The sequence below is a fragment of the Rana temporaria genome, chromosome 1 (assembly GCF_905171775.1).
Source record: "Rana temporaria chromosome 1, aRanTem1.1, whole genome shotgun sequence".
Taxonomy (NCBI): Eukaryota; Metazoa; Chordata; class Amphibia; order Anura; family Ranidae; genus Rana; species Rana temporaria.
The window spans coordinates 685,141,879-685,208,492 of NC_053489.1; the positions used below are offsets into that span (position 1 = coordinate 685,141,879).

Here is a 66,614-nt window from a genome sequence, read left to right on the forward strand (position 1 = left end):
GGACTGGGACACAAATTTGGCCCTGGACTTCATCCAGACTGGCCCAGGGCACGACACATCAGGGTACAGGGCACAGCACATAATGCCCCGTACACACCATCACTTTATGTGATGAAAAAAAACGACATTTTCTGTGAAGTAAAAAATTAAGTTTTTGAAACTTCAATTTTCAAAGACAAAGTTGCCTACACACCATCGTTTTTCTCACAATGTTCTAGCAAAGCGCGGTTACGTTCTCACCACTTTTTCCATTGAAGCTCGCTTCATAACTAGCTTCTGGGCATGCGCGGGTGTAAAAACGTTGTTTTAAACAATGTTTTTTTGCTACACACGGTCAATTTCTGTGAAGTAAAAAACGAAGTTTTGAAAAACGACACATAAAATTGAAGCATGCTTCAATTTTTTTTGGTAGTTTTTTACAAGACATAAAACGACGTTTTCGCCCACACGCGGTCAATTAAAGTGTCGTTTTTAAAATCACATAAAGTGATGGTGTGTACGGGGCATTAGGACACGGGGCACATCAGGGCACAACACGTACAGAGCACATCAGGGCACATCACATCAGGGCACAGGGCACAGCACATCATGGCCCATCACAGCACATCAGGGCACACCACATTGAGGCACAGCACATGAGGGCATGGAGCACATCAGGGCACGGTGCACATACCACATCAGTGCACATAGCACATCAGGACAGGGGGCACATAGCACATCAGGGCACAGGGCATGGAGCACAGGGCACATAGCACATCAGGGCACATAGCACATCAGGGCATGGGGCACATAACACATCAGGGCATGGAGCACAGGGCACATAGTACATCAGGGCAGATAGCACATCAGGGCACGGGGCACATCAGGGCATGGGGCACATAGCACATCAGGGCACACAGCACATCAGGACACAGGGCACATCAGGAAACGGGGCACATCAGGGCACATAGCACATCAGGGCATGGGGCACATCAGGACACGGGGCACAGGGCACATCAGGACACGGGGCAAATAGCACATCAGGGCATGGAGCACATCACGGCACGGAGCACATCAGGGCACAGGGCACATCAGGACACGGGGCACAGGGCACATAGCACATCAGGGCACACAGCACATCAGGGCACATAGCACATCAGGGTACAGGGCATGGGGCACATCAGGACATGGGGCACAAAGCACATCAGGGCACAAAGCACATCAGGACACGGGGCACAGAGCACATCAGGGCACGGAGCACATCAGGGCACGGAGCACATCAGGGCACAGGGCACATCAGGACACGGGGCACAGGGCACATAGCACATCAGGGCACACAGCACATCAGGGCACATAGCACATCAGGGTACAGGGCATGGGGCACATCAGGACATGGGGCACAAAGCACATCAGGGCACAAAGCACATCAGGACACGGGGCACAGAGCACATCAGGGCACGGAGCACATCAGGGCACGGAGCACATCAGGGCACAAAGCACATCAGGGCACATCAGGACACAGGGCACATCAGGACACGGAGCACATAGTACATCAGGGCATGGAGCACATCAGGGCACATAGCACATCAGGGCAAATAGCACATCAGGGCACAGGGCACATCAGGACATGGGGCACAGGGCACATCAGGACACTGAGCACATCAGGGCACAGAGCACATCAGGGCACAGGGCACAGGGCACATCAGGACATGGGGCACAGGGCACATCAGGACATGGGGCAAATAGCACACCAAGGCACATAGCACATCAGAGCACGGAGCACATCAGGGCACATAGTACATCAGGGCACAGGGCACATCGTTTACCAGCCAACATGCAGAGTAGCGCAGGAAGCGTGTGTAATAAGTTCTCTCTCAAGTCACGCTGCGGCTACTGCCTCCGGTGGCATCTCCTCTCTTCTCGTCCATCCCAGATGATGTCACAAGCAAATGGGGATGGACGAGAAGAGAGAAAGGGCAGCCGGGGGGCGGGAAGCAGCCGCAGCGTGACTTGAGAAAGAACTTATTACACATGCTTCCTGCACTACTTTGCATGCTGGCTAAGTGGCTAAATCTCGATCCACCGGTCAGGCGCCAGCTGTCGGCGTTTGACGGGTAGATTGCCGCGGACCTCCGATCGGCCCACTGAGCCATCGGCCCACCGGGAATCTCCCGGTAGTCCCGATGGCCAATCCATCCATGGCTGGATTCTCCTGAGTGCAGGACTACTCCCTGTGCAGGGCCCACATGTGCTTGTTACATCGATCCTGGAGTGGGGTGTTTGGTTCCCATGCCCCAAGTGCCCTAGGCCTTCTCCCAATCTGGACCTAGCACCTGATAAAACCATCTACTATAACAAGACACTATTCTGGTACAAAGCCGCCTAGTGGCAAAATAGCTAACTGCACCTGCCTACAAGTTAAAATATCAAAATAATATCATTTCTATCATCCCCTGCACAACACACCAGACAAATTACATTGTCAGAATCAGAACCAGAAAAAATGTATTATCATTTTACAATAAAACTCATAAAATGAAATACAGATTCAGCCCCCTCACAATAAAAGACATCACATATCTCACATAAAACACAATAAATGAATAATATGCTTTTAATTTAACCCTAAAAAATGTTTAGAATTCAAAAACTATATGGACCATGGAAAGAAGCTGTTTTGCAGCCTGGTGCTACAAAAGTAAATCTTCCTAAATCTCCTCCAGAAGGCAACACTGGGGTAGATTCAGGTAGGACTTACGCCGTCGTATCTCCATATACGCAGCGTAAGTCAAAATCTGCGCTGTCGTAACTATGCGCCGTACCCACAAAAATAGATACGCCTGAAATTAGGCTTCTTCCGACCGATGTAACTTTTCTCCGCCGGGGTATTTTATGAGCATTTTTATGCTGGACGCATCTTGCGCTCCCATTGTTTTCCTGTGCAAATATGCAAATGAGGGAGATACGCCAATTCACAAACATGCGCGTGTCAAGCGCAGTCTTCGCGCAGGGCGCGCAAGTTGTACGCCCAGCGCAAACTTGCTCCTCATAAAAGCAGGGGCAACTTAGCAACAGACGTCCACAGGTCAGCTGGAGAGCAGCTACAGCAGCAGCGTTACGGACGAGCTGAGCAACCACACTTGCTGGACAACACATCTGTGTGCCAACATGCCAGGGGCAGCCGTGGTCCTAGCAAAACTACTGTGTCAACCGACTCGTAGGAGGGCACGGGAGAGGATATACCGCACGCACATGAACATCTTTGGCATGGGGGATTCGGAGGTGTGACGGTATTAGAATGATATCCCCGTCAAAGATTCCCTTCTTCCATACGAACATCACCCCAATATTCCACTAGGAGAAATATTCCTGAGATCGCCCAATAAGCCACACATGAGTCAGAGCTTACTGCTGGAACAAGACAGACTTTAATGTTATATCACACAGCTTATATGTAATTTACAAAACTGTTACAATGACAATCTCCGCCCCCTCACACTGGGGGCTCTCATACAGATTATAGGCAGACACTTCGGAGTCGACCCTGAAAAATTTCTTTAGATAATGACATCAGTGAAGGTAATTACTAGTTGTAACAGAATACATTATCTACACAGCCTGGCCCCGCATATAGAAGAGATAATTACCACAATGAAGCAATCAGAATAATTAACATGAGCCACTTCTAATCACAGTAAACAGTAAACGCAGGTCTCCTTCACACACACAATAGATCAATTCCCCTTTGAACTAGGGAGCTGGCTGAAGAAGGGTCATTAACATCTCAACAGCCTGTTAGCAGAGGAGTGAGTCCCACCTGAAATCACCTTCCCTCTAACACACACACACACAGCATTAAACTGGCAGGGAGAATTACACTGAAGCATATCCTTCACAATGGCCCCCCTTTTTCTCCCTGCTTCGGCAACCCGGTTGGACCTTCCCTGGTCCAGTAGGGTTGACGGGTTCAGAGCTTTTAGTCCGAGGTTAACTCGGTTTGGCGTGACTGACCTCCCTTGGCAACTGCTTCCGACTCAGGTATGCCACCGGGTCGTCAGATCACACGCCGGTCAGTCCCCAAGTCTTTGTGCGATCTGCAGAGTCACCAGAAGTCAGTGTGAGGACGGCGAATGGGTCTGTGCGCCGCCGTCTAGGTGTCCCGCTATGGGAGGGGCAGGTTATGGCTCTGAAGTGACAATCCCAGGAGATTCATAAAAAGAAAAAGTTATATTTGTTGAAATGCTGTAGCACTGGTGCTCAGAGTCCGGGGGGGGGGGAATCAGGGCCCCATAGGGTCAGCCACCCCCTGCTCACTCCGCAGCCACCGGTTCTGCTCTTTGAGCTTCTCCAGCTCCCTCTCCAGTTCATGGAGCCTGGGGGGGTCGGCCTGCTGTGACCTCAGGCGGTTGTTCTCCTCCTCCATGCGGCTGATGCACTCCTCCAGCTCCATGTACTCACGGATCAGCTCCTGCTTGCTCATGTCCTGCAGGCTCTCCATGTGGTCCTTCATCATCAGGAACTGGGTGGTGGTGTAAGGGGCCACCGGTGGGCCCTTGGTGCACATTTCGGCCCGCTTCTGGGACGCCCGCTGCGACTCTCTCTCCTCCAGTCGTTTCTTCTCCTCCCAGGTCAGCTTGTTATACGGCTTCCAGGACCTCTTCTTCTTGGGGGGTAGCCGGCGGTGCCTCTTTCTGCCCAGCTCCCTCCAGGGCCCCTCTGGCTCATGGCTGTCGCCCATGACCAGCTGACAATGGTGTTCCCTGTTGTCCGAAATAACAGATTGTACCATGAGGGCTTCGTAAGGGGTGCCCAATGGTTCTTCCTGACCCAGCTCCTATGGATTCCAAGCCGAGTCTACACAATGGGCTGCTGCTGGTGGGCGGTACCCAGGTTGAGACCAATTTGACCTGGTGTTGTCATTCAGGGGGCAATTCTGCTTGAAGTGACCCAGCTGTTTGCACCGGAAGCAGCGTTGTTCGTTGTCCTCCTGGCGTGGATAGCGAGGGCTAGATGTCACCGGTCTGTTAGGAGGTTGGTATCTAGCAGCTGGTGGGTGTGAGGGCACCGTTGGTCGTGGAGGTTGTACCTGTGGTGTGACCTGGTTCGTCTTGCGAGTATCCGCATATTCATCCGCCAATTTCGCGGCCTCTGGTAGAGTCATGGGCCTGCGATCTCTCACCCAGTCTTTGACGTCCGTCTGGATGTGATTGTAAAATTGCTCCAGGAGCATTAGTTGCAAAATGTCCTCTGCGGTGGTGGCCTGGCTGCTGTTAACCCAGTTAGAGGCCGACAGGGATAACTGGCATGCCCACTCCACGTAAGAGTCTTTCGTGGTTTTGAGTCCCTGAACTTCTGTCGGTGGGACTCTGGGGTTACTGCATAACGAGCCAGAAGCACTTCTTTAACCCGGGCGTAGCTATGGATCTCCTGATCTGGCACGGTCCGGAAAGCATGAGAAGCTTTGCCTGACAGTTTGCCTGACAATATTGCAACCCACTCTCCTCTAGCTATTCGGTGCAGGTTACATTGTCGCTCAAAATCTGCCAGGTAGTTATCAATTTCACAGTCCTTTTCATCAAAAGCTTTAAAAGCGCTAAACGGAATCTTCCTTGCGTCTGCTGTGCTGTACTCACTGTTTGGAGAATGTGCGGCTGCTTGTTGGACTGCTGCCAGTTTTAACTGTAGTTCTGCGTCTCTTATTTGTTTATCCTTCTGTAGCTCTGCGTCTATTTGTTTAGCCTCCTCCGCTGACAGGTCCATCACTTTCAGCACCACATCCGCCGTTGGGTTCGGACCGAACCATGCTAGCTTCTCTATCATTACTTTGTTGGCTGGCGATTCCTCCTCCTGAATCACTGGTGTCTCCATCTCTTGTACTGCTGGCGTTGCTGCAACCAAGTTCTCCTGGCCTAGCTCCATTAATTCTGCTATGATGACCCGCTTGGTTTTGTTGCTAGCAATCCTTCCACGAACTTCCAGTGTCTGCTTGGAATCCGGGTGTAAAGGAGAGTAGAAGGGAAAATCCCGCTGCTGCCAACCAGTTGTGACGGTATTAGAATGATATGCCCGTCAAAGATTCCCTTCTTCCATACGAACATCACCCAATATTCCACGAGGACGAATATTCCTGTGATCGCCCAATAAGCCACACATGAGTCAGAGCTTACTGCTGGAACAAGACAGACTTTAATGGTACAACACACAGCTTATATGTAATTTACAAAACTGTTACAATGACAATCTCCGCCCCCTCACACTGGGGGCTTCCATACAGATGATAGGCAGACACTTCGGAGTCGACCCTGAAAACATTTCTTTAGATAATGACATCAGTGAAGGTAATTACTAGTTGTAACAGAATACATTATCTACACAGCCTGGCCCCGCATATAGAAGAGATAATTACCACAATGAAGCAATCAGAATAATTAACATGAGCCACTTCTAATCACAGTAAACAGTAAATGCAGGTCTCCTTCACACACACAATAGATCAATTCCCCTTTAAACTAGGGAGCTGGCTGAAGAAGGGTCATTAACATCTCAACAGCCTGTTAGCAGAGGAGTGAGTCTCACATGAAATCACCTTCCCTCTAACACACACACACAGCATTAAACTGGCAGGGAGAATTACACTGAAGCATATCCTTCACAGGAGGTGTTTCGCATTTTCAGATTCAGCCCTGAAGCCATCCAGGAATTAGCCAGAACCCTGCATGATGACATCACCAGCCAGACACATCGTGCACATGCAGTGCAGCCACTGGTCAAGGTACTGGCAACACTGCATTTCCTCGCCACTGGATCTTTTCAGCGTACAAGTGGAGTCGTGGCTGGGATGTCACAAACCAGCATGAGCAGATGTGTGCACCAGGTTGTCCCCGCAATCCTCACACACATGTCCCACCACATCATCAAACCCACCCAGGAGCATCTGCGGGTGAAGGCAATGGCGGATTTCTATCAAATTGCAGGATTCCCACGCACCGTGGGGGCCATTGATTGCACACATGTGGCACTACGCCCCCCCCGTGACACGGAGCACATATACTGCAATCGGAAGCACTGGCATTCCATCAACGTACAGGTGATAGTTGATGCCCAATGCCTCATATGGCACGTCCGTGCCAAACCCCCCGGGTCCAGCCACGACAGCTTCATATACCGTCAAAGCCCCATCCCAACAGAATTCAAACAGAACGTGTATGGGGACAGCTGGCTGGTTGGTGAGTGACATGGGTGTCAGGTATGACTGTCCCCCCCATGATGCAGACATCACGAGGGGCACATGCATGACTAACATCCTCCTGTCTTTTCCCTTCCAGGTGACTCTGCATATGCACTTGGGCCCCATCTCATGACTCCGGGAATCCTGAAACCAGAGGAGAGAGAAAATACAATGAAGCACACACACGTACCAGTGCAGTGGTGGAACGCACCTTTGGCCTCCTGAAGTCCAGTTTCCGATGCCTGGATAAGTCTGGGGGTACCCTGTTGTATTCCCCAAACTTCGTGTCCCAGATCATCGGTGCATGTTGCATTCTACACAACTACGCCATGAGAAAGGGCCTGGAGATTGAGCTACGTGATGACCTGACCCCCCAACCACACAATCCACCCCTAACCAACGCAATCCGGTCTACTGAGGGAAGAGCAGTTAGGAGTTGCCTCGTGGAACGTATCTTTGCACGTTAAACACCCACATTCAGCATGGCACAAGGATAATGCACACATGCACACCACTGTGGTCCCTAGCACACACACCCCACATCCTCATCAAATTGGATTAGCCCAAGTCCACCGCACGGGACTTGGGAGCAGCAACACCATGGCAAGGCTCCAATTATGTTACTGTACATTTATACACCATTCACACGGCAGAGGGTCACACCCCTTTGCCGGCAGGAGTGACACCCCCCCCACATTCACACACCAGTCACACTGTAGTTTACACTCCTCACCGTGTGTAGGAACTACAACTTAAACAATAAAACTCATACTTTGAGCATAATCCAAAAAAATAAAAAGTTACCCAAAAATTGAGCATTCATCTGCTCTTCAGTTTGCCCAGACTGGTGCCACGGGTGCCACGGCTCTGGCTCCTCAGTTGGCGGGAGGGAGCCTGGGGTGGGGGGAGGGGGGAGTAGCATCATCCCCTGCTTGGTCACTCCTGGCAGGTGGTGCCTGCCTGCCCTCCATAGCGATGGCAAGGCGGGTGAGCACGGAGTTGGTCTGTGCCAGCATCCTAAGCTGGCGGGTTGTATTCTGATGCTGGTGCTGCCGGGTTTGCCTCCCCTCCTCATGCACAGCAGCAGTGTTGGCCTCTACAGCCCCTGCCAACCTGCTCACCTCCGCTGTGAGAACTGCTGTGGCGGCCTGCTGCTCCACCATACATGTGACCATCGCCACACTGTTGGAGCTCACTTCCTGCAGGCTCTCGGTATTTTTGCTGCCCAGATCAGCATGCAGGGTGAGGGTCTGCTGCAATGACGCTGCGCATGCAGCCTGGGACTTGGCAGAGGAGGCCAGGCTGTCCGCCACACGTCGCAGGTCACCCACCATAGCCCCGATATGGTGGGTCTGCCGGCCCTGCTCCTCCTGCAGCCCTTCTCGAAGTGCTCCGGGTACACCCCTCGTCTTCCGAAGAGCCTTCCTGGGAGAAGGAGAGGCTTGGGCCCGTCCAGATGGGGAAGACGGGGATGGGGTTGCCCTGGATGGGGTTGCCCTGGATGGGGATACCCTGGATGGAGATACCCTGGATGGGGATACCCTGGATGGGGTAGACCTGATGGTCGGGGAGGTGAAGGAGAGTCCAGGGATACTGGAATCCTCCTCTAGGTAGATGGAGTCCTCCTGGTGGAGGTCAATGGACTCCTCCACAACAACCTCGAGAGCTGACCTATGGGCACTCCCCTCCACCAACATGCCCAAGATTCCCAGGGGGGCCGACTGGGCCACACGATGTTCCGGGGAGGGTGTGGGTCGCACAACAGCCGATGACGGCCCAGCTTCATCCAGCACATCTGCGGATGACACAAAAAAAACACATGTTGGTGGACCCACACACTTGTCACATGTTCTCTTCCACCCCCTCACATGCTACACACCATATAGGAGATAAAACACACTTACCTGTCCCCAAGTCATATCCTGGAATGCCCTCCACCTGCTCCTGCGACAAACACCGAGCAATTATCTCCTCCTCCGGTGTTAATCTTACTGCACAGGCTGTTCCTCCTCCCGTGCCACTGGCATGCTTTCTAATCAGGACCAATTTGTCCCGGACCCGACGACGCATGTCATTCAGTTTCTTCTGAATATCATCCCAACTCCGGGTCTCATTGCCAATGGCATTAATATCCAGGGCGATCTTTTCGAAAATTTCCCTCCTCTGTGCCTAGGTTGTATTTTTGCATTGGGCACCATGCAGGGCGGCACCATACTTGGTCAGTGCCGCCAACATAACCTCCATCTCTGCTGGGTTAAAGTTATGCTTCCTCTTTTTCTCCTTCTCTACTTGAGGAGGTGTCATCTCACAATCAAACAAAATTACCTTGCTCGGGGGTGGGGGGGGGGGGGGGGAAGCAGGATGTAATTTTGCACCGCACGGGCGCATGTCTGGGCGTATTTATGCGCTCGGCGTAAGCCAGTGGGCCAGCGTATCCCAGGAAGTAGGACCGGCGTAGTTGTGAGCATGCGCACAGGGAAGCGATCATACGTCCACGTGACTGCACATGCTCTGTCTATGATACGCCGGGCGTAATCCACTGATCAACGTTCAGCCCATCATTTTCATAAGGGAACACCCACTTACACTTACGCCGGCTTGCGCCTTCAAATTTACGGTACGCCGGCACAACGTTACACGCAAGTGCTTGGTGAATACTATGCTAACCTCACAAAATTATGCCGGCGTAGCGCATATGGGATACGCTAAGCCGGAATAAGAATGTGCCCATCTACCTGAATCTACCCCAGTATATTTACAAATTGCAGTGCTGGTTTGCTGGGATCGCGGGTTTCCCTTAGCAACCAGTGACGCTGCCAGTGTGGGCCCGCCCCCTGCTCCTCACCGCAGGTCCTGGAAGTTTACAAGCACGTACGGCGGCGAGTAGGGGCATGACGTCACGTTCCTTCCCCGACCCCTGCAGCTTGCAGTCCACTCCTTGATCACATTGCGAGTAGGGGCCACGCCTATCTCCCACGTCACTTGATTGCCCCGCCCCCTGCTGCTCCTGGTTCCCGGGTCCACTCCTGGCTCTCCTAGAGGCGTGACGTCCCGTGCGAGCCCCGCCCCCTGCTACTCGTTCCCGGCTATTTTTTTCCTTCCAGCATCCGCCCCTGCATTCTAGGTATGTGGCATATTCTTAGTTCGTTGATCACCATTAATGGGCTAATTTATTGTCAACATTAACACTGCTGGGCATATGTTAAAGGTCACGCTAATGGGCGCATTTTATGTTAAGGGGCAAGCTGATGGGTATATTTTTAATGTGCGCACTGATGAGCATATTTTTTTAAGAGGCACACTGATGGACACATTTTGTTGTGCCCATCAGAGTGCCCCTTAACATAAAATATGCCCATCAGCGTACACATTAAAAATATACCCATCAGCGTGCCCCTTAACATAAAATGTGCCCATCAGCGTGACCCTTTTTTTATGTTAAGGGTCACTGTGATGGGAACACCTGATGTAAAGGGGCGATGTGATGGGAACACCTGTGTAAAGGGGCACTGTGATGGGGTACCTGATGTAAAGGGGCACTGTGATGGGGACACGTGATGTAAAGGGGCACTGTGATGGGGCACCTGATGTAAAGGGGCGCTGTGATGGGGACACGTGATGCAAAGGGGTACTGTGATGGGGACACCTGATGTAAAAGGGCACTGTGATGGGGACACCTGTGTAAAGGGGCGATGTGATGGGGACACCTGTGTAAAGGGGCACTGTGATGGGGCACCTGATGTAAAGGGGCACTGTGATGGGGACACCTGATGTAAAGGGGCACTGTGATGGGGACACCTGATGTAAAGGGGCACTGTGATGGGGACACCTGATGTAAAGGGGCACTGTGATGGGGACACCTGTGTAAAGGGACACTGTGATGGGGACACCTGATGTAAAGGAGCGCTGTGATGGGGACACCTGATGTAAAGGGGCGCTGTGATGGGGACACCTGAAAGAAATACATTGCATGAAAGTTTTGTAAAATAACTCTTTTTATGCTTTTCTACCTTAAAGCGGTTGTAAACCGCATAAACTTTTTTTTTTTCCCCCCAAACCTGCAATGCAAAAGGCATAATAGGCTAGTATGCACCGCATACTAGCCTATTATGAAATACTTACCTCGGAACGAGGTGTGTACCACTTACCTGGTCCACGCCGAGCAGGATGTCATCTTGCTCCGGCGTGTCTTCCGGGTATCGCCGCTCCAGCGCTGTGATTGGCTGGAGCGGCGATGACGTCACTCCCGCGCGTGCGCGCGGGAGATTTAAAATCGTCAGGGTCCGGCGATGCCGGTCCTTCAGCCGTGGATTCCCCCCTGCGCATGCGCCGCCCGCATTGCGGGGGTAATATCTCCTAAACCGTGCAGGTTTAGGAGATATTCCCCTTACCTACAGGTAAGCCTTGTTGTAGGCTTACCTGTAGGTAAAAGTCCAAATAGTGGGTTTACAACCACTTTAAATTAATCTAAACATTTAATGTTACAAATTTAAATTTAATTCATATTAATTCACACCGTCCATCTACTCTTGGTCCGGCCCCCGGGTCCAATATATGAACCCATTGCGGCCCTCAAGTTAAAAAGTTTGCCCACCCATGACATAGGATGTAGTGCAGAAAGGGACGTTACCTAATATTCTAAGGCAAAGTGCTAAGAACCTATTAGACTTGTGTTACACAAACATTTCTACTGAACAGGACAACGTAACCTTTATTCATGAGAAAACCCACCGGAAGAGACAAAGTTCCATAAACTCCATGGGCATGGGTCTACTGCTAATGCCAGAAGAATGACCTGGAGGTCTATAGAATGGACAATGCCAGGAGAGTGACCTGGAGGTCTATAGAATGACCAATGCCAGGAGAGTGATCTGGAGGTCTATAGAATGACCAATGCCAGTAGAGTGACCTGGAGGTCTATAGAATGACCAATGCCAGTAGAGTGACTTGAAGGTCTATAAAATGACCAATGCCACAAGAGTGACCTGGCGGTCTATCGAATGACCAATGCCAGGAGCGTGACCTGGAAGTCTATCGAATGACCAATTCCAGGAGAGGGACCTGGAGGTCTATGGAATGGGCAATTCCAGGAGAGTGACTTGAAGGAGTATAAAATGACCAATGCCAGGAGAGTGACCTGAAAGTCTATCCAAGGACTATTGCCAGTAGAGTGACTTGGAAGTCGAGAGAATGACCAATGCCAGGAGAGTGACCTGGACGTCTATAGACCTCCTGGTCACTCTTCTGGCATTGGCCATTGAATAGACTTCCAGGTCACTCTTCCGGCATTGGCAGTCCTCAGTCTCCATGGAACTTTGCCTTCTCTGATGGGTTTTATGAGGCATAAATGTCATGTTGTTCTGTTCAGTAGAAATCTTTGTGTAACACAAGTCTGATAGAATCTTAACACTTCTTATTAAAATAAGTCAATGTTACTTCCTGTAGCACTTCCTATTTTCCACCAGACTGTTCTGTTCCCACATGAAGGCGATTGAAGGTATAACTGATAATAGCTGTGTGACTTCTTACCTTCGTATCCAAGCAGTGGGGCAGACAGGACCGGCAGATGTTCAGGTTAGATGGATCCAGACTCAGACATGAAGATGAAATCAGCGTGGGTTTATTCAATCCAGATAAGACAACAAACGGTGATACAATACTGTTCTGTAGTAGTGGTATCAATGCTGACTTGTTAGAATATGTCCTGAGGCTAGCTGCTGTGGCTGCAGAGCTGCTGCTGAGCTGCTGCTAACTACTGCTGACTTCTGCTGACTTCTGCGTGGTCAAAAACTGATGCCTTCACTCGAGCCCAAAAATGTGGAGTGTCTAGTCACACAGCCATGAGGAGATACTGAAAATGGCTGCTCCCAGTGAAGAGACCTGCCCAGCAAGAGTCCACGCCTCCGAATAGAAAAAACTTTACTAACAAGAACAGGGACGTGTGGCATGCAAATTCTGGCCAGCAGATGGCAGCAGTGAAAGAAATGCATGAAAACAAACATGTAGAAATAAAGATTAATAATGTAATGTACAAATAACTATAAGGAGAACAGCACACTCCCCGTCTGAAATTTACGTAAGGAGATTTCACTATGACGAATGTCCATAAAAATATAATACAACCTGTAACAAAGAACATGTGAAATGCAATAAACATGACATAGTGGGTTGGCTGACCCATAGCGGGTAAAGCTGTGAAGTTCGAGTTCAGTCCTTTTTCATCCTTCAGGAACGTTCTCGATGGGTAATATTAGAATGAGTTCGTTAATCGGCCTTGCAAAAGTTTTAAGCTCACCCTTCCTGAAGATCTTCAGCTCCACCTTTCGGACCTTGCCATCCTTGCTCGGAAGAACCTTTGTAATTAGTCCCATAGGCCAGGTGATCCTTTCGGTTTGTTGCTCCTTCATTAATACAAGGTCTCCTTCTTTCAAGTTTGGTTTTTGATGTTGCCATTTCCTCCTTCCTTGAAGAATATTGAGATACTCTTTACGCCATCTGTTCCAGAAGTAATCTGCCAGGTGTTGTACACGTTTCCAGTGTTTTTGGTAGATATTCCCATGGGTAAATTCTCCACTAGGCGTGAGCATATTGTCCGTTTTTTGGGTAAGTAGAATAGCCGGAGACAGTATGGCTGGTGTTTCAGGATCCATAGATACTGGCACAAGGGGTCTTGAATTGATGATGGCTGAAACTTCAGCGAGAAGAGTGACGAGAGTCTCGTGCGTAAGTCTTGAAGAGTTTACATCCATCAACATAGAATTTAAGATGTTGCGTGAGATCCCGATCATTCTCTCCCAGGAACCCCCCATGTGGGAACTATGAGGAGGATTAAAAATCCAGGTGCAACCTTTCTCCGCCAACTGATCTTGGATAGGCTTAGTGTCGATGTTCAGTTCTCTACAGGCGCCGATGAAGTTACTTCCCTGGTCTGACCTCAACTGTTTCACTGGTCCTCTGATGGCGAAGAACCGTCTTAAGGCATTAATGAGGCTGGATGTGTCCATAGATTCTATCACCTCTATATGAACGGCTCGCACACTCATGCAAGTAAATAGCACAGCCCAACGTTTACTGTTTGCGTGACCACCACGGGTTCTACGTGCGGACACCATCCATGGTCCAAAGACGTCTAGGCCAGTGTAGGTGAAGGGCGGCTCTGTGCATAGTCTATCCGCGGGCAAGTCGGCCATTTGTTGGTGTAGCTGTTTTCCTCTGGCTTTACGACAGTGCACACAGTCATGCAGTAGTTGGGCTACACGTTTCTTCATACCTATAATCCAAAGACCCGCAGACCTTAACTTGCCCTCAGTGATTTGTCTGCCCTGGTGTTCAGTCTTTTTGTGGTAATGTCGGATCAGCAACGTGGTGATATGATGTTTGCTGGGAATAATGACAGGATTTTGCTCCGCAACTCCTAGGTGGGCTTGATTCAAACGACCACCAACTCTGAGCAGGCCAAAAGTGTCCATAATTGGATTTAAGTTAGCAAGAGGTCTTTTTATAGGAATCTGCTGTCTGTTGTTCAAGCACTTCCATTCTACGTTAAATTCCTGCTGCTGGACATGACGTATTATGAGAGACTCGCTATGAGAAATGTCCTCAGCAGAGAATGGTTTATGACAGATGTGCCAACCGTGACAATCTTTATCTTCTTGAGTGTTGTGATAACATCTGGCGATGTGCACTAACCTTGCAATGGTTCTGACAAGTCTCATCCAACTGGAGAAATGTTCAAAACGATGACAGTCGAGCCTGGAGGTCTGCTTTGTTTCAGTGACTAATGCGCTAACTTCGGCGCGGATTTCTGGATCATTATCCGGATCCTGGATGCTGTAAACTTCCTGTTCACATTTGTCTGCCCGTCCTAGCAGAAACTCTGGGCCTGTAAGCCAAGTAGATTTAGCAAAGGAACCCACAGACGTAGGCCTGGTGGCGTGATCTGCTGGATTAAGTTCGAATGGTACAACGATGTGTTCTCTCGTCTCAGGCTTGCTGTCCATGGTGCGCTGAAGAGAGTTAAATCTGGATCGCGCTTGCTCCTGATTGTCCGGGAGACTTACCCTGGTGGTTCGGAAGGGTAATGGAGAAACACAGTGATTGGTTTCGTCTTTAAAGAACTCTCTGTCTTCTACTGATAAGGATACCTTATTGTCATCCTTGGTTGTGTTGAAGACTGATCTCCCCGAGTCGTCAGCAAAGAGGGGAGAAATGATGTCGGGTGGTTGTACGAGGTCTGGAGACTTCTCCTTCACTTCATAGTGATGAGGACACGGCTTAATACAAGTTGTGCGTCCGTCTCCACGCACGTACGTTTTGAAGGAGTCGATTTCTGGTTGATCCAGGCATACGTTTCCTATGACTACCCATCCCAGGTCCAGCCTCTGGGCATATGGTGCGTAGTCGGGACCATTACACTGTTGGCGCACCTTGTGCACCCTTAGATTGTCTCTGCCAAGCAGGAGTAGAATCTCAGCATTGTTGTCCATAGGTGGGATAACGTTGGCTAGGTGCCTTAGGTGCGGTTGGTGAAACGCAGCTTCTGGGGTAGGAATCTCATCCCTATGGTTGGGTATTTGATCGCATTCAATCAGTGTTGGTAGGGGTATTTCGGTATTCCCACTGATGGGGGAAGCAATGAATCCTTGCGCCCTCCTGCCGCTAGTCTCAATGCGGCCTGAGCAGGTGTTTAAGATGTAGGGTTCTGATGGTCCCTTTATCCCGAAGGCTTCAAAGAATTTAGGTCCTGCTAGGGACCGGTTGCTTTGGTCATCGATGATGGCATACATTTTTACTGCCTTTTCTGGTAGTCCCTCTGGATAGACCTTGATTAGGCATATTCGGGCACAACATTTCTCACCCTGGCCCTCGCCACATACTTCCAAACATGAGCAGGAAACAGCGGCGGCAGCGTGGTTCTGGGGCTCCCCGCCATGACTTGGAGCGGGACTGGTGGCGACGGCAGCTGGTGAGTCTCTGTGCAGTGGAACTGGGTGCATAGCCGAGGCATGTCTTTCACTATGACACTCCTCACACTTGATGATGGATTTACAGTCCTTAGCCATGTGCTCCAATGAAGCGCAGCATCTGAAACATACCCCAAGCTCGCTGAGGAACTTCTTGCGCTCCTGTATGGGTTTGGATCTAAACCCTCTGCATTTGTTCAGTGAGTGTGGTTTTTTATGAATGGGACATTCACGATTGAAGGACTTGTCTCCTGATGAGGTATTGTACTGTTTACCCGTGGGTGCTGCATAAGATGGTAGGTTAGTCTTTCTAACACTCACGCTGCTCTTAAAGTCTCTGTGTTTATGCATGGCACTCTCATACCTTGGTGATGGTGTCGCTGGAGCTGTAGTGTTGAACTCCAGGAAATCGAGGCTGGGGTCATTCCTCATCTGGGACTGTTCTTCAATGAATCTGCAGAAATGAATAAATGGGGGAAAGGTGATGTCATGCACCCTTTTGTACCTTGAGACGGATGCCGCCCACTTTTCTTTCAGGCTGTATGGTAATTTCACGACAATTGGGTTCACTCCATGGGCTGTATCCAGGTAGCATAGCCCGATCAGACGAGGGTCTTTTTTGGCAAGCTCTAGTTCCATGAGCAGGTCACTCAAATCCTGAAGCTTATGGACGTCCTTAAGATTGATCTTTGGAATGTTCTGCAATCTCTTAAATAGGGCCTTCTCTATAGCTTCTGCACTGCCAAAGGTACGTTCGAGTCTCTGCCAGGCGGCAGCGAGACCTGCTTCTGCTTGTCCCACATAGACAGTTCTGAGGCTCTTGATGCGATTTGTGGAGCTTGGACCCAGCCATGAGATCATGAGGTTGAGCTCCTTCTCTGCGTCTAGTTTGAGGTTGGCAATGGTGGCCTTGAAAGTTGCCTTCCAAGCTCTGTAGCTCTCTGCACGGTCATCAAATTTTGAGAGACTTGTGTTAATTAGCTCTCTGCTCGCCATAATCCTGGCCAACTCAGACATATCTGATTTCTCACTGCTTGTTGCCACGACAACCTGTGGTGCCGCCGGGGCGTGTAGGCTTTGCGGCGTGAAAGGGTGAGATGCATCCAGGTAGAATGATGCTGCTGCAGGGTTGAGCTGTGATCTAGTCTCTGTAGATCGTGAGGACTGCTGCTTGAGCTGTGGAGGTAGGCCAGGAAACGCCTGATGGCCCTTTTTGTAGTTTCGTAATAACTGTCCTTGAGAGGGCACATCTGGGTGAACACCATCAGATTTCTCGGGTGCTGTAAGTGACACTGGCACTGTAGGTGGAGATGACTTTGAGGTTTCGGCGTTGTCAGCTTGGACGGTACTGCATACTGGGGGTGATGCAGATAATTGTTTCAGTACATAGTCGCTGGTGCGGTAAGCTGAATCTTCTACCTCCTGTGGTAGCGAGCAGACTGGATCAAGACCTTGGCTTAATGCTTGCTCAAGTAGTCTTACTTTAGCTAATGCAACTTCCTCTTCCATCTCTGATTCAAGAATCTTTATTCGAGCCTCTGCTTCTGCGTCTGCCCTCTTGGCCTCTGCTTCTGCCCTCTTGGCCTCTGCTTCTGCGTCTGCCCTCTTGGCCTCTGCTTCTGCCCTCTTGGCCTCTGCTTCTGCGTCTGCCCTCTTGGCCTCTGCTCTTGCCAGAGCTTCTTTTTCAGTGAAGGAACGTCTGACTTTGGATTGCTCTGCATTTATGCGGGCCTCTAGTAGTCTGTCGCTTAGGGTTGAGCTTCTTGAGCACGATGATCTGTATGACCGAGAGGAATGTTTGGATGAATTTGATCTGTGTGATCTAGTTTCTTGCAAATGGGAGATGCGGAGTTCCGCTTTATCTTTAGCAAGCAGCACCATGGTGTCTCTTTGAATGTCTATAGATTCTGCCTTGCTCAATTCTGAAAGGGCTTCATCATTATTAACGTTTTTTAGAAAGGTTATATACCTTGTGAACAGTCTCTTGTATCCTTCATGAGCTGTGTTCAGCCGCCTGATGCCAACTTGTAAGCTTGAGGTATCACCAGAGGATTTAAGTCCTGACATGAGGGAGGAAACTCGCTCCCATAGCTCTTCCAGGTTATCGCATAGCTCATCTTTTGTGGTTTGATAGTTTTCCCTGACCTTTATTGTCGGTTTGAGGGAGCGTCTTGGTCGCACGACTTGGTCTGCTGGAAGTGTGGGTTCTGCTTCCTGTACTTCTTGGTGATCAGTATCAGGCTGCATTAGCTCTGTTTCATCACTGGGGAACTGTGCAAGGTCCTTTTTGTCCATTTTGATTTAAGGTGCGCTGTCTCTTTAAGAAAATAAACTTTTCAATTGGGGGCTGAAAATTGCAGTGTGGCTGCGCTGGGGCACTCTGGCAAGGTTCCTCAGGTGTTTTAAGTGATTTGCGGGGGTTTAGGTTAGAGAGGGACCCCGTGTGCGTTAACAGTTCTGCTATGCGAGCAAAGATTGATATGGGATATAGGAAACGGCTTGATGAGTTGTGGAGGGCTTTCAGGCAATAGTAAAGATACTGTGGACATGCGGTGCTTGCCCTTAGACTTGTGGAACATGCACTGTAGCTGGGCAGATTCGCTGCAGATAGGCCTGTTGCAGGGCGATTCCTTAGTGGTAACTCTGAGGGAATCTGTGACTGGGGTGTGGACATTAAGGCAGTTTTTGACTGTTCTGTTCCCACATGAAGGCGATTGAAGGTATAACTGATAATAGCTGTGTGACTTCTTACCTTCGTATCCAAGCAGTGGGGCAGACAGGACCGGCAGATGTTCAGGTTAGATGGATCCAGACTCAGACATGAAGATGAAATCAGCGTGGGTTTATTCAATCCAGATAAGACAACAAACGGTGATACAATACTGTTCTGTAGTAGTGGTATCAATGCTGACTTGTTAGAATATGTCCTGAGGCTAGCTGCTGTGGCTGCAGAGCTGCTGCTGAGCTGCTGCTAACTACTGCTGACTTCTGCTGACTTCTGCGTGGTCAAAAACTGATGCCTTCACTCGAGCCCAAAAATGTGGAGTGTCTAGTCACACAGCCATGAGGAGATACTGAAAATGGCTGCTCCCAGTGAAGAGACCTGCCCAGCAAGAGTCCACGCCTCCGAATAGAAAAAACTTTACTAACAAGAACAGGGACGTGTGGCATGCAAATTCTGGCCAGCAGATGGCAGCAGTGAAAGAAATGCATGAAAACAAACATGTAGAAATAAAGATTAATAATGTAATGTACAAATAACTATAAGGAGAACAGCACACAGACCGCCCGCTCCTCTCTCAGACTAGTAGTGTCAGTGTAGACTGAGCTGTTCCTCCATCCATTTACTCCTAGACGGGTCTACTGGAGCACAAATATGATCTTCTATTTCTTGGTCCTTGTTGTGGGTGTGATGGGTAAGTCTCCAATATTATGAGATAAAGAGAATCTGATAGGACAGAATTATGGGAGATTCCTTCCATTGCTGACTTGTTTCTGAAGCTGCATCACCCACGGCCAGGCCCGGACTGGCCATAGGGCATACCGGGCATATGCCCGGTGGGCCGCGGCGGCCCGCGAATGGCCCTTGGCGGCCCGCGGGCCGATCGCGGCCCGCGAACGGCCCTCGGCGGCCCGCTTGTCACTTCTACCCAGAGGTGTACCAAGGCCCTTGGGGCGGACTGGGCTGGGTTGCAAGAATGCATTTGCCCCCTGGGCTGCTCTAATGTCCTGCAAAAAGGCCACTGATCTGGCCGAGTGCGCCACCTGCCACAAGTTGTGGATTGTCCACTGGCCACGTCACCTGCCATGTCACCTGGCCACGTCACCTGCCACAAGTTGTGGATTGTCCACTTGCCACGTCACCTGGCCACGTCACCTGCCACGTCACCTGGCCACATCACCTGGTCACATCACCTGGCCACATCACCTGCCACAAGTTGTGGATTGTCCACTGGCCACGTCACCTGCCACGTCAACTGGCCACGTCACCTGCCACAAGTTGTGGATTGTCCACTTGCCACGTCACCTGACCACGACACCTGCTACAAGTTGTGGATTGTCCACTTGCCACGTCACCTGCCACAAGTTGTGGATTGTCCACTGGCCACGTCACCTGGCCACATCACCTGCCACGTCACCTGGCCACGTCACCTGCCACAAGTTGTGGATTGTCCACTGGCCACATCACCTGCCACGTCAACTGGCCACGTCAATTGCCACAAGTTGTGGATTGTCCACTGGCCACGTGACCTGGCCACATCACCTGCCACATCACCTGGCCACGTCACTTACCACAAGTTGTGGATTGTCCACTTGCCACGTCACCTGCTTCAAATTGTGTATTGTCCACGTGCCATGTCATCTGCCATGTCACCTGGCCACGCCACCTGCCACAAGTTGTGGATTGTCCACTGGCCACGTCACCTGGCCACGTCACCTGCCACAAGTTGTGGATTGTCCACTGGCCACGTCACCTGCCACGTCACCTGGCCACGTCACCTGCCACATCACCTGGCCACGCCACCTGCCACAAGTTGTGGATTGTCCACTGGCCACGTCACCTGGCCACCTCACCTGCCACAAGTTGTGGATTGTCCACTTGCCATGTCACCTGGCCACGTCACCTGCCACGTCACCTGGCCACGTCACCTGCCACATCACCTGGCCACGTCACCTGCCACAAGTTGTGGAATGTCCACTGGCCACGTCACATGCCACGTCAACTGGCCACGTCACCTGCCACAAGTTGTGGATTGTCCACTTGCCACGTCACCTGCCTCAAGTTGTGTATTGTCCACTTGCCACGTCATCTGCCATGTCACTTGGCCACGCCACCTGCCACAAGTTGTGGATTGTCCACTGGCCACGTCACCTGACCACGTCACCTGCCACAAGTTGTGGATTGTCCACTTGCCATGTCACCTGGCCACGTCACCTGCCACGTCACCTGCCACATCAACTGGCCACGTCACCTGCCACGTCAACTGGCCATGTCACCTGCCACAAGTTGTGGATTGTCCACTTGCCACGTCGCCTGACCACGACACCTGCCACAAGTTGTGGATTGTCCACTTGTCACGTCACCTGCCACAAGTGGATTATCCACTTGCCAAATCACCTGGCCACGTCACCTGCCACAAGTTGTGGATTGTCCACTGGCCACGTCACCTGGCCACATCACCTGCCACAAGTTGTGGATTGTCCACAATGCAATGCAAGCAATTACATTTTTTAATGTTTTTTTTATGGTTTTTCATAATTTGCCATCATTTTTGAGATTTCTAATGTAAAAAAATAGGTCACCTTAAAAAACCCATTAAACGAAATCGCGGCAAAACGCCTTTACCGCGTTTTGCCGCGTTTAGCAGCAATTTCCCGCGATTTGCGTCTGAAACGCTAAAACTTTTGCGTCTGAACCCAAAATGTTGCTTCTGAAAAAACGAGCCTATACCCAACTGCTTTAAAACGCAAAAAAATACGAATGTGTGCATGGACACATAGGATAACATTAAATGTGTTCAGGGGCAGTTGAAAAAAATACCCAAATGGCCTGCTGGCCTGCATTTGATGGGACAGAGTGGCTGCATTGGATGGGGCACAGTGGCTGCATTTGATGGGGCACAGTGGCTGCATTTGATGGGACACAGTGGCTGCATTGGATGGGGCACAGTGGCTGCATTTGATGGGGCACAGTGGCTGCATTTGATGGGGCACAGTGGCTGCATTTGGTGGGACAAAGTGGCTGCATTTGATGGGGCACAGTGGCTGCATTTGATGGGACAAAGTGGCTGCATTTGATGGGACAAAGTGACTGCATTTGATGGGGCAAAGTGGCTGCATTTGATGGGGCACAGTGGCTGCATTTGATGGGGCACAGTGGCTGCATTTGATGGGGCACAGTGGCTGCATTTGATGGGGCACAGTGGCTGCATTTGATGGGGCACAGTGGCTGCATTTGATGGGGCACAGTGGCTGCATTTGATGGGACAAAGTGGCTGCATTTGATGGGACAAAGTGGCTGCATTTGATGGGGCACAGTGGCTGCATTTGATGGGGCACAGTGGCTGCATTTGATGGGGCACAGTGGCTGCATTTGATGGGGCACAGTGGCTGCATTTGATGGGCACAGTGGCTGCATTTGATGGGGCACAGTGGCTGCATTTGATGGGGCACAGTGGCTGCATTTGATGGGGCACAATGGCTGCATTTGATGGGACAAAGTTGCTGCATTTGATGGGCACAGTGGCTGCATTTGATGGGGCACAGTGGCTGCATTTGATGGGGCACAGTGGCTGCATTTGATGGGGCACAGTGGCTGCATTTGATGGGGCACAGTGGCTGCATTTGATGGGGCACAGTGGCTGCATTTGATGGGGCACAGTGGCTGCATTTGATGGGGCACAATGGCTGCATTTGATGGGACAAAGTTGCTGCATTTGATGGGCACAGTGGCTGCATTTGATGGGGCACAGTGGCTGCATTTGATGTTTTTGTTCAGTTTGATTGCTTCCCCCCAAAAAAAATGTTGAGCACCAGTGTGAGCCAAAAGGCTTGCACTCAGGCCGGGTACACACGGACAAACATGTATGGTGAAAGCGGTCCGTCGGACCGTTTCCACCATACATGTCTGCCAGAGGGCTTCTGTACGATGGTTGTACACACCATCGTACAGAAGTCCGCGCGTAAACAATACGCGGGGCGTGTCCGCGGTGTCGCCGCGTCGATGACGCGGTGTCGCCGCGACAATGACGCGGCGACGTGGGCGGCCCGCCTTTAAAATGCTTCCACGCATGCGTCGAAGTCATTCGACGCATGCGAGGGACGGCGGGCGCCTGGACATGTACGGTAGGTCTGTACTGACGACCGTACATGTCCGAGCGGGCTGAATTCCAGCGGACTGTTTTAAAACAAGTCCAGGAATATTTGTCTGCTGGGAAAAGGCCCGGCGGGCAAATGTTTGCTGGAATTCGGCCCGCTCGCGCCCACACACGACCAAACATGTCTGCTGAAACTGGCCTGCGGGCCAGTTTCAGCAGACATGTTTGCTCGTGAGTATGGGGCCTTACAGATACTCCACTGAAAAGTTATCAATTCTCAGGTCACTTTTCAGAGGCATTTGACAGACAGTAAGGAGGTGATACCTAATTTCCTCCCTGCCTGTTTTAACCTCAGCCAGTCCCTCCAGATATTTCACTTTGTACTCCACCTTATTTTCATTACTCTTTATAGGTATTAGATCTTCTCCCACCTTATTCTTTGCACATCTAATACATAATGAGAGTTCTGGAAATAAGGTGGAGTTCAAAGTGAATTTCTAAACCTAAGTTGAGAACCCCTTTCAGAAGATTTGAGGATATTATTAAACTCAGAGACTGGTGGACTTAGGCCATCATAAATAGATTGAAATTCTGCCAGTTCAGCAGAAATTTCAATCTATCAATGTGCAGACTGGTTATACAGACTCCGATCTATCAATGTGCAGACTGGTTATACAGACTCCGATCTATCAACTGACTTCAGTACAACAATGGGAAATGTCGAACGATTTCTCTCTGTTCCAGCAATGTGGAGTGATTTCTCTCTCTGTGCCACAAATGTGGAGCAGTCTCTCTCTCTGTGCGGGCATCCCATCATTAACCCCCGCCGCGTGACTCCCCCCCCCCCCCCCCGGGCTGCTCAGTCTAAAATGCCCGGGCCTATTTTTTGTCCCAGTCCGGGCCAGCCCACGGCTGTCATTCCATCTTCACTGTGAGGATCTGCTGACCTGGAACCAGCATGACCATCCTAGCTGTGGGGACACAAACCCGTCCCCATTGTGGGTCACCAACCCGTCCCCATTGTGGGTCACAAACCCGTCCTCATTGTGGGTCACAAACCCGTCCTCATTGTGGGTCACAAACCCGTCCTCATTGTGGGTCACAAACCCGTCCTCATTGTGGGTCACAAACCCGTCCCCATTGTGGGTCACAAACCCGTCCTCATTGTGGGTAACAAACCCGTCCTCGTTGTGGGTCAGAAGCCCGTCCTCATTGTGGGTCACAAACCCGTCCCCATTGTGGGTCACAAACCCGTCCTCATTGTGGGTCACAAACCCGTCCTCATTGTGGGTCACAAACCCGTCCTCATTGTGGGTCACAAACCCGTCCTCATTGTGGGTAACAAACCCGTCCTCATTGTGGGTCACCAACCCGTCCCCATTGTGGGTCACAAACCCATCCTCATTGTGGGTCACAAACCCGTCCTCATTGTGGGTCACCAACCCGTCCCCATTGTGGGTCACAAACCCATCCTCATTGTGGGTCACAAACCCGTCCCCATTGTGGGTCACAAACCCGTCCTCATTGTGGGTCACAAACCCGTCCTCATTGTGGGTCACAAACCCGTCCTCATTGTGGGTCACAAACCCGTCCCCATTGTGGGTCACAAACCCGTCCCCATTGTGGGTCACAAACCCGTCCTCATTGTGGGTCACAAACCCGTCCTCATTGTGGGTCACAAACCCGTCCCCATTGTGGGTCACAAACCCGTCCCCATTGTGGGTCACAAACCCGTCCTCATTGTGGGTCACAAACCCGTCCCCATTGTGGGTCACAAACCCGTCCTCATTGTGGGTAACAAACCCGTCCTCGTTGTGGGTCAGAAGCCCGTCCTCGTTGTGGGTCACAAACCCGTCCTCGTTGGGGGTCACAAACCCGTCCTCATTGTGGGTCACAAACCCGTCCTCATTGTGGGTCACAAACCCGTCCCCATTGTGGGTCACAAACCCGTCCTCATTGTGGGTCACAAACCCGTCCCCATTGTGGGTCACAAACCCGTCCTCATTGTGGGTCACAAACCCGTCCCCATTGTGGGTCACAAACCCGTCCTCATTGTGGGTCACAAACCCGTCCTCATTGTGGGTCACAAACCCGTCCTCATTGTGGGTCACCAACCCGTCCCCATTGTGGGTCACAAACCCATCCTCATTGTGGGTCACAAACCCGTCCTCATTGTGGGTCACCAACCCGTCCCCATTGTGGGTCACAAACCCGTCCTCATTGTGGGTCACAAACCCGTCCCCATTGTGGGTCACAAACCCGTCCTCATTGTGGGTCACAAACCCGTCCTCATTGTGGGTCACAAACCCGTCCTCATTGTGGGTCACAAACCCGTCCCCATTGTGGGTCACAAACCCGTCCCCATTGTGGGTCACAAACCCGTCCTCATTGTGGGTCACAAACCCGTCCTCATTGTGGGTCACAAACCCGTCCCCATTGTGGGTCACAAACCCGTCCTCATTGTGGGTCACAAACCCGTCCCCATTGTGGGTCACAAACCCGTCCTCATTGTGGGTAACAAACCCGTCCTCGTTGTGGGTCAGAAGCCCGTCCTCATTGTGGGTCACAAACCCGTCCTCGTTGTGGGTCACAAACCCGTCCTCATTGTGGGTCACAAACCCGTCCTCATTGTGGGTCACAAACCCGTCCCCATTGTGGGTCACAAACCCGTCCTCATTGTGGGTCACAAACCCGTCCCCATTGTGGGTCACAAACCCGTCCTCATTGTGGGTCACAAACCCGTCCTCATTGTGGGTCACAAACCCGTCCCCATTGTGGGTCACAAACCCGTCCTCATTGTGGGTCACAAACCCGTCCTCATTGTGGGTCACAAACCCGTCCTCATTGTGGGTCACTCTGTAGTGAAGAATAAAGACGGCTCAGGGCCGTGTACCCTCAAAAACAAGTCAGCAGTGTAAAATCTTTACTAAGATGTGACCATAACTGAGTGTCAGTTTTCTGTGCTCTGTAGATTGTAAAGTGTTTTACTATAAATCATTTAATAAGACTGTTCAATATGGATGATTGTTGACTGAATTCCTGCCCCTTCACCCCTCAGATCATCCCAATTCCTGCCCCTTCACCACTCAGATCACCCCAATTCCTGCCCCTTCACCCCTCAGATCACCCCAATTCCTACCCCTTCACCACTCAGATCACCCCAATTCCTGCCCCTTCACCCCTCAGATCACCCCAATTCCTGCCCCTTCACACCTCAGATCACCCCAATTCCTGCACCTTCACCCCTCAGATCACCCCAATTCCTGCACCTTCACCCCTCAGATCACCCCAATTCCTGCCCCTTCACCCCTCAGATCACCCCAATTCCTGCCCCTTCACACCTCAGATCACCCCAATTCCTCCACCTTCACCCCTCAGATCACCCCAATTCCTGCACCTTCACCCCTCAGATCACCCCCAATTCCTGCCCCTTCACCCCTCAGATCACCTCAATTCCTGCACCTTCACCCCTCAGATCACCCCAATTCCTGCCCCTTCACACCTCAGATCACCCCAATTCCTCCACCTTCACCCCTCAGATCACCCCAATTCCTGCACCTTCACCCCTCAGATCACCCCAATTCCTGCCCCTTCACCCCTCAGATCACCTCAATTCCTGCACCTTCACCCCTCAGATCACCCCAATTCCTGCCCCTTCACCCCTCAGATCACCTCAATTCCTGCACCTTCACCCCTCAGATCACCCCAATTCCTGCCCCTTCACCCCTCAGATCACCCCAATTCCTGCCCCTTCACACCTCGGATCACCCCAATTCCTGCACCTTCACCCCTCAGATCACCCCAATTCCTCCACCTTCACCCCTCCGATCACCCCAATTCCTCCACCTTCACCCCTCAGATCACCCCAATTCCTGCACCTTCACCCCTCAGATCACCTCAATTCCTGCACCTTCACACCTCAGATCACCCCAATTCCTGCACATTCACCCCTCAGATTACCCCAATTCCTGCACCTTCACCCCTCAGATCACCCCAATTCCTCCACCTTCACCCCTCAGATCACCCCAATTCCTGCACCTTCACCCCTCAGATCACCCCAATTCCTCCACCTTCACCCCTCAGATCACCCCAATTCCTGCACCTTCATCCCTCAGATGACCCCAATTCCTGCACCTTCACCCCTCAGATCACCCCAATTCCTGCACCTTCACCCCTCAGATCACCCCAATTCCAGCACCTTCACCCCTCAGATCACCCCAATTCCTGCACCTTCACCCCTCAGATCACCCCAATTCCTGCACCTTCCCCCCTCAGATCACCCAAATTCCTGCACCTTCACCCCTCAGATCACCCCAATTCCTGCACCTTCGCCCCTCAGATCACCCCAATTCCATGAACCTTCACCCCTCAGATCACCCCAATTCCTGCACCTTCACTCCTCAGATCACCCCAATTCCAGCACCTTCACCCCTCAGATCACCCCAATTCCTGCACCTTCACCCCTCAGATCACCCCAATTCCAGCACCTTCACCCCTCAGATCACCCCAATTCAGTGCTCATAATTTTTGAGGGGGTGCAAACAAACTGAAAAATACCAGGGCCGCCATCAGGAATTATGGGGCCCCTTACACAGCTTCAGGCATTGCCCCCTGGAGCATAGAATTGGGGGGGTGGGTGCTGCCTCCTCAAATTGAGAAGCAGGGGGGTGCCACGAATTGGGGGGGGGGGGGGGGTTCCCTGGGGACACATGGGTCCCTTACAAATAAAGGAATAAAAAAAATTTAAAAAAATTATAAAACAAGGGGGTTGCCATCCGGGGCCCTGGGGACCTCTGGGCCCTTTAATAAAAACAAAACTAAAAAATATATAAAAAAATGAATTAAAAAAAATATTATAAAAATAAATAATAAAAAAAAAATTATAAAAAAAAGGGGGGTTGCCATTTGGGGCCCTGGGGACCTCCAGGCCCCTGTGGACCTCTGGGCCCTTTAATAAAAAAAATATATATATATAATAAGGGGGCCCCCAGATCCCGACCCCCCACCCTATGTGAATGAGTATGGGGTACATAGTACCCCTACCCATTCACCTGGAGGAAAAAAGTGTCAATACAAAAAACACACGAGACAGGTTTTTAAAGTAATTTATTAAGCAGCTCAGGGGGTCTCTTCCGACTTCTTTGGCCTTGTCTCCCGCTCTCCTGCATCTTCTCCGCGCTCTCCGGTTCTTCTTCCGCTCTCTGGTACCTTCTGCCGGGCTCCTCCGCTATCTTCTTCCAGCTCTTTTACTAGCGTTGGCCCGGTCTTCCCCGTCGTCTTCTTCCCTCTTCTCTTCTTCTGATGTTGACACAACACTCTCTCCCACTGTAATGCAGTGTGCGCAGTGCGCAACGACTTATATAGGCATGGGGCGGGCGGTGACATCGCAAGGGGGCGGTGTCACTGGATGACATCATTCGGTGACCCCGCCCCATGCCTATATAAGTCATTGCGCACCGCGCACATGGCATTACAGCGGGAGAGAGCATCGTGTCAACATCGGAAGAAGAGGACGGAGAAGACCGGGCCACCGCTAGTCAAAGAGCTAGCAGAAGAGAGCGGAGGAGCCCGGCAGAAGGCACCGGAGAGCGGGAGAAGAACCGGAGACTGCGGAGAAGAGGCCGGAGAAGTCGGAAGAGACCCCAGAAGTCAGAAGAAGACCCCCGGAGCTGCCTAAGAAATTACTTTAAAAACCTGTCTCGTGTGTTTTTTTAATTGACACTTTTTTCCCCCAGGTGAATGGGTAGGGGTACGATGTTGGTTGTCGGGGTCTGCGGGCGGGGGGCTTATCGGAATCTGGAAGCCCCCTTATTAAAGGGGTTGTAAAGGTAATTTTTTACCCTTAAATATCTTCCTTTACCTTAGTGCAGTCCGCCTTCACTTACCTCATCCTTCCATTTTGCTTTTAAATGTCCTTATTTCTTCTGAGAAATCCTCACTTCCTGTTCTTCTGTCTGTAACTCCACACAGTAATGTGAGGCTTTCTCCCTGGTGTGGAGAAAGCCTCTTGAGGGTCAGGACGCTCTCTACTTTGCAGATAGAGAAAGGAGCTGTGTGTTAGTGGGCGTCCTGACACTCCTGCTCGCCCCCTCCCCCCTCAAGAGGCTTTCTCCACACCAGGGAGAAAGCCTCGCATTACTGTGTGGAGTTACAGACAGAAGAACAGGAAGTGAGGATTTCTCAGAAGAAATAAGGACATTTAAAAGCAAAATGGAAGGATGAGGTAAGTGAAGGAGGACTGCACTAAGGGAAAGGAAGTTATTTAGGGGGAAAAAAATTACCTTTACAACCCCTTTAATAGGGGGGCTTTCAGATTCCGATAAGCCCCCTTCCCGCAGACCCCGACAACCAACGGCCAGGGTTGTCGGGATGGGGCCCTTGTCCTCATCAACATGGGGGCAAGGTGCTTTGGGATGGGGGGACGCAGGGCCCCCCTGCCCCAAAGCACCCACCCTCCATGTTGAGGGCATGCGGCCTGGTATGGCTCAGGAGGGGGGGCAGTCGCTCGTCCCCACCCCCTTTCCTGACCGGCCAGGCTGGTGCTCAGATAAGGGTCTGGTATCGATTTTTGGGGGACCCCGCTCCCCAATCGTGCGACTTTGGAGTAGCACAAGTGTGAAAGGGGCCTTAGTAATACTAATTTCCTCCGCCGCCTTCATTTCTCTACAATCTGTGGTGACCACACTTCAGTAATGATATGAACCGCACTCTATTATATCACATGTGACCCTAATGTCCCTTTCCAGGACTATGGGATGGAGCTTCTGTAGAGTGTCGCAGGGGGGCAAAGAATGTCACATGCAACGATGGGCCCCGGAAGGAAGGTTGTGAGAAGGAAATACATTTATGGTGTAACGACCAGGAAATAATCTGCCCGGTAATCCCAAATCTGACCAATGTCATCATTAATAATAAATCCCAGGAATTTAAATGCAGAATGAAGAAGGGAGGAGCACCGGACCAGAAATGTGAGATTTGCAATTGTCAAGGTATGTTTCTTTAACCCTCTCACTGCCGTTTTTGCTGTTACGACCCCCCCCCCCCCCCCCACACACACACATGTAAAAAAAAAAAAAATTTTAGGCCTGAAGATTAACCACTTGCTTACTGGGCACATATACCCCCTCCTGCCCAGGTGAAATTTCAGCTTCCGGCACTGCGTCTCTTTAACTAACAATTGCGCAGTCGTGCGACGTGGCTCCCAAGCAAAATTGACGTCCTTTTTTTCCCACAAATAGAGCTTTCTTTTGGTGGTATTTGATCGCCTGTGCGGTTTTTATTTTTTGCGCTATAAATAAAAAAGAGCGACAATTTTGAAAAAAAATACAATATTTTTTACTTGTTGCTGTAATAAATATCCCAATTTAAAAAAAAAAACTCATTTTTTTCTCAGTTTAGGCCGATACGTATTCTTCTACATATTTTTGGTAAAAAAAAAAAAAAATCGCAATAAGCGACTGGTTTGCGCAAAAGTTATAGCGCCTACAAAATAGGGGACTGAATTATTATTTTTTATTATTTTTTTTTTTTACTAGAAATGGCGGCGATCTGCGATTTTTATTGGGACTGCGACATTATGGCGGACACATCGGACACTTTTGACACATTTTTGGGCGCCATTCACATTTATACTGCGATCAGTGCTATAAATATGCACTAATTACTGTATAAATGTGACTGGAGGGGTTAACACTAGGGGGGTGAGGAAGGGGTTAAATGTGTACCCTGCATAGTGTTCTAACTGTGGGGGGGAGGGGTGTGACTGGGGGAGGTGACCGATCTGTGTCCCTATGTACAAGAGACACAGATCGGTCTCCTCTCCAGAGACAGGACACTGTCTCTGTGTAAAACGGCAATGAGAGATGATCTCATATGTTTACATATGAGATCCTCTCTCATTGGCCGCACAGATCGCCTCGCGAACGGCCACTCTGATTGGCCGTTCGCAGCGATCTGTAATTGGCTGTGTCCAAGGGACACGGCCAACACAGAGTTTCCCCGTGGCGCGCTCTGGAGCGCGCGCAGGGAACGCCCAAAGGGGCGGACGTCAATTGACGTCCTGTTGGATTTTGGGATCGGCGCTGTAGCCGTCATTTGACTATAGCGCGGGTCCCAGGAGGTTAAAGAAAACCCCCAAACATCATTTATTTTCTGTAGGGATGCGCCGCCGAGAGCTACGGTAAACGGTGGAGATGACTGGAGCTCAGCGGGAGGGAGGTGGGCACCTTTCCTGCCACCGACAAAAGTGATCTTGCGGCAAATCCGCCGCCCGCCGTTTTTAAAAATACCGGGGTTATGCAGCTATCTGCTGCCATAACAACGATATTTAACGTCAAAGTTCCGGCGTATAACGACGGAGGCATCTGGTCCTTAAAGTGGGAGTTCACCCGAAATTTTTTTTGAACATTAGATTGAGGCTCATTTTGTGAAGGGGAATCGGCTAGTTGTTTTAAAATCGAAGCAGTACTTACCGTTTTAGAGATGGATCTTCTCCGCCGCTTCCGGGTATGGGTCTTCGGGACTGGGCGTTCCTATTTGATTGACAGGCTTCCGACGGTCACATACATCGCGTCACGAGTAGCCGAAAGAAGCCGAACGTCTTCTTCGTCTACTTTCGGAAAATCGTGACGCGATGTATGCGCCCGTCGGAAGCCTGTCAATCAAATAGGAACGCCCAGTCCCGAAGACCCATACCCGGAAGCGGCGGAGAAGATCCATCTCTAAAACGGTAAGTACGGCTTCGATTTTAAAACAACTACCCGATTCCCCTTCACAAAATGAGCCTCAATCTAATGTTCAAAAAAAAGGGCCAGATTCACAGCGGAGATACTCCGTCGTATCCCTGTTTCTATCTATGCGGCTGATTCATAGAATCAGTTTCTCATAGATATCCCTAAGATCCGACAGGCGTAATTGTTTTACACTGTCGGATCTTAGGATGCAGTACCGCGGCCGCCGCTGGGGGGAGTTCGCGTCGTAAACCAGCGTCGGGTATGCAAATTAGGAGTTACGGCGATCCACGACGGATTTTCGCGTTCGCTACGTCGCCCCTAGTCTAGTTTCCCGTCGCAAAGTTAGTCGTCGTTTTAGCTGCCCTAACTTTAGTCAGCAAGTGTATTGCTGTCTAAAGTATGGCCGTCGTTCCCGCGTTGAAATTTAAAAAATAACGTCGTTTGCGTAAGCCGCCCGGGAATACGGAATTACGCTACGCGCGTCGCTGTTCGAAAAAATGACGTCACGGCGCGCAATGCACGACGGGAGTTCGGAAACGGAGCATGCGCGGTAGGTCCGGCGCGGGAGCGCGCCTAATTTAAATGGCACACGCCTTAGGTTTTCATCGCAAGTGCTTGGTAAATCAGGCAATTGCGATGAAAAATTGCGGCGGTGTAACGTATCTACGATACGTTATGCCGCCGCTCTCCGCTGTGAATCTGGCCCAAAGGTTTTAGGGTGAACCTCCACTTTAAGTAAATAAGGAGGATCTGCACTCCGCTCACATAATTTGTAAGAAAAACACCTTTGCCATTCTGAAGCTTCCTTCCCACCACATTATTTTATATATACTGTGATTCTGTACTTACCAAATATGCTGCAGAAATCTCCCTCCACTGAGTCTGGCAGCATCCATTTTTACTGTGGGCAGCTGAAGCTGCTGCCTGTTCACTTCCTGGATGTACACAGACACACAGAGGCACAAAGACAGAAGATTTAATAGATGGAAACATGAAAAAATTACTGAAGGTCAACTTTAAACTGACTTCATCTGCAGAGGGAAGTTCATCCAATTGATCTGTAGATGAATTAACAGAAAGTTACAAAAAGAAACAATGGGGCAGATTCAGGTACCTGCGCGCCTAGTTACGGCGGTGCAGCGTATTGTATTTACGCTACGCCGACGCAACTTACAGGAGCAAGTGCAGTATTCACAAAGCACTTGCTCCGTAAGTTGCGGCGGCGTATCGTAAATGGGGCCGGCGTAAGCCCGCGTAATTCAAATGTGGAAGGGGGGGCGTGTTTTATGCTAATGTGTGATGACCTGACGTGGTTGACGTGTTTTACGAACGGCGCATGCGCCGTCCATGTACATATCCCAGTGTGCATTGCTCTCATGTACGCCGCAACGACGTATTGGTTTCGACGTGAACGTAAATTACGTCCAGCTCTATTCGCGAACGACTTACGCAAACGACGTAAAAAATTCAAATTTCGAAGCGGGAACGACGTCCATACTTAACATTGGCTGCGCCTCCTAATAGCAGGAGCAACGTTACGCCGAAAAAGCCTTAGGCCCCATACACACGGCCGAGGAACTCGACGTGCCAAACACATCGAGTTCCTCGGCCAGTTCAGTCCTGGAGCCGCTGAGGACCTCGGCGGGCCGAGTTCTCCCATAGAACAACGAGGAAATAGAGAACATGTTCTCTATTTCCTCGTCGAGCTCCTCGTCGGCTTCCTCGGCCGAAAGTGTACACACGGCCGGGTTTCTCGGCAGAATTCAGCCAGAAACTCGGTCGGAAGCTGAATTCTGCCGAGGAAACTGGACGTGTGTACGGGGCCTAACACCTCTCTCTCCCAGCCCTCCCGCCTCTCTCTCTCAGCCCTCCCTCCTATACCTCTCTCTCAGCCCTCCCTCCAACCAGCAAACTGAACAAAAAAAACTGTGCACATGTTGTACCAATTTATTTCTAAAAGCGCGCATGTGTGTGTGTGTGTGTGTGTGTGTGTGTATATATATATATACACACATGCATGTGTGTTTGAGCTTTGGGGTGCACCCTAATGTAATAGGCTGCGCACTATGTATGTATGTGATATAGGGGCCTTAGATTGTAAGCTCCTTGGGGGAGGGGCTGATGTGATTGGGTAGTGTTGGTAATTTGTTGGTGTTGTATATACAACTGTAATAAAATACATTTTTGTTTTATATAATGAAATAAAATTCCCAATGTTTTTATCCATGTATCAGTCTGAATATCGGCATGTGACAAATATCCGCTTATCTTATTTTTGGGGATTTTGTAACATTAATTTCCTCCGCCGCCTTCATTTCTCTACAATCTGTGGTGACCACACTTCAGTAATGATATGAACTGCACTGCATTATATCACATGTGACCCTAATGTCCCTTTCCAGGACTATCGGATGGAGCTTCTGTAAAGTGCCGCAGGGGGGCAAAGAATGTCGCATGCAACGATGGGCCCCGGAAGGAAGAATATGAGAAGGAAATAATCTGCCGAAATCTGATCATTACTAATAAATCCCGGGAACTCAAATGCAGAATAAAGAAGAGACGAGCACCGGACCAGAAATGTGAGATTTACTAAACCCCCTCTACATATCTGCCCTCAGATGACAGCTTAACCACATCCCGCCCGGCCCAGAGCAGAATGAAGGCCAGGCGGTGGCTTCTTTATCTTGACTGGCCGAGGCGTGATGAGCGGCGATCGTTAGTGCGGTGAGTCGCTCTGACACGCCACATCTCCGATCTTGGTAAAGAGCCTATGATGTAGGCTCTTTACCATGTGATCAGCTGTATCCAATCACAGCTGATCATAGTGCTGGTTATTGGCTCTCCTCTATTCGCGCTGACAGGGTGTGACTAGAGGAGAGCCAATAAGTGTCTCTCCTGACCTGGGGGGTGGGGGTTTGAGATGATTATCAGTGCAGACCCATCAGCGGTGTCCATCTACAGTGACAATCTGTGCCCACCAGGGATGCCAAACAGTGCCCATCAATAATGCCTGTCGGTGACTCCTCATTTCTTTGTATATCTGTATTGGTTTTCCATATAAACACATTATAACTTTAATACATAACATTCAAAAATAAAATTATTAATAGTGCCCATCAGTGTAGCTTCCTCAGTGCCCATCAGTGCCACCTATAAGTACCCATCAGTGCCACCTATCAGTGTAGCTTCCTCAGTGCCCTTCAGTGCCACCTATCAGTGCCCATCAGTGAAGAAGAAAACCTACTTGTTTCTGTTTCAATATTCTTATTGGAAGTTTTATATAAAAATAAAAAATAACATTAGAAAGGAGAGTGACAAACAGTCCTTGTCACTCTCCAATTGTTCAACAATATAACTACTTAACCAGTTCAGCCCCGGAAGAATTTACCCCTTCCTAACCAGAGCACTTTTTGCGATTCGGCACTGCGTCGCTTTAGCTGACAATTGCGCGGTCGTGCGATGTGGCTCCCAAACAAAATTAACATCCTTTTTATCCCCACAAATAGAGATTTCTTTTGGTGGTATTTGATCTCCTCTGATGTTCATCTTCTGCCCAATCAGATAAAAGGCCGAACCAGAGAAGGGCTCCTTTCACACTGGGGCGTTTTTCAAGCGTTTTTCGAGGGTTATTCAAGCGTTATTCAAGCGTTTTTTGAACGTTATTCAAGCGTTTTTTGAGCGTTATTCAAGCATTTTTCGAGCGTTATTCAAGAGTTATTCGAGCGTTATTCAAGCGTTATTCAATCGTTATTCAAGCGTTTTTCGAGCGTTATTCGAGCGTTATTCAAGAGTTATTCGAGCGTTATTCAAGTGTTTTTCGAGCGTTATTCAAGCGTTTTTCGAGTGTTATTCAAGCGTTATTCAAGCGTTTTTCGAGTGTTATTCAGGCGTTATTCGAGCGTTATTCAAGCGTTTTTCGAGCGTTATTCAAGAGTTATTAGAGCATTATTCAAGAGTTATTCGAGCGTTATTCAAGCGTTTTTCGAGTGTTATTCAAGCGTTATTCGAGCGTTATTCAATCATTTTTCGAGCTTTATTCAAGCGTTATTCGAGCGTTATTCAATAATTTTTTGAGCGTTTTTCGAGCATTATTCGAGTGTTATTCAAGCATTTTTTGAGCGTTTTTCGAGCATTATTCAAGCGTTATTCAAGCGTTTTTCGAGCGTTATTCAAGCGTTATTCAAGCGTTTTTCGAGCGTTATCCAAGCGTTATTCAAGCGTTATTCAAGCGTTTTTCGAGCGTTATTCAAGCGTTTTTCGAGTGTTATTCAAGCGTTATTCGAGCGTTATTCAAGCGTTATTCAAGAGTTAATCAAGTTTTATTCAAGCGTTTTTCGAGCGTTATTCAAGCGTTAATCAAGCGTTATTCAAGCGTTATTCAAGCGTTATCCAAGCGTTATCCAAGCGTTATTCAAGCGTTATTCAAGCGTTTTTCGAGCATTATTCAAGCGTTATTCGAGCGTTATTCAAGCGTTTTTCGAGGGTTATTCAAGCGTTATTCGAGCGTTATTCAAGCGTTTTTCGAGCGTTATTCAAGTGTTATTCGAGCGTTATTCAATCGTTTTTCGAGCGTTTTTCAAGCATTTTTCGAGGGTTATTCAAGCGTTTTTTGAGCATTATTCGAGCGTTATTCAAGCGTTTTTCGAGCGTTATTCGAGCGTTATTCAAGCGTTTTTCGAGCATTATTCAAGAGTTATTCGAGCGTTATTCAAGCGTTTTTCGAGCGTTATTCAAGCGTTTTTTGAGCGTTATTCAATCGTTATTCAAGCGTTATTCAAGCGTTTTTCGAGCGTTATTCAAGCGCTATTCGAGCGCTATTCAAGCGTTATTCGAGCGTTATTCAAGCGTTATTCGAGCGTTATTCGAGCGTTATTCGAGCGTTATTCAAGCGTTTTTCGAGCGTTATTCAAGAGTTATTAGAGCGTTATTCAAGAGTTATTCGAGCGTTATTCAAGCGTTTTTCGAGTGTTATTCAAGCGTTATTCGAGCGTTATTCAATCATTTTTCGAGCTTTATTCAAGCGTTATTCGAGCGTTATTCAATCATTTTTTGAGCGTTTTTCGAGCATTATTCGAGTGTTATTCAAGCATTTTTTGAGCGTTTTTCGAGCATTATTCAAGCGTTATTCAAGCGTTTTTCGAGCGTTATTCAAGCGTTATTCAAGCGTTTTTCGAGCGTTATCCAAGCGTTATCCAAGCGTTATTCAAGCGTTATTCAAGCGTTTTTCGAGCGTTATTCAAGCGTTTTTCGAGTGTTATTCAAGCGTTATTCGAGCGTTATTCAAGCGTTATTCAAGAGTTATTCAAGTTTTATTCAAGCGTTTTTCGAGCGTTATTCAAGCGTTAATCAAGCGTTATTCAAGCGTTATTCAAGCGTTATCCAAGCGTTATCCAAGCGTTATTCAAGCGTTATTCAAGCGTTTTTCAAGCATTATTCAAGCGTTATTCGAGCGTTATTCAAGCGTTTTTCGAGGGTTATTCAAGCGTTTTTCGAGCGTTATTCAAGTGTTATTCGAGCGTTATTCAATCGTTTTTCGAGCGTTTTTCAAGCATTTTTCGAGGGTTATTCAAGCGTTTTTTGAGCATTATTCGAGCGTTATTCAAGCGTTTTTCGAGCGTTATTCGAGCGTTATTCAAGCGTTTTTCGAGCATTATTCAAGAGTTATTCGAGCGTTATTCAAGCGTTTTTCGAGCGTTATTCAAGCGTTTTTCGAGCGTTATTCAATCGTTATTCAAGCGTTATTCAAGCGTTATTCGAGCGTTATTCAAGCGCTATACGAGCGCTATTCAAGCGTTATTCGAGCGTTATTCAAGCGTTATTCGAGCGTTATTCGAGCGTTATTCAAGCGTTATTCAAGAGTTATTCAAGCGTTATTCGAGCATTATTCAAGCGTTATTCGAGCGTTATTCAATCGTTATTCAATCGTTTTTCGAACGTTATTCAAGCGTTTTTCGAACGTTATTCAAGCGTTATTCGAGCGTTTTTCGAGCGTTATTCAAGTGATATTCGAGTGTTATTCGAGCCTTATTCAAGCGTTATTCAAGAGTTATTCAAGCGTTATTCGAGCATTATTCAAGCGTTATTCGAGCGTTATTCAATCGTTATTCAATCGTTTTTCGAACGTTATTCAAGCGTTATTCGAGCGTTATTCAAGCGTTATTCGAGCGTTATTCAAGCGTTATTCAAGCGTTATTCGAGCGTTATTCAAGAGTTATTCGAGCGCTATTCAAGCGTTATTCGAGCGTTATTCAAGCGATATTCGAGCGTTATTCAAGCGCTATTCGAGCGTTATTCAAGCGTTATTCAAGCGTTATTCGAGCGTTATTCAAGCGTTATTCGAGCGTTATTCAAGCGTTATTCAAGCGTTTTTCGAGTGTTATTCAAGAGTTATTCGAGCGTTATTCAAGCGTTATTCAAGCGTTATTCAATCGTTTTTCGAGTGTTATTCAAGCGTTATTCAATCGTTTTTCGAGTGTTATTCAAGCGTTATTCAAGTGTTATTCGAGCGTTATTCAAGAGTTATTCGAGCGTTATTCAAGCGTTATTCAAGTGTTATTCGAGCGTTATTCAAGCGTTATTCAAGTGTTATTCGAGCGTTATTCAAGAGTTATTCGAGCGTTATTCAAGAGTTATTCGAGCTTTATTCAAGTGTTATTCGAGCGTTATTCAAGAGTTATTCGAGCGTTATTCAAGAGTTATTCGAGCGTTATTCAAGTGTTATTCGAGCGTTATTCAAGAGATATTCAATCGTTTTTCGAGTGTTATTCAAGCGTTATTCAATCGTTTTTCGAGTGTTATTCAAGCGTTATTCAAGTGTTATTCGAGCGTTATTCAAGAGTTATTCGAGCGTTATTCAAGTGTTATTCGAGCGTTATTCAAGTGTTATTCGAGCGTTATTCAAGAGTTATTCGAGCTTTATTCAAGTGTTATTCGAGCGTTATTCAAGTGTTATTCGAGCGTTATTCAAGAGTTATTCAAGCATTTTTCGAGTGTTATTCAAGCGTTTTTCGAGCGTTATTCGAGCGTTATTCAAGCGTTTTTCGAGCATTATTCAAGAGTTATTCGAGCGTTATTCAAGCGTTTTTCGAGCGTTATTCAAGCGTTTTTCGAGCGTTATTCAATCGTTATTCAAGCGTTATTCGAGCGTTATTCAAGCGCTATACGAGCGCTATTCAAGCGTTATTCGAGCGTTATTCAAGCGTTATTCGAGCGTTATTCGAGCGTTATTCGAGCGTTATTCAAGCGTTATTCAAGAGTTATTCAAGCGTTATTCGAGCATTATTCAAGCGTTATTCGAGCGTTATTCAATCGTTATTCAATCGTTTTTCGAACGTTATTCAAGCGTTTTTCGAACGTTATTCAAGCGTTATTCGAGCGTTTTTCGAGCGTTATTCAAGTGATATTCGAGTGTTATTCGAGCCTTATTCAAGCGTTATTCAAGAGTTATTCAAGCGTTATTCGAGCATTATTCAAGCGTTATTCGAGCGTTATTCAATCGTTATTCAATCGTTTTTCGAACGTTATTCAAGCGTTATTCGAGCGTTATTCAAGCGTTATTCGAGCGTTATTCAAGCGTTATTCAAGCGTTATTCGAGCGTTATTCAAGAGTTATTCGAGCGCTATTCAAGCGTTATTCGAGCGTTATTCAAGCGATATTCGAGCGTTATTCAAGCGCTATTCGAGCGTTATTCAAGCGTTATTCAAGCGTTATTCGAGCGTTATTCAAGCGTTATTCGAGCGTTATTCAAGCGTTATTCAAGCGTTTTTCGAGTGTTATTCAAGAGTTATTCGAGCGTTATTCAAGCGTTATTCAAGCGTTATTCAATCGTTTTTTCGAGTGTTATTCAAGCGTTATTCAATCGTTTTTCGAGTGTTATTCAAGCGTTATTCAAGTGTTATTCGAGCGTTATTCAAGAGTTATTCGAGCGTTATTCAAGAGTTATTCGAGCTTTATTCAAGTGTTATTCGAGCGTTATTCAAGAGTTATTCGAGCGTTATTCAAGAGTTATTCGAGCGTTATTCAAGAGTTATTCGAGCGTTATTCAAGTGTTATTCGAGCGTTATTCAAGAGATATTCAATCGTTTTTCGAGTGTTATTCAAGCGTTATTCAATCGTTTTTCGAGTGTTATTCAAGCGTTATTCAAGTGTTATTCGAGCGTTATTCAAGAGTTATTCGAGCGTTATTCAAGTGTTATTCGAGCGTTATTCAAGTGTTATTCGAGCGTTATTCAAGAGTTATTCGAGCTTTATTCAAGTGTTATTCGAGCGTTATTCAAGTGTTATTCGAGCGTTATTCAAGAGTTATTCAAGAGTTATTCAAGCGTTATTCAAGCATTTTTCGAGTGTTATTCAAGCGTTATTCAAGCGTTATTCGAGCGTTATTCAAGCGTTTTTTGAACGTTATTCAAGCGTTTTTTGAACGTTATTCGAGCGTTATTCAAGCGTTATTTGAGCGTTATTCAAGCGTTATTCGAGCGTTATTCAATCATTTTTCGAGCGTTATTCAAGCGTTTTTCGAGTGTTATTCAAGCGTTATTCGAGTGTTATTCGAGCGTTATTCAAGAGTTATTCGAGCGTTATTCAAGAGTTATTCGAGCGTTATTCAAGAGTTATTCGAGCGTTATTCAAGTGTTATTCGAGCGTTATTCAAGAGATATTCAATCGTTTTTCGAGTGTTATTCAAGCGTTATTCAATCGTTTTTCGAGTGTTATTCAAGCGTTATTCAAGTGTTATTCGAGCGTTATTCAAGAGTTATTCGAGCGTTATTCAAGTGTTATTCGAGCGTTATTCAAGTGTTATTCGAGCGTTATTCAAGAGTTATTCGAGCTTTATTCAAGTGTTATTCGAGCGTTATTCAAGTGTTATTCGAGCGTTATTCAAGAGTTATTCAAGAGTTATTCAAGCGTTATTCAAGCATTTTTCGAGTGTTATTCAAGCGTTATTCAAGCGTTATTCGAGCGTTATTCAAGCGTTTTTTGAACGTTATTCAAGCGTTTTTTGAACGTTATTCGAGCGTTATTCAAGCGTTATTTGAGCGTTATTCAAGCGTTATTCGAGCGTTATTCAATCATTTTTCGAGCGTTATTCAAGCGTTTTTCGAGTGTTATTCAAGCGTTATTCGAGTGTTATTCAAGCGTTATTCGAGCGTTATTCAAGCATTATTCAAGCGTTATTTGAGTGTTATTCGAGCGTTATTCAATCGTTATTCAAGCGTTTTTCAAGTGTTAGGCCCCTTTCAGACTGGGGCGGGAGCCGCGGTGGCGGTATAACGCCTCTAAAAATACCGCCGAGATTGCCGCGGGAATCAGCCGCTAGCGGTGCGGTATTAACCCCCGCTAGCGGCCGATAAAGGGTTAATACCGCCCGCAATGCGCCTCTATAGAGGCGCATTGCGGGCGGTATTGCCGCAGTTTCCCATTGTTTTCAATGGGAAGGAGTGGTGAAGGAGCGGTATACACGCCGCTCCTCTCACATGCTGCTGACAGGAGATTTTTTGGTCTCCTGCCAGCGCATCGCCTCAGTGTGAAAGCTCTCGGGCTTTCACATTGAGTCTGCAGTGAAGGAGCGTTATTCAAGCGTTTTTCGAGCGTTATTCGAGCGTTATTCAAGCGTTATTTGAGCGTTATTCAAGCGTTTTTCGAGCGTTATTCAAGCGTTATTCGAGCGTTATTCAAGCGTTTTTTGAGCAAAGCCTCATCTGCAATCCCAATGTGCTGGTAAAGCACCGCTAAGACCTTAACGTTTTAGGGCGTTTTTGTAGGGTGAGGCGTTTTTACAGCGCTTTCAATTCATTTCAATGGAGAGGGGCGTTTTTGGAGCGTCTTTTTTTCAAAAGCTGCTCCAAAGATGCCGCTTGCAGGACTCAGTGTGAAAGGGTCCATTGAGATGCATGGAGAGCGTTTTATGAGCATTTTAATAGCGCTATTTTTAACGCTAAAAAGCTGTAAAAACGCTTCAGTGTGAAAGGGGTCTATGGGAAAGGAGAGATGGCCTACAAAATGTTAGATGTTGATCTTTGTAACGTGACTTTCAGAGGAACTAAAAAGTAACGTGTGGAGGAGCTGTGTAAACTCTGCTTTGTTCTAATGTTTTAAGGTAACGAAAACGGCGATTCTTCCGACGAAGAAGGTGGTGATTCTACTGGAAAAAAGGACCATGTTGATGATGGTGATGATGTTGGAGACAAAGAGAAATTTAGGTGAGAAAAAGATTATCTCGCTTGTAATCCAACATTCCCATAGGACCGTTATGCCGCGTACACGCGGTCGGAATTCCTGACAACAAACGTTCGATGTGAGCTTTTAGTCGGAAATTCCGTGGGATGGGGTTGGTTTTCCTCCAGTGCTCATACATGAGTGGATTTTGCATGATCTGCATCAAGACCCGAGCAGGTTTGGGCTATCTGCTATCCGCCATTGTTCAATAGTCATACCAGACTGCAACAATGTATCAAAATCATTTCTATTGAAATATAAAAAAAACGAAACAGATCATTGGGGGGGGGGGGGGGGGGTTTGCAGGAAATAGAGGCGCTTCTGAACCTTCCTTATCAGATATGAGGTGTTCAGGCTCCAGATAAATAAAGGTCATGTTCTCCTCCAAAAATAAGCCAAAATACGTGATCTGATGTGTTTCTCATCTACTTCTCTATTTGCTTTAAAACCACACAAATGATCTTATCCTCATTTCCTCTGCTGGAAGAAGGTAAACGCGCCCTCGGCTCTGTCTGTATGGGTCACAACGCTGAGTATCTGTACTACGCCCCCCCCCCCCCCCCCAGGGTAAAGGGAGGGCATATTTCTGTTCTGTTTCAAATGCAGGTTTATGTATGGACTTACAGTACCTTGAAAAAGTATTCATACCCCTTGAAATTCTCCCACATTTTGTCATGTTACCAAAAATGTAAATGTTTTTTTATTGGGATTTTATGTGATAGACCAACACAAAGTGTCACATATTTGTGAAGTGGAAGGAAAATGATAAATGATACAAATAATTATGTGAAAAGTGTGTGGGGGAGGGGTATTTGTATGGACACCCCCCCCCCCCGGAGTCAATACTTTGTAGAACCCCCTTTCTCTCTAAGTCTTTTTGGGGGTGTCTCTACCAGCTTTGCCCATCTAGAGAGGGACATTTCTCCTCCATTCTTCTTCTCTGTAAAATATCTCAGGCTCTGTCAGATTGGATGGAGAGCGTCTGTGATCAGCAATTTTCAAGTCTTGCCACAGATTCTCAATGGGATTTAGGTCTGGACTGTGACTGGGCCATTCTAACACATGAATGGGCTTTGATCTAAATAGGCCATTGATATTTATTTATTTATATATTTATTGTATGTATTTATTGTACTTATATAGCACCGTTAATTTAATGGTCTATTGATATTTATTTATTTATATATTTATTTTATTTATTTATTGTACTTATATAGCCCTGTCAATTTAATAGGCTATTGATATTTATATATTTTTGATTTTTATTTTGTTATTGTACCTATATAGAGCTGTCAATTTAATGGGCTATTGATATTTATTTATTTATATATTTATTTTATTTATTTATTGTACTTATATAGAGCTGTCAATTTAATGGGCTATTAATATTTATTTCTCTATACATTTATTTATTTTATTTATTTATTGTACTTATATAGCGCCGCCAATTTAATGGGCTATTGATATTTATTGTACTTATATATTTATTTTATTTATTTATTGTACTTGTATATTTATTTTATTTATTTATTGTACTTATATAGCGCCGTCAATTTAATGGGCTATTGCTATTTATTGTACTTATATATTTATTCTATTTATTTATTGTACTTATATAGCACCGTTAATTTAATGGTCTATTGATATTTATATATTTTTGATTTTATTTTGTTATTGTACCTATATAGCGCCGTCAATTTAATGGGCTATTGATATTTATTTATTTATATATTTATTTTATTTATTTATTGTACTTATTTATTTATTGTACTTATATATTTATTTTATTTATTTATTGTACTTATATAGTGCTGTCAAGTTTAGGAGCTATTGATATTTTTATTTATATATTTATTTTATATATTTATTTATTTATTGTACTTATATATTTATTTAATTTATTTGTTGTACTTATATAGCGCCATCAATTTAATGGGCTATTGATATTTATTTATTTATATATTTATTTTATTTATTTATATATTTATTTTATTTATTTATTGTACTTATTTATTTATTGTACTTATTTATTTATTTTATTTATTTATTGTACTTATATAGCGCCGTCAATTTAATGGGCTATTGATATTTATTTATTTATATATTTATTTTATTTATTTATATATTTATTTTATTTATTTATTGTACTTATTTATTTATTTATTTATTATACTTATTTATTTATTTTATTTATTTATTGTACTTATATAGCGCCGCCAATTTATTGGGCTATTGATATTTATTTATTTATATATTTATTTGATTTATTTATTGTACTTATTTATTTATTTTACTTATATATTTATTTTATGTGTTTATTGTACTTATATAGCACCGCCAATTTAATGGGCTATTGATATTTATTTATTCTCTTGTAACCAGCACAACACACATCCTCCTCCCATGCCTGGCCTTGGTGGTGATTCTGGTGATCTGCTCTTTTCTTCTTTGGTCGGCGAATCGTAAAAATCAACGTAAGGAAAATAACGATTCTAATGTGTAATCAGTGATATTTTCTCATAGGGAGCGAGAGATCCTCATCTATGTGTTCCCGCTGAGAGAACGACCGTTTCATTCCAGCTAAGAGATGATTTCTGATTGGTTCATCGGTCATTGTACGCCATTCATGTACTTCAGATCCCATCTGCTTTCCTATGTTTCTGTAATCAGTGGGCTAGATTCACATACCTTTTGCGGCGGCGTATCTCCAGATACGCCGCCGTAATTTGAAATCCGCGCCCGCGTAGCGTTATGCCGATTCTCAAAGGCAGTTACGCTGAAAAAATAGGCTTCCTCCACCGACGTAACTTGATTGCGGCGGCGTAGAATTGTGTGCAATATAACTTTGGCCGCTGGGTGGCGCTTCCGTTGTTGTCGGCGTAGAATATGCTAATTCCCTAGATACGCCAATTCACAAACGTACGTGCGCCCGGCGTTCGTTTTTTACGTTGTTTGCGTTATGGCTTTTTCGGCGTAAGGTTGCTCCTGCTATTTGGTGGCGCAGCCAATGTTAAGTATGGACGTCGTTCCCGCCTTCGAAATTTGAATTTTTTACGTCGTTTGCGTAAGTCGTTCGCGAATAGGGCTGGACGTAAATTTACGTTCACGTCGAAACCAATACGTCGTTGCGCCGTACTTGGAAGCAATGCACACTGGGATATGTACACGGACGGCGCATGTACAAAACGTCAATCACGTCGGGTCATCATAAATTTAAATAAAACACGCCCCCCCTTCCACATTTGAATTACGCGCGCTTACGCCTGACCCTTTTACGATACGCCGCCGCAACTTGCGGAGCAAGTGCTTTGTGAATACAGCACTTGCTCCTGTAAGTTACGGCGGCGTAGCGTAAATACGCGGACATACGTGAATCTACCCCAGTATTTATTATACATGTAGGGGGGCGCAGACATCTTTCTTTATTACATAGACATGTTGGACTTCCTTCTTAGTAGAGAAGAACTTTATCAATAAACATCCAATGAAAACATCTCCCCATGCAGCTAGTTTAAGCAGAAGCTGTTTTACAAGGATACTGACTGCACTGGGGTAGATTCAATAAGATTTGCGCAGTTTTTACGTAGGCGCAGGGCACCGTTTTTGCCCTGCGCCCCCGCAAATTATCTGCGCTACCCTCGATTCACGGAGCATTAGCTCCGTAAATTGCGTGGGCGCTCCGGCAAAATGCCCGGCGTAAGCGCGCGCAATTTAAATGATCCCGTAGGGGGCAGGAATCATTTAAATTAGGCGCGTTCCCGCGCCGATCGTAGGGTGCATGCTCCGTCGGGAAACTTTCCCGACGTGCATTGCGGCAAATGACGTCGCAAGGACGTCATTTGCTTCAAAGTGAACGTGAATGGCGTCCAGCGCCATTCACGGTTCACTTACGCAAAGTACGTAAAATTTGAATTTCGCGACGCGGGAACGACGGGTATACGTAACATGGGCTGCCCCTGCTAATAGCAGGGGCAGCCTTGCGCGAAAACCGCCGTACGTAAACAACGTAACTTGCGTACGCAGGGCTCACGCAACGTTGTGAATCGGCGTTAGTATGCAATTTGCATACTATACGCTGAGCACAACGGGAACGCCACCTAGCGGCCATCGCAAGAATGCAGCCTAAGATATGCGGGCATAAGAGCCTTATGCCGCGCATATCTTAGGCTGCAGTCGGCGTAATGAGGTTCCTGAATCAGGAGCAGTCGTTACGCCGGCGCAAGTAAGCAATTGCGCTGCGTAACCTATGGTTACACAGGCGCAATTGCTTCTTGAATCCGGCCCAGTATTTATTATTTCTGTAGATGGGCGCAGACATATTTCTTTATTACATAGACATGTTGGACTTCCTTCTCAGTAGAGAAGAACTTTATCAATAAACATCCAATGAAAACATCAACTCCCCATGCAGCTAGTTTAAGCAGAAGCTGTTTTACAAGGATACTGACTGCACTGTCTGTAACATCCGGTATGACAAGCAATCTTCTTGTAAAAAAAAAAGTGGAGCTCTACTTTAACTTCCTCCCGCCCGCCGTATAATAAAATGACAGCGGGTGGGATCCCCCCTTGTTCTGAGGTGATGTCGTACGATGACGCCCCAGAGCCACGCAGCGCGGTGATCGCGGTCGCGCCGTGTTCCTAGGACGTGGTGCGATCCCGATCTCGGTAAACAGCTGATGACAAGGCTCTATACCTATGTGATCACTGTCGCCAATCATAGCCGGTCACTTGTAAATACGGAAGTGCCGTTTATCGTCTCTCCTCGACTCAGTGACAGACTGTGATCAAAGGAGAGCCGACAGCGGCATCTCCTCACAGGGGAGACCTGTACCAACAATCAGGGCACTGATCATCAGTGCAGCCCCTGCAGCGCCCATCAGTGACACCAATCAGTGCTGCCTTTCAGTGCCCATCATTGCCCATCAGTGCCACCTATCAGTGCCCATCAGTCCCGCCCATCAGTGCTGCATATCAGTGCCCATCAGTACCACCTGTCAGTGCCTATCAGTGCCACCCACTGAGCAGTGCCGCCAATCTGTGCCGCCTATCATTGCTCATAAGTTCCACCTATCAGTGCTACCTATCAGTGCCCATCATTGCCACACATCAGTGCCACCTATCAGTGCCAATCAGTGCCACCTACTGATCAGTGCCGCCAATCCGTGCCACCTATCATTGCTCATAAGTGCTGCCCATCAGTGCCCATCAGTGCTGCACATCAGTGTCGCTTATCAGTGCCGCCTTTTAGTGCCAATCAATGCTGCACATCAGTGTCCCCTATCAGTGCTGCCCATCAGTGCACATTAGTGCCGCCCATCAGTGCTCATCAGTACCGCACATCAGTGCCCATCAATGCTGCACATCAGTGTCACCTATCAGTGCCCATCAGTGCCACTCATCAGTGCCCATCAGTGTTGCCCATCAGTGCACATCAGTGCCACCCATCAGTGCCGCCTATCATTGCTCATAAGTGCCACCTTTCAATGCCCATCAGTGCTGCCTATCAGTTACCATCAGTGCAGCATATTACTGCCTCCTCATCAGTACCACATAGTCAGTGCCCTTCAGTGCCACCTCATTAGTTCCCTTCAGTGCAGCCTATTAATACCCATCAGTGGCACCTCATCAGTTGACATCAGTAAAGGAGAAAAATTACTTATTTACAACATTTTCTGAAAGAAAAAACTTTTTGTTTTTTAGCAAAAGATAAAAATCCCAGTGGTGACTAAATAACATCAAAAGAAGGAAAAACAATATAGGAAAATGTCATATGAGTACAGTGTAGCATGACCGCGCAATTGTCATTTAAAGTGCGACGCGCCGAAAGCGGGAAAATTGGCCTGGGCAGGAAGGGGGTGAAAGTTCCGGTATTGAATGGGTTAGGATAATAATGACGATTAGTTTGGGTTCCAACACTGCGCACGTGACTCTGTACTTTAGCGTTGTTGACTTTGTTCTCCCCTCAGTCACAATAACAGCCACATTCTCTTTTTTCCCCCAGGAAACCTTGAGATAGGGGGCGCTAGTGATCGGGTAAGCATCGCGTTTGGTTTATTGGGTGCAGGGAATGATCTGATTGGCTGATCTTACACGGGGATCGTTCTCTCAGAATGTCGCACACACAGTCTGTTGGTTTATTGATCCATCTTAGCTTGTATCACGTAATGTAGATATGTAGGTAGATTCACACACAATGGCCTAAACTTGCGGCGGCGTAGCGTAAAGTCCACCGGCGCAAGCCCGCCTAATTCAAATGATCCAGGTAGGGGGCGTGGATCATTTAAATTAGGCGCGTTCCCGCGCCGATCGTACTGCGCATGCTCCGTCTCGAATTTTCCCGCCGTGCATTGCGCAAAATTACGTCACAAGTACGTCTTTGGTTTCGACGTTAGCGTAAATGGCGTCCAGCGCCATTCACGGACGACTTACGCAAACTACGTAAAATTTTCAAATTGCGACGCGGGAACGACGGCCATACTTAACATTGAGTACGCCACCTAGGGGGCATGTTTATCTTTACGCCGCGTATCGCTTACGGAAACGACGTAAAATCACTACGACGGGCAAGCGTACGTTCGTGAATCGGCGTAACTAGTCATTTGCATATTCTACGCCGACCGCAATGGAAGCGTCACCTAGCGGTCAGCGTAGATATTGCACCCTAAGATACGACGGCGCTGGCCGTCGTATCTTAGGCATGTTTAAGTGTATCTCAGTTTGAGAATACACTTAAACATGCGACGGGCTTAGATTCGGACTTACGTCGGCGTATCTGCTGATACGCCGGTGTAATTCTATGTGAATCTGGCCCCATGTACTTGCCTGCTAAGTTGCGGCGCCGTAGCCTAAATCGGCGTGCGTAAGGGCACCTAATTCAAATGTGTTTGAGGGGGGCGTGTTTTATGATAATGGGGCTTGACCTTACGTTTTTAACTTTTTTTGCGAACTGCGCATGCGCCAGGCGCCTACATTTCCCAGTGGGCATTGCGGCTAAGTACGCCGCACGGGCCTATTGATTTTGACGCGGACGTAAACAACGTAAATCTCGATTCACGGACGACTTGCTCAAACGACGTAAAAAATTTGAATTTCGACGCGGGAACGGCGGCCATACTTAACATTACTATTCCATGTAGGGCTAAGCTCTAACTTTAGGCGGCCTATCTCTAACGTAAACGGCGTAAAGGTAATGCGTCGGCCGGACGTACGTTTGTGAATCGGCGTATCTACTCATTTACATATTCTACGCCGACCGCAATGGAAGCGCCACCTAGCGGCCATCCGAAATATTGCAACCTAAGATAGATCGGCGCAAGCCGTCGTATCTTAGATATGTTTAAGCGTATCTCTGTTTGAGCATACACTTAAACATACGGCGGCGCAGATTCTGAGTTAGGCCGGCTTATCTACTGATAAGCCGGCCTAACTCTCAGGCCCCGTACACACGGCCGAGGAACTCGACGTGCCAAGCACGTCGAGTTCCTCGTCGAGTTCTGGGATGAAGCCGCCGAGGAGCTCGGCGGGCCGCCTTCTCCCATAGAACAACGAGAAAATAGAGAACATGTTCTCTATTTTCTCGTCGAGCTCCTCGGCGGCTCCATCGAGCCAAAACTGTACAGACGACAGAGTTTCTCGGCAGAATCCGGGTTTTGACCGAGTTTCTCGGTGAATTCTGCCGAGAAACTCTGTCGTGTGTACGGGGCCTTACTGAATCTACCTATTAGATTTCAGATTCTGCTCCTTGGAAGGAGTCGGGGAGCTCAGAGAATACTCCTGCTGGCATACAATCTGACTCTTTAGCGCCCCCTCTAGAGACCTTCTGTATTCTGCAATGGCCCCACCACCATGAGCAATGTCTAGGTCCAGTGTGGGTCGCTTCATACAGGGAGCAAGGGCGCCGCCCCCTAATCCATGCACCCGGCCCCTAATCTACATGCAGGCCGCCGGACGCATTGATTTCAATGGCCCAGATTCAGGTACATTTGCGCTTTATTTGCGGAGGCACAGGGCAACGATTTTGCCCTGCGCCCCCGCAAATATTTTGCGCTGCCCTCGATTCACGGAGCAGTAGCTCCGTAAATTGCGAGGGCGCGCCGGCAAAATTGCCCGGTGTAAGCGCGCGCAATGTAAATGATCCCGTAGGGGGCGGGAATCATTTAAATTAGACGCGCTCCCGCGCCGAGCATAGAGCGCATGCTCCGTCGGGAAACTTTCCCGACGTGCATTGCGGCAAATGACGTCGCAAGGACGTCATTTGCTTCAGAGTGAACGTGAATGGTGTCCAGCGCCATTCACGAATCACTTACGCAAACAACGTAGATTTTAAATCTCGCGACGCGAGAACGTGGGTATCCTATAGCATTGCCTGCGCCTGCTATTAGGATGTGTAACGTTGCGCGAAACCCGACGTACGCAAACTACGTAATTTGCGTATGCAGGGCCCGCGCAACGTTGTGAATCGGTGTTAGTATGCAATTTGCATACTATACGCTGACCACAATGGGAGCGCCCCCTAGCGGTCATCGCTAGAATGCAGCCTAAAATCTGCGTGGCATAAGAGCCTTATGCCACGCAGATTTTAGGCTGCAGTCGGCGTAGCGATGTTCCTGAATCAGGAGCATTCGCTACGCCGGAGCAAGTAAGCAATTGCGCCGTGTAACCTATGGTTACACAGGCGCAATTGCTTCTTGAATCTGGGCCAGTGTTTTTTTTTTTTTTTTTAAGCACATGATTAGAACCTGAGGCTATAATTGGCTTAAAAAAAAGGGTGGGCTTGGGGCGCAAAGCACTGCGCCCTGAGCCCACCCAGTTGGTTGACAAAAAAGCATAAATATTCGCTGTCGTCATCCTGATTGTCCTCCCGGCCAGTCAGGAAGCGGGTCCTGAGACCCGATTGGCCAGGGAGAGGTCTTAGGACTCCCTGGCCAATCGTTTCTCCGGACACACTTCCTGTTCAGCCGCCGGGAGGAGATGCAACGGCCCGGTGTCACAGCAAGCTGCAGCAGGTGGAGGGGCAGCTTCCAGGAGCCCTACCCCGGATCACCAGCACCACCTCCTGAGGTAAGGACATGGATGCCATTCGACCCCTCTGTGCAGGGGTGAGGAGGCCAGGGGCAGCTTTCAGGAGCCCATGCCACCTCCAATTCCCGTCTGTCTGTCTGTCTGGGGGGGGGTGTCGTCTGGACATGGATGGGTTCCGATCGGTCTGCACGCGTGGGGGTTAGTGCAAGCAAAGGGGCCAAAAGCCTGCCTGCACCACCTCCGATTCCCATCCATCTACTGCAGGGGGGGTCTTGTCTGGTGTGAGTGAGGGGGGCAGGTTTGTTTGCCACCCCTGCTCCCCCCTAAAATATTGAGCACCAGCTGCCACTGCCCAGGTTCCCAACTCAGGGCCAGATTCACAAAAAAGCGCCTATCTTTAGGCGGGCGTAGCGTATCTCAGATACACTACGCCGCCGTAACTTAGAGCGGCAGGTCCCGTATTCAGAAAGGACTTGCGCTCTAAGTTACGGTGGCGTAGCGTAAATTGGCCGGCGTAAGCCCGCGTAATTCAAAGTAGGCTGGTAGGGGGCGTGTTGTATTTAAATGATTGGTGACCCCACGTAAATGACGCGCTTTACGAACGGCGCATGCTCAGTATCACGTCAAATTTTCAAATTAAATTACGCCCGCTCAATGCTTAGTCGACGTGAACGTAACCTACGCCCAGCCCCATTCACGGACGACTTACGCAAACGACGTTTCCGACGTCCATACTTTAACATGACTTACCCCTGCTTTATGAGGGGTAACTTTACGCCGGTCCGACGCCTTATGTAAACGGGCGCACGTACGTTCGTGAGTCAGCGTATCTAGCTCATTTGCATATTCAACGAGGAAATATACGGAAGCGCCCCTAGCGGCCAGCGGAAATATGCACCCCAAGATACGACGGCGTTAGAGACTTACGCCGCTCGTATCTAGGCAAAATTCATGCGTAACTGATTCTAAGAATCAGGCGCATAGATACGACGGCGCATCATTCGGACTTACGACGGCGTACGTGGAGTTACGCCGTCGTAAGTCCTTTGTGAATCTGGGCCTCATTGTTTAAGTGATTCTAAAGCAATCTTTTTTAATAACACACATGTCATGCTTTGTGCACAAAGCAGCCCCAATCCACTTATTTTTGGCCCCCGCCGGCGGTCCTGGCTCCTCCCACCTGCCTGACCTCACAAATGCTCTTCTGGAAGAATGGTCAAACATTCCCATAGACACCCTCCTAAACCTTGTGGGCAGCCTTCCCAGAAGAGTTGAAGGTGTTATAGCTGCAAAGGGCGGGGCCAACTCAATATTGAACCCTCCGGACTAAGACTGGGATGCCATTAAAGCTCATGTGCGTGTGAAGGCAGGCGTACCAATACTTTTGGTAATATAGTGTAGGACTTTAGAACCACTTTAAGCATGTTAATCTCCCCCTGCCCCAGGATATCTCTGAGCCCCAACTCTATTTTCACCAATTTACATCTGCAACCACAGTGCTTATCCCCTTGCCGCCGAGCATACGCACATATGCGTCCTCGGCTTTCGGGGGTTATACCGGAATGATGAGCAAGAACGCAGTGACGTCATCGCGTATGACGAGCATGCGCTCCTCACATTCGATGCTGTCGCCGCCATCTTGCTGCACCCTACCTATGCCTAGGAAGCTACAGCGCATGCGTCGCAGTCATTTCGAGCATGCGCGGGTTTCCACGGCGACAGGTAAGTATACACACTCTCGGGGTTCTCGGCAGGAAAACACTGCCGAGAATCACGACGAGAAAATAGAGAGCAAGTTCTCTATTTTTCTCGTCGAGATTTTGGGTAGTTTTCTTGACGAGAAACCTGAAATCCTCGCACACACGCTCGGTATTCTCGGTAAGCTCTGCCAGCAGTTTTCTTGCTGGTTCTTGCCGAGTAAACCGAGCGTGTGTACGAGGCTTGACCCACAGTTCCTGCAGTCTCTTTTCCCAGTTCCTGCAGACTCTTCCCCAAGCTCCTGCAGACTCTTCCCCAAGCTCCTTCAGCATTTCAGCTCAATTCTGTCAATCACTCCTACTTCCTGCAGTATCTCCTCCCAGTTCCTGGAGTCTCTTCCCAGTTCCTGGAGTCTCTTCTTACAGTCTCCCCTCCCAGTTCTATTTTTACCAGTAGAGATGGGCCGAATATCCACCAACAAGGTTTGGTTTGCGCCCAGGGCCGTTTGAAGGAATTTGGGGGCCCCAAGCAAAATGGACATAGAGGCCCCCCAACCCCCCCTTCCACAAAACCTACAGGAACCACAACATAGCGATACAGTTTAAGTTCACTCACACTCAAAGACTGGTGCCCCCCATGACAGACTGGTGCCCCCATCACAGACTGGTGCCACATCACAGACTGGTGCCACATCACAGACTGGTGCCCCCATCAAAGACTGGTGCCCCCATCACAAACTGCCCCCCATCACAGACTGGTGCCACATCAGACTGGTGCCCCCATCACAGACTGGTGCCCCCATCACAGACTGGTGCCCCCATCACAGACTGGTGCCCCCATCACAGACTGGTGCCCCCATCACAGACTGGTTCCCCCATCACAGACTGGTGCCCCCATCACAGACTGACCCCCCCATCACAGTCTGGTGCCTCCATCACAGACTGATCCCCCATCACAGACTGACCCCCCCCCATCACAGACAGACCCACCCCATCACAGACTGACCCCCCCCCCCATCACAGACAGACCCACCCCATCACAGACTGACCCCCCCATCACAGACTGGTGCCTCCATCACAGACTGACCCCCATCACAGACTGACCCCCCCATCACAGACTGATCCCCCATCACAAACTGGTGCCCCATCACAGACTGACCCCCCATCACACTGGTGCCCCCATCACAGACTGACCCCACATCACAGACTGACCCCACATCACAGACTGACCCCACATCACAGACTGACCCCCCCCCCCCTCACAGACTTTTCCCCTCATCACAGACCCCCCTCGATAGTAGACTCCTGTCCCCATAACAGCACAGCACTCCCCCTCCTCACAGAGCATTACCTTATTCACACACGAATCGATGAGAAGCACGGCAGCCCTGGACAACGGGCAGGACTTTTCATGTTAAAAGTGAGTGATTGATTGGCTGCTATGCAGCGGGGAGGTCCAAGCAATCGCCCACTTCTTAACTTACAGTCCGGTGCTTTGTCCAGAGCGGCCGAGGCTCTCATCTTGTGTGAATAAGCAGGGCCGCTGTTAGAAATCATGGGCCTATCTGACAGGGCCCCCTTCAACCACGCCCTTTCCCCCACCCCCGGCCCAACTCCTGACCCTGACTTGAAGCAAAATGCAGGTTTGTTGCTATTTACATATGTGTGTGGCGCCAACGTATGTGTTTGCAATTAGTATGCATGAAAGAGCAGGGGTCAGTTTAAATTTCTTTTAAATTGTATGTTATTTATTAAAAATAAACAAAAAACACCTTACACTGTATTTTTATTTTTTTTTGGTAATTTTTGCTTTCACGAGGGATGGACAACATTTCTTGTGATAACATGGATCATGACAGGTCCTCTTTATAGAGAGATCTGTTTTTTTTTAGACCCCATATCTGTCCTCTGGCCTCCAAAGCATCTGATCAAGCTAAGATCAGTTTGATCAGATGCTTGTTTAAGTCGGTAATGGCTTCTTTACATGAGACTAAAACCAGAAGTGATCAAATCTTCGTCACTTCTGGTTTCTGACGTCACACGGTGGGAGGAACGACATCCATTCCTCTCACTGTGTGTGTCCCAGTAACTGGACGCTACTGGTCACATCTTAAAAGCAGTAAAGGCTGTGGTGGAACCCCCTTCCACTGCCTGTAAAAGTAATCCAGGGGCTTCTTGTACAGAATTGCTGGGGCTAAAAAATTATATCTCGATCATTGCTGTAGTGATGACCAAGATATCACCCCTCCAAGTCAGTGATGATGGGAAGCAGTTAAAGGGGATAGGTTTGGGGGCAGTAAAAATTCAGCTCCGCTGCACGTTTACTGCACCCCTAAACTAAGTTTAAAGTAACATGTTTCTTATTATCATCATCAGGTTACAATTATCACACAGGCAGCACAGTAAGCAGGGGCTCTATCATAGCTCTATCATAGCTTTATCATGGCTCTATGCCACATGGCTGTTGAATGCTGGCTTAGTTAACTTATGGCTGTATTGTATATAACAGACTGTATCAATACAACCATAACAAAGTCAGCACCCAAAAGCAATGTGACACAGAGCCATGACAGAGACCCTGCTGTGCTGCCTGTGTGGTGATTGTAACCTAACCTGCTGTGAGATAAATAATAGGACACAGTGAGTATTCTTTCATCTATTCCCACTCACTGTGTCCAGTGCAGCCACGATCTCCTCCTGCTCCCCCGATCTCCAGCCGCTCAAATTCTTCACATCTCTTCAGAGAAGCAGTCAGGACACGAACGGAGCACAGCTGTATCACTCCGCCAGCCGGGACTCATAGAATAGTGGGGCGGCATGATGTACATGTGCCCGAAAATGAAGAAATAGTCCCTCTGCTGTGCTCCCCTCCTCGGCCTCTGTGTTGACCAGATGAGGCACCGGACAATAATAGACCCACTCTGTAAGCAAGTGGAAGTGGGGAAAAGTTTAGAAAACAGGCAGACAGACGAGCCAGCTTGGGGGCCCCTTTCTAGCTCGGGGGCCCCAAGCAATTGCCTCGTTTGCCTGTCCTGTTGCGACGGGCCTGTTTGCGCCAGAACTTTCGAACATTGCAAAAGTTTGGAGCCTAACAACGAACCCCAATAAAGTCTATGGGACCCGAACTGGAAAATTCACTTGTGCCCATTTTGAATGCTTATGTGGAAATTATTGGGCATACAAAGGGTATGGGGTCCAGGTACTGGGGGGACATGTATCAATGCAAAAAAAAAGTTTTTAAATGAGCAGTGATTTATTGATGCTTCAGTGGTGTCTCTTCCACAGACTTTGGATAGAAGTAACAGGTGAGGACAAATGAGGGTCATCAAGAGGTACTCTTGCTGAAAACAAGAATTGGCCCTGCTGTAAAAAAAAATTGTCATATGCACCTGTCAAACAGATGCGGAAAAATTGGTCTTTGGGTGTTAATTGTGCCCATGAAACCTACACCAAAAAAATCAACATTCACAATGCTAGGCAGCCTAGACAGTCTTTCAGAGACTCCACATCCCAAAAACACCTAATCAGCAACATCGGCATCAGGCGTTTGATAGCTGCTGCTAATCCAGGAATGATTAATTTATGATAAATGTCAGTCGGTCAACAGAGTCCGTGGACAGACGCACTTTTTTATCTATCACAAAACCTCCGGCAGGACTGAATGCTCGCTCGGAAAGCACACTGGATGCAGGTCAGCCCAGCAGCTCAATAGCCTACTGGGCAAGTTCTGGCCAGTGGTCTCTTCTCATGACCCAGTGGATCATCAACTGGAAAGTTCTCCATCTCTGATTTTGCCCCTAGATAATCTCCCACCATATGATGCAAATGCTTCTGATGGGATGTGGAAGTTGACAGCCCTGTGCGCCAAGGCTGCAGTTCCTGCAGTTTCTTTCCCCAGTTCCTGCAGTTTCTTTCCCCAGTTCCTGCAGTTTCTTCTTCCTAGTCCAGCAGTCCCTCCTCCCAGTTCCTGCAGTTTCTTCCCCCAGTTCCTTCTTCCTGTTCCTGCAGCCTCTCCACAAAGTTCCTGCAGGTTCTCTTCCCAATTCCCACAATTTCCTCCCCCAGTTGCTCCAGTCTCCCTCCCCTATTGGCACAGTTTATTTCAGGTGAGTCTGACTTACCAGCGTCTGTGGTCTCTCTTATCAGTTCATACTTGTTATTCTAAGGCTGCCCATACATAATAATAAAAATAAGATAAATAACAAGACACAATGCCCCCACCCACACATTTAATGTAGATGGGGAATCCTTCCTGCTGAGTCATTATATTGTGAGGAGACTTCCTTGCTATCAGAACGCACTGGTCATTGCTGCTGGTTATAGCCAGTGGTACTAATTAATTGGGACAAACCAACAAGCTGGTTGTAGAAAAGTTGATAGTTTGGTAGTTTGACTGCCCATACATGCAGAATTTGTCCAGTCCCTGCTGAACTGATCGGATTTCAATCCATGTATGGTTTCCTTAAGATCAGCCCAATCTGTGATCTCAGATCTGGTGGGTCAGTTTGCTTATTTGTGCTTTTTATTGCTGTCATATAATTTACAGCAGGTGCCGCTTGAAGAGAAGATGGGATCCATCAGTGACAAGGATCTGAGAAACAATGAACATGTATACAGCAGACCTTCCCACATCTACCAGGAGATACCGGCTACTCAAGAGGTGAGATTCAACTCCTGATCAGGGGCGGACTGACCATTGAGTCACTCGGGCACTGCCCGAGGGCCCCATGCCACTAGGGGGCCCCATCCGGGTTGCCAGGCTCAGTAAAACCAGGGACAGTATGTAAAAATCTGTGTTTTTTTTAGATCTGTCCCCGATATGTCCGAAAATGACATGCTTTTAATGTGAATATCCCAAGATTTTAGCTGCCCGCCTCTGCACTACCTCCTGGCGTGGTGGTCATCTGTAAGCCAGAGGGGCCCCATAATCTTCTATTGCCCAGGGGCCCCATGAGTTGTCAGTCCGCCCCTGCTCCTGATCACATAGTCAGGGAATGAATAGAGAGTCACATCGGTTAATAAAACATATCTCTCCAGGGATATAGGGGATGTGCCTCTCATATATGACCGCTGTATGGGGATGGATTGGAAGGCCCAGTCCCTACCAGTAATGTCCTTCATTCAAAAATGACATGTTCTCTTGATGCACAGTGCCAAAATGTCCCAGATCCTACAAAACAGTCCTGAGATTTTGCCCCGTAGTGTCCGTGTTCCACAGGCTCTAATGCCGGATCCAGGAGATCTCACATTTTGTAGAATAGCAGAGGGGTGCTGAGTGATGGAACGCTCTCTGTTCCAGTTCCCAGGATTACAGGTGGAATTCTCTCCTGCCCTACAGTCCCAGTATAGTTCCGCCCAACGGCAGGCTCAGAGGAGCAACACTGCTTCAGGTACATTACAATCAGGTACATTACAATTGAAAACCAATTTTCATTTTTTTCCCCAATGACACCAACAATGGGACCTATTTTATCCTAATGACACAAACCATGAGGCTGATTGTATCTCACTGACACTTATTTTATTTCACTGACACCAAAGGGACTTTATCCCATGGACACCAGCGATGGGGCTTATTTGACTCCTACTGGCACTAACGATGGGCCTTTTTTTTCACTGACACCAATGATGACCCTTGTTTTACTCCCACCGACACCAATTGTGACCCTTGTTTTACTCCCACTGACACCAATGATGACCCTTATTTTACTCCCACCAATGATGACCCTTATTTTACTTCCACTGACACCAATGATGACCCTTGTTTTACTCCCACCGACACCAATTGTGACCCTTGTTTTACTCCCACCGACACCAATTGTGACCCTTGTTTTACTCCCACTGACACCAATGATGACCCTTATTTTACTCCCACCATTGATGACCCTTATTTTACTCCCACCAATAATGACCATTATTTTACTCCCACTGACACCAATGATGACCCTTGTTTTACTCCCACCAATGATGACTTTTTATTTTACTCCCACCAATGATGAACCTAATTTTACTCCCACTGACACCAATGATGACTCTTGTTTTACTCCCACTGACACCAATGATGGGACTAACTTTCTTCCACTGACACCAGCGACTGGGCTGATTTTATTCCATTGACACAAACAATGGGGATTGTTGTATTCCACCTACATCTATGTTGGGACTTCTTTTATTACAATGAGACCAAAGTTGGGTCTTATTTCCTTCTGACACCAATTAGGGTCTTATTTTATTTCACTGACAGTAATGACCGGGAAATATATCAGGTGACACTTTCTGTCTCAATCTTTCCTTTTAGGATCCGGCTGAGGTCCTCCAGAATCCTCTGTACATCTCATCTGGACCCCCTTCCCAGGATGAGCGTCCGGCAGAAGGACAATACAGTCTCCTCCAACTCCCAACCCCCAACCCAACCCCTAGACCAGCAGTGACCGCACAATGTGGAGAGGCCCAGGAGATATGATCATTATTTGGGATGCATTTCAATGTTGTATAATTATCAGCTTTAGCGCTAAAGCTTCCACCGAACGTACCAGAATATTATCTCCCAGTTCTGTTGATATTTTTTTTTTGTATTATATGTTTATTAAAAAGTTCATGAAATGCCATTAAAAATTTATAATGGCCGTAAAACAATGACTCTGATGCCGCGTACACACGGCCTGATATGCCGCCCACCGGAAAAACCTCCGTCGGAATTTCCGACGGAAAAATAGAGAACCTGCTCTCTAAGTCCGTCGGGAATTCCGATGGAAAAAGTCCAATGGGGCATACACACGGTCAGAATATCCGACCAAAAGCTCCCATCAGACTTTTTCCATTGAAGGTCACACTTAACCCATTCAGCGCCCCCTAGTGGTTAACTCCCAAACTGCAATTGCCATTTTCACAGTAAATAATGCATTTTTATAGCATTTTTTGCTGTGAAAATGACAATGGCCCCAAAAATGTGTCAAAGTTGTCGGATGTGTCCGCCATAATGTCGCAGTCACGAAAAAAATCGCTGATTGCCGCCATTAGTAGTAAAAAAAATGTTTTTTTATAAAAATGCAATAAAACGATCCCCTATTTTGTAAACGCTATAAATTTTGCGCAAACCAATCGATAAACGCTTATTGCGATTTTTTTTTACCAAAAATAGGTAGAAGAATACGTATCGGCCTGAACTGAGGAAAAAAATGTTTTTTTATATATTTTTGGGGGATATTTATTATAGCAAAAAGTAAAAAAATATTGAATTTTTTTTCAAAATTGTCGCTCTGTTTTTGTTAATAGCGCAAAAAATAAAAATCGCAGAGGTGACCAAATACCAACAAAAGATAGCTCTATTTGTGGGGAAAAAGGGACGCCAATTTTGTTTGGGAGCCACGTCGCACGACCGCGCAATTGTCAATTAAAGCGACGCAGTGCCGAATTGCAAAAACTGGCCTAAAAACTGCCTAGAGGTCCGGGTTTTAAAGCGGGAGTTCACCCATTTATTTATTTTTTGATCTTTTCCCCCTAGATTCATGCTCGTTTTGTCTAGGGGAATCGGCTAGTTGTTTTAAAATATGAGCCGTACTTACCGTTTTCGAGATGCATCTTCTCCGTCGCTTCCCGGTATGGGTCTTCGGGAGTGGGCGTTCCTTCTTGATTGACAGTCTTCCGAGAGGCTTCCGACGGTCGCATCCATCGCGTCACTAGTAGCCGAAAGAAGCCGAACGTCGGTGCGGCTCTATACTGCGCCTGCGCACCGACGTTCGGCTTCTTTCGGAAAATCGTGACGCGATGGATGCGACCGTCGGAAGCCTCTCGGAAGCCTGTCAATCAAGAAGGAACGCCCATTCCCGCAGCCCATACCCGGAAGCGGCGGAGAGGATGCATCTCGAAAACGGTAAGTACGGCTCATATTTTAAAACATCTAGCCGATTCCCCTAGACAAAACGAGCATCCATCTAAGGGGAAGAAGTCATATATGCGGGTGAACCTCCGCTTTAAGTGGTTAATAACAGTATTCTATTTTATTCCATCCCAGAGCAGGAGGTCGCGGGCCACATCAGAGGGCTCTGTGGGCCACATGTGGCCCCCGGGCCACTGGTTGGGCAACCCTGGGCTAGGATCTCTGATAGGGGTCATATCTAAAATACAAATGATGTATCATTGTAGCAATCAGAGCTTCTAGAATAAAATGAGGTGTATGTTTTTATTTTATAGGGACCATGGTTGTTGTCCATACATGGGAAGCAAAGGGGTCACTTTCAGAGCCGGTTCACACTGGGGCGGCACGACTTCGGGGGCGACTCGGCAAGGCGTCCTGAAGACGACTTCAGAGGCGACTTGTAAAATGACTTCTGTATAGAAGTCAATGCAAGTCGCCCCGAGTCGCCCCCAAAGTCGTACAAGAACCTTTTTCTAAGTCGGAGCGACTATTAGAACGGTTCTATTGAATAGAATGGGACGCGACTTGTCAGGCGGCTGAGTCGCCTGACGAGTTGCCCCAGTGTAAACGAGCTTTAAGGGTCTATGTATAAAGCTTTTGTTGTGTGGATAGACCTAAATTCAGGATGAACATTGTCGTACTTCCTCTATTATGTGTGGTTCCCATATCACCTGGGCCATCTAGTGGCCACAATACATTTATTTTTCCTGATTGGGAAATTTCTGGAAAAAAAAGCGCACATTATGGCCACTAGATGGTGATGACGATATAAGAATCACACATAATAGAGGAAGTACGACAATTTTTGCCCTGTTTGGGCAAATGTTTGTCACATCCACCCAGTAAAAGATTTCGGCCCGGATTCACAAAGCACTTGCGCCGACGTATCTCCAGATACGCCACGTAAGTAAATATATGCGCCGTCGTATCTATGCGCTGGACCCACAAACTGAGATACGCCTAAAAACAGGCTTCATCCGACCGACGTAACTTGCCTACGCCGGCGTACAATGGGCGCATATTTACGCTGGACGCATTTGGCGCTCCCATTGATTTTCTATTCACATATGCAAATGAGGGAGATACGCCGATTCACGAACGTACGTGCGCCCGACGCAGTGCGTGTAAAGTTCTACGTCCGGGGTAAAGTTATGCCCCATAAAGGAGGTGTAACTCAGCAGCATCCATGCAAAGATATGGACCAGGGAACACAAGCCGACGTATTTTACGTTGTTTACGTTGGACGTGAATATGACTAGGCGTAGGTTACGTTCACGCCGTAGGCAGTGATCCGACGTATCTTAGGGAGTAGTTCCGACGTGATTCTGAGCATGCGCACTGGGATGTGTCCACGGGACGGCGCATGCGCCGTTCGTTATACCTATCTGTCTGGCGCTCGGCCCATCATTTGCATGTGGTCACGCCTCATTTGCATGGCTCACGCCCACTTCCACCTACGCCGGCTTACGCCTAGGAAACCCAGCGCAGTTTTGGCAGCACTGGCTTTGTGAATTCAGTGCTTGCCTCTCTGCGCTGCGTCGGCGTAGTGTACAGGAGATACGCTACGGCGGCATAAATGTGCGCCGCTGTCTGTGAATCCGAGCCTTTATATGTAGCACTACCCTCGAAGGAGCTGCTGGTTTGTTTTGGGTGGCATGTTACCTCGTGGCTCCTCCGCCATCTTAGGGGTGAATGGTGCATATAGCAGTAACGGAATGTCCACGACAGGTGCTCTTTTCTGTGCTCTTTATTACCCAGCCGGGGTAAAAACAATAAAACTTGTGGTGAAGAAGGTAGAGTTGGAAGGAGAAGAAGAATAGCAAATTTAGGCGTAGCAATAGGGAACCAGTCCTGCTCTCACGTGTAACACTTCTTGCGCCACTCCTGCCTGAGTGGGAATAGCGTACGCGGACAGGCCTCTCTCACTGACCTGGCAGCCAGAGTATCGCTCGAACCTTTGAGGATAAGCCTTTGCCACAGACTCTCCTAGAATGGATTCAGAGAGAAACCTCTGCCACAGGCCCTCCTGATTGTGGTTACGGAGAAGAACCTCCTTGATAGAATTACGCCTGGATCTCCTTCAAGTTGCTTTCAGGTACCAAATGACAGGTGACCAGCCTCTCAGTGTCCGGATACCTCGATCCCTGGTGGTTTGTCGAGACCCTATTGGATCGTCAGCCTGTCATTGGCTCTCCTCAGATGGACTCCCCACCAAACAGCTTTACCGCTTGGGATCTTCAGGATTGGGAACCCAGTCGACCACTGGGTTCCCTGCCACAGCTCGATTACTCCGGACCAACATGGTCCCGGAACCAGGAACACCGCGTGGCACGCACACCCCCGGCCCGGTAGGCCATAACGCTGGGGCGCGGTGGTGCAAACACCCTAAAGTTGGGTGCCGCACTGGAAGAAGAAGACCCAGAACTAATGGCGTCTGCCCCATAAACACCCTCCCCCAGCATGCACAGCGAGGCTCAACCCTCCTGATTGGCTGCTGGGGAAGAGCACCCAAACCTTGACTCTACTGCTGCCACCTACTGTCCTGGGGTGGGAAGAACACCCAAGCAACAACAGAATGAGCCCACCGAACAGCCAAGCTGAGACAGAGCCCCAATTTGAACACATTAACCAGATCAGAGTTCAACTAACACTCTGATCTCCCTCTAAATTTAAATAGCACCGGTACTTTGAAGTAACCAGGCACTAACATATACATAGACCCCAACGTATATGTCCAGGTACCATCTCCAATGTACCCCCAAACCTCACCCCCCCCCCCCTTGAGATCATGTCTCGGCGTAATTTTTTTTCTTGTTCCTTTAGTGGAAAACAGCTTTTTTTCCCGTACATCACAGGACACGGAGCAGGCTATAAATCATGACTACCTGCGCCACCTACTGTATAGGTGAATGGACACTGGCAGAAGAAACAGACAGGAAGTCCCCCTGTATAACCTCTCCTGTACAGGAAGCTCCTCAGTTTTTCCGCCAGTGTATGTTGATGGCCACTGATATGCAGGTTTTTTTTTCAACGCAGTTCTGGCGCCTCCAGCACTGAATGTATGTAATGGCAAGGAGTATTGGGGTGTGATGGAGGTTCTATTGATGCTGGCTCTTGGGGGATCTCTGTTGGGAATCTCTTTTTTGTGTGGGGGGTCTACTATTGCTGGGTAGGTCTATTGTTGGTGGGGGTCTTATGTTGCTTGGGAGTCAGTTGCTGCTGGGGGGATCTACTGTTCAGAGAGAGATTTATTGTTCCTAGCTGCTGGAGGGTCTATTGATGCTGGCTGCTGGAGGGTCTATTGATGCTGGCTGCTGGGGGTCTATTGGTGCGGGGGCAGTAGTTTGTTGTGGGGGTCCATTGTTTCTAGGGGGGGGTCTACTGTTGTGTGGGGATCATTTGTTGCTGGAGGGGTCTCTGGTTGCTGAGGTGGTCTACTGTTGCTGGGGTGGGGTCTATTTTTGCCCTCTGCAGGAGTTCTATGTTACCATCTTTCTTGTTATCATTAACATAGTCCATACAAATTACTTAGTAGCAGAAAATGACACTTGGTTCTGTATTCTCTAAAAGGGGCGGTACTGGGAGGTGGGTAGGGGTTGGAACCAAGGAATGGTGCTCAGGGGAGGATAGGGGGCGGAGACGAAGGGTAACTCAGAAGGGAGGAGAGTGCACCTATTTGCTGAGATGCAGCTGTCTGCATGATGCTACCAGAATCTATATGGTTCCAACAAGGATCAGGAGCTTGGTTTTATCCAGGTCCAATCCTCCAGCTGGGATGCTTAGATCAGTGTTTCTCAACTCCAGTCCTCAAGGCGCCCCAACAGGTCATGTTTTTTTAGGATTTTCCTCAGATGAAATGGCTGTGATAATTACTAAGGCAGTGAAACTGATCAAATCACCTGTGCAAAATAATGTAAATCCTGAAAACATGACCTGTTGGGGTGCCTTGAGGACTGGAGTTGAGAAACACTGGCTTAGATGGATGGTGTCCAGGCCCCGCTATGATAAGATTGGAACAGACATGTGGGGATAGCCTGTAATGCGACCTTTGGGTTCTTAGATGCTTAGAACCCTGAGCAGTACTGACTGATTAGGGTGTTTCCAGTAGGGTATTGTACAGGTTCAGGGTAGGGGACCCCAAGAAAGAAGGATCGAGTCCCTGGGGGTCTACTTAGACATTGCCTGCCATGATGGGTGAAGGTTGGATCTTGTTATTGAGCTGTTTTTCTGGCTGTGTGTTCTCCATCTATATATATGTGTGCACTTTCTCTTCTCCCCTCTAGGGGGGAGTATGTTATAGGAAGCCTGTATATCAATGGCGGCCTGTGCATAGAGGGCACACGGGCGCCGCCTCCCCTATTCATGTGTCCCTGATCTACATATTAGTGGCACCGAACCATGGATTCCAATGCGGGGCGGGTGTTTTTTTGAAGCACCTGATAGGCTTCAAAAAAGGGTGGGCTCTGAGTGCAGAGTATTGCGCCCCGAGGCCACCCAGTTGTCTGACCACAGCAAATACATTTTCCCTATTTTTACACTAAAGTTCCTCCCCGCCAATCAGGAGACAGCTCTATGAGACCTGTTTCCCAATTGGCCAAAGCGTCAGGCGATCCTATTGGATGCAAAAACAAGGACAAAAGCAGCGCCTTCTAAGTTACATAATAAAAACACTCAACAAACGAGCGATAGAAATCAGCATTATTAGTAGTAGTATCATCCGCGCTGTCCCGGGAGCTGCCTGATGTCGGTGGCTGGGGTGTCCGTGGGGCAGATTCAGAAAGAGATACGCCATCGTATCTCTGGGTTCCGACGGTCGTATCTATGCGCCTGATTCATAGAATCAGTTACGCATAGATATCCCTAAGATCCGACAGGTGTAAGTGACTTACACCGTCGGATCTTAGGCTGCAATCTCACGCTGGCCGCTAGGTGGCGCTTACGTTTGTTTACGCGAGGAATATGCAAATGAGGAGTTACGCCGATTCAGAAATGAACGACCGCCCGACGCTTTTTTTTTTTTACGTCGTTTGCGTTCGGCTTTTTCCGGCGTAAAGTTACCCCTGCTATATGAGGCGTAGCTAATGTTAAGTATGGCCGTCGTTCCCGCGCCGAGTTTTGAAATTTTACGTCGTTTGCGTAAGTCGTTCGCGAATACGGATGGACGTAATTTACGTTCACGTCGAAACCAATGACGTCCTTGCGACGTCATTTAGAGCAATGCACACTGGGATATGTACACGGACGGCGTAAAAAAACGTCAATCACGTCAGGTCAACACACATTAACATAAAACACGCCCCCCCCCCTTCCACATTTGAATTACGCGGCCTTACGCGGCCTTACGCCTCAACAGATACGTTACGCCGCTCTAACTAAGGGCGCAAGTTCTTTATGAATAAAAAACTTGCGCCCAAAGTTAGAGCGGCGTAACGTATCTCAGATACGTTACGCCGGGCGGACAGATACGCCGATGTATCTGAATCCAGCCCCATGTGTCCTCCCTTAGTCCGATGACCGTGGTGGAACTATGCGCTCTTGTAGGACGGGGACTGGGGGCGGTGAAACACAGGAGCACGGCAGGGATGTCGTCATTTCCGGGTACAGGTTTAGCGGGGTGATGCGCGTTTTTCGAAGCATGCGTGCTTCTTCCTCAGACTCTGCTGGGGGCCATCTTTGAAGAGGGTTATTATGCTAGACTAGGCGCTACATGACTGGCTGGATAAGTAACCAAGGAGACGCATGGATACTGCGGCGACATGTAATTCCATGAACCGTTTGGATGCTTAGCACTTTGGCGAAAGAGGAGATATGCGGCAGAGGAAGGGGACACCAGAGCCTCTGGGGATGCTGCCCGCACTCCAGGATAGGAGAAGAGGATACCACAGGCCCGCGGGTAGGTTCCCCCTCCCCCAAAAGAAGGACCCACCAGCCGCCACTGCTATAAATCATATGCGTGTTTGTAAAGAGCGCTACCCAATGATCAACCTTAGTGTTAGTAACAATATACTGTATTTACATGATTATAACCTGCTCTGTATCCCT

The 66,614-nt window shown here is 48.0% G+C and overlaps 1 protein-coding gene across 2 annotated transcripts; it reads left to right on the plus strand.

Annotated features, from left to right (window-relative positions):
- The first annotated feature begins 29,547 nt into the window (after positions 1-29,547).
- On the plus strand, positions 29,548-59,269 carry LOC120924703. Of its 2 annotated transcripts, XM_040335717.1 has the most exons (7): positions 29,548-29,977; positions 34,123-34,299; positions 41,818-41,920; positions 44,319-44,410; positions 47,938-47,969; positions 57,201-57,314; positions 58,953-59,269. In XM_040335717.1, exons 1-7 carry the CDS (start codon positions 29,926-29,928, stop codon positions 59,115-59,117), a joined length of 735 nt encoding a protein of 244 aa, XP_040191651.1. In that variant the 5' UTR covers positions 29,548-29,925; the 3' UTR covers positions 59,118-59,269. The 2 variants fall into 2 exon arrangements, with proteins under 2 accessions (XP_040191651.1, XP_040191652.1); XM_040335718.1 differs by lacking the exon at positions 34,123-34,299 and having other exon boundaries at positions 29,549-29,977.
- Positions 59,270-66,614: the final 7,345 nt, after the last annotated feature.

What these genes read in the sequence shown, in the direction of transcription:
- LOC120924703 (XM_040335717.1), top strand. Translation starts at nt 29,926, where the DNA reads ATGAAGAAGGGAGGAGCACCGGACCAGAAATGTGAGATTTGCAATTGT. An exon ending in GGCGAATCGTAAAAATCAAC is followed by an intron (nt 44,411 to 47,937) that starts GTAAGGAAAATA and finishes TTTTTCCCCCAG; the next exon opens with GAAACCTTGAGATAGGGGGC. An exon ending in TAGGGGGCGCTAGTGATCGG is followed by an intron (nt 47,970 to 57,200) that starts GTAAGCATCGCG and finishes TATAATTTACAG; the next exon opens with CAGGTGCCGCTTGAAGAGAA.